At 46.9% G+C, this 71,893-nt stretch overlaps 3 protein-coding genes across 3 annotated transcripts; all 3 read left to right on the forward strand.

Moving 5' to 3' along the window:
- Positions 1-3,607: 3,607 nt before the first annotated feature.
- LOC123114885 (short-chain dehydrogenase TIC 32 B, chloroplastic-like) lies at positions 3,608-5,580 on the forward strand. Its single transcript, XM_044536262.1, has 8 exons — positions 3,608-3,927; positions 4,079-4,310; positions 4,420-4,499; positions 4,614-4,767; positions 4,845-4,923; positions 5,038-5,122; positions 5,254-5,300; positions 5,407-5,580. The coding sequence occupies exons 1-8, from the start codon at positions 3,609-3,611 to the stop codon at positions 5,578-5,580; spliced, it is 1,170 nt and encodes a 389-aa protein (XP_044392197.1). The 5' UTR covers position 3,608.
- A 4,075-nt stretch (positions 5,581-9,655) lies between these two features.
- On the forward strand, positions 9,656-11,733 carry LOC123116467 (uncharacterized). Its single transcript, XM_044537418.1, has 5 exons — positions 9,656-10,005; positions 10,387-10,473; positions 10,595-10,809; positions 11,082-11,162; positions 11,411-11,733. The coding sequence occupies exons 1-5, from the start codon at positions 9,688-9,690 to the stop codon at positions 11,460-11,462; spliced, it is 753 nt and encodes a 250-aa protein (XP_044393353.1). The 5' UTR covers positions 9,656-9,687; the 3' UTR covers positions 11,463-11,733.
- A 16,279-nt stretch (positions 11,734-28,012) lies between these two features.
- On the forward strand, positions 28,013-29,244 carry LOC123116468 (chloroplast envelope quinone oxidoreductase homolog). Its single transcript, XM_044537419.1, has 2 exons — positions 28,013-28,313; positions 28,408-29,244. The coding sequence occupies exons 1-2, from the start codon at positions 28,134-28,136 to the stop codon at positions 29,122-29,124; spliced, it is 897 nt and encodes a 298-aa protein (XP_044393354.1). The 5' UTR covers positions 28,013-28,133; the 3' UTR covers positions 29,125-29,244.
- The last annotated feature ends 42,649 nt before the right edge of the window (positions 29,245-71,893 follow it).

Consider the following 71,893-nt stretch of genomic DNA (forward strand, 5'->3'; position numbering starts at 1 on the left):
CATAATCCCCGCATGAATATCCAAGTCTTCAAGGTCACACCAATTTCTTCACTTTCAAAATCTTCAGGAGAACCAAAGTCTTCAGGTGAAGACATATATTTTTAGGGGTTGACTTTTATCGTAAATATTAAACTCCTCATCGACTTATAGAGCATGTGTACACTCGCAAACATATTAGTCCCTTAACCTATAAGTCTTCAATACACCAAAATCACTAAGGGGCACTAGATACACTTACATACACCCATGGCAAATTTACTTTTAATAGCTCATGTTAATTTTACCTCTTTATGGACCATGGTAAATTTACCTTATGGCAGTGGCAAATTCTACTAAACAATACATGTGCACCCTTTTTGTGTTCCATGTCAAGGCAAATTTATTTGTTTTGTTATTCACACATATAGTAGAAATATCTTACAAAATTAGTCAACATTTTTACGCCATGTACAGATGCAATTTGCCATGACTTGTTCTTTTTTGTTAGCGATTGCAATAAAGAATATATTGACCATGGAAAATTTATCTTTTAAGGACGGTGGTAAAAAAAATTGACCATGGCAATTTTTTCATTTGAACCTTAGAAAAATTACCAAACATTCCATGCTATTATGTTTTTTGTTCTCTTCGATGGCAAATTTATTGTTGGGCCATGGTTATTTTTCATAGCACTGGCAAAATTATTTTTTGCACCATGGCACATTCATTTTTTTGTACATCATAGAATATTCAAACACAGCATGGCAAATTTATTAGCATGACATTCTTTTCACAAGTTTTTTTTTTGCACTCTCATGAAACACAATTGCATTTTGTAAATTTTCATGCATGACATTTTTAGTTTTGGCAAACTTATGTTCAATCATACTTCCATTTTTTTTTCTATTTCTAAGTGTTGTTGTTTTAAATATTATTAGCCATTTGTATTAGATCCATGTTGAATGTAATTAGATTTTTATTATATGCATCATTGCAATTTCTTTTCATTTTTTTTAGCTATTTTAAAGTCAGATCTAAGCACTAGTTTAAGGCTTAGTCTAACAAAAAATGAGTTTTCCCCTTTTGGGGGCCCCACTGCACTGCTGTTGGGGGAGGGGGGGGGGGCTAGAAGCTGATCATACCTAACGTTTGTGTTCATTCATTCATGGATGAAGCTAGGAATCTTACTAGGGGGGGGGGGGGTGGAAGAGAAAAAATATTGAGAGGGGGAGGGAGGGCAAACATACAAATTTAGAGCACTTTGAACTACCAATATATGTTTGTTTTCAAGAAAAAGTATGCAATTGGGGGAACCATGGCCCCAGCTCAACCCCCACTGGCTCTGTCCCTGCATTCGCTCGAATGAGCAAACAATTAGTTCAGTTTGGAGACGCAACGACAGTTCAATATGGGTGCCCCTATGTCTCGCTTACTGGCAAGACCTATGGAACCCTCGCATAAGGGCAACGTGAGATGGGCAGGCCCAGCTGTGCTGCATGTCTGACTTTAGGCATTTACATAATGTTTTGAAAAATGTTAACCATGTATTTGAAAAATGTTAAATGTGTGTATAAAAAATGTTGACCATGTATACGAAAAATGTATACAAAAAATATATAATATGTGTCAAGAAAGTTCAACATGTATATAAAAAATGTTAATCAAGCATTTGAAAAAAATGTTAAACAAGTAATTGAAAAATGTTAATCAAGCATTTGAAAGTGTTTAATGTTTACAGAGAAAATGTTGACCATGCATTCAAAAAGTGACAATCTTGCATTAAAAAAATGTTGATAAAGCATTTGATAAATGTTAAATGTGTATAGAAAAAATGTTGACAATGTATTCAAAAAATGTTAAACTTGTATTTGAAAAATGTTAAATATGCACAGATTTTTTTACTCTGTATTCAAAAAATGTTAAACTTGTATTTTAAAAATATTAACTGTTTATATAATTTTTTATCATGTATTCAAAAAATCATAAACTTGTATTTAAAAAATGTTAAGTGTGTACAGAAAAAAATGTTGACCATGTATTCAAAAAATGTTAAAGTTTTATAAAAAATGTTGACCATGTATTAAAAAATGTTGAACTTGCATTTCAAAAATGTTTATCAAGCAGTTGAAAACAATCCTAAGTGTGTTTAAAAAATGGCACTGTATCGCAAAATAATTAATCTAATATTTGAAAAAAGATAAATCAAGCATTTAAAAAAATTTAAGCATGTTTTAGAAAAAAATTATATATGTCCAAAAATGGGTATAGTAAAAAAATAAAACCTGAAAGAAAACAAGAAATTCGTTGAAAAACGAGAAACAAACAAACGAAACCAAAGGGAAACAAAGAATAAAGAGATAAAATAAAAAACAGAAGAAAAACAGCCAAAAAAGAAAGAAAGAAAGAAACCCAGTGAAAACAAAGAAAAAACCGGAGAAAAAACAGTAAAAAGAAAGAAAGAGAAAAAACAGTGCAAAACCGGGTCGTGTCGCCTCAAGTAGGACGCACCCTACATTTCACCAAGAATACAACGCAAGCACGATGGATAGCAGCTCCCACTTCATCCTATGGCTGTCTTTTTTTTCTCTTTCTAATCTAATCATCTCCCCCCCCCCCCCCCCCCCCCCCCGATTTTAAGGGGGTGGGGCCGGGCCTTATTTTGTTTCAATCAAAACAAGCCACGTACGCGGGAGCAGGCAAGTCTCGTCCGGGAGCGAGCACCCCCCCCCCCCCCCCCCCCGCGCGCGCTCTCCCACGTGCCCTTGTGGGCTGACCCATGTGTGGGGCGAGAAAGCAAGAAGCGCCTTGTTTTTTTCCTTTTAAAAAATAATTTGGGATTTAAAAAAGATACAAATTGTGGAATTTTCGCGAATTCAATTATTTGCATGATTTCAACAAATGTTTGGGAAATGATAAATTATCATGGATTCAAAAAACTGTTCATTGAATTCAAAAACAGTTCTTGAATTCTAAAAATGTTCGAGATTTGAAAAGAATGACCATTTTTTTGTTTTAACAATAAAAGATGAGCATTTTTAATAACTATGAACTTTTTTGTATTTGATGAACAAATTTTAAATTCCATGAACATTTTTTTGATATTGATAACAAAATTTGTACTCAAGAACATTTATTTTATGAAAACTGGATGAACATTTTTTATATCAATGAACAAAGTTAGAATTTGATGAACATTTTTTAAATTCGATGGACAATTTTTGGATTTTGATGAATATTTTGAAAAATCTATGAACAAAATACTGAATTTGATGAACGTTTTTTAAAATTGTTTAACTTTTCTACATTGGTGAACATTTTTGAAATCGATGGGAAAAATGTCCACAAATTTGAAAAGGAAATTCGCAAAAATATGCAAAATTAAAGAAGAAAAAGAGAAAAGGAAAAGTAAAACAGGAAAAAAAAGAGGAAATAAAAATAAATAAAAAACCGGAAATTGGGCTGGCCCATACGAACGGCCAGCGCGCCATATAGGATCCCCCGCCCGTGCTGGCAGGAACAACGAAATGTATAAACTAACACTGTCGGACGGCTTTTCTCCAGGTGGACTAAGAAGGATTAGCGAATCAGCAGACAAAAGTGATCTTCCCATCGATCAATCCGTCGGGTGGATGAGGCTCGATGATGCCCAGAATGATGCTCGTCGACTGCCTCTTGTTCTTGGGGGCTCAAATTTTGTTCTTGTCTTCTTGTTCTGTTATAGCAGTGTTTTTGACCTGTTCCACGCTTATGCTGTTAAATGTGCATGCCGCATATGTTACTCCTACCACATCACGAGCTTTCTTTTAGTGTTGGGAGCTGAGAAACATCAGATGGGTCTCTTGTCGCTCATCACTGGCAGGCCGGGCGCGAGCGGGTTCGGGTCGGCGTCCACGGCGGAGCAGGTCACCGACGGCGTCGACGCCTCAAACCTCACCGTCATCATCACAGGTAAAACACACAACACACCGCCGTCGTCGTGACGGCATGCAATGACGAAGTTTCACCCGAAGTTCTGTCACAATCAATCCCTTTTGTGGCATGTTCGAAGGTTCCATTCAGGGCAAGGAAACTCTGAGACTCGTGTTTTGTTCATTCACAGGAGGGCCTAGCGGGATCGGCCTGGAGACGTCGAGGGTCTTCGCCCTGAGAGGAGCCCATGTCATCATCGCGGCGAGGAACACGGAGGCCGCGTCGGAGGCGAAGAAGAGCATAACGGAGGCGAACCCGACCGCACGCGTCGACGTCCTGAAGCTCGACCTCAGCTCCCTCAAGTCCGTCAGGGCCTTCGCCGAGCAGTTCAACTCCATGAACCTCCCTCTCAACATCTTGATGTAACCAACCTGCAACCCCTCCATCTCGATCTTATGATACTCCATTTTATTCTTCCGTATGTATGCTGCTCTGAATAACCAAGCTGTCCAAAACCCTTGTGCTCTGCAGAAACAATGCAGGTGTGATGTTCTGCCCCTTCCAGCTGTCCGAGGATGGCGTCGAGATGCAGTTCGCCACCAATCACCTAGGTATATATTGTCTCTGTTATATATAGCAGTAGTAGTCAATACCTCAATATTTAGAGAACTGACAGTATCAGTATCCTGATACTAACATTTGTGTCATATATTATGATCAATCAGGTCACTTTCTGCTGACCAACCTGCTGCTTGATAACATGAAAGCCACTGCTGAGTCTACGGGTATCGAGGGCCGCATCGTGAACCTGTCATCGATCGCCCACGAGCATACCTATCCGAAGGGAATTCAGTTCGATAAACTCAATGACAAGAAAACGTATGGTTCCTTATGATTCTTTGGAGTTGGAGATCTATTGTCGGTTGAACTGTTACTGATGGTTTTTGCACTGGCAGATTCGACAGAAGGTCGGCCTATGGACAATCCAAGCTTGCCAACATACTACACGCTAAAGAGCTCTCTAGACGCCTCAAGGTATTATTATTCAGAGGAAGATCAATGCTAAATAGAGGGCTCATACTAACTGGGAGTGTCTTAAAAAGTTTCAAACTATTCTGACGCATCATAAACTTTATGTTACTGAAACAGGAGGAAGGAGCTAACATCACGGTTAATTCCCTTCATCCTGGAGTAATCATGACCAATTTGATGAGGCACTCCTATGCTGTCATGAGTATGCTCCCCGGCTTATTTTTCTGTTCTTGTGAATGTATTTGTCAAATGTCGTCAAGCTTTAGCTATGCACCATTTTCTGACAAGTTCCTTTATGTCCACGGCGTTATTAATTTTCTTTTTAACTTGCAGAGGCAATTCAAGTTGCCACTTGCTTGATCTGGAAGAATGTACCCCAGGTTCTTCTCTACTCTTTACCTTCGAGTAACAAATATTTCATTGTGTACTTTCTTCTGAAATTTAACCTTGTCTAATAGAGGATGCCTTGCGGTTTCATTTTTCCAGGGAGCAGCAACCACCTGCTATGTAGGGCTCAGCCATCAGCTGAAGGGGGTTACAGGCAAATACTTTGCTGACTGCAACGAGGAGAAGACGAGCAAATTGGCAGAGAGCGACGTCCTGGCGAAGCAACTCTGGGAGTTCAGCGAAGAGCTGGTCAAGTCTGCGAGTCAGATATGAAAGCAGGCGAGAGAAAGGCATAGTAGGAACCTACCGCATGCATAGTGAAGTAACAAATTTTCGCGCTTGTTGTTTGGATCATGATCTAAGATCAGTATGCACCCTGGTTAAATTTCTCTAATGTATTTGCCGATCGGTTCTCGATTGGGTTAATGCCTTAATGGGACTGGTATATGTTATCCTAGTTTCAGATTTCTGTTGCCTGAAATATATCACCCAAGTTTCAGATTTATTTTGGTGTTGACCGAAACCTTTTTGGTATAGAGGGAAAAGCACGTCCGGCTATCGTCGTAGAGTGATTTCGGGACTGATGGAGTCCCCGGTGGGGGCATGTCTTGCTCAGCGTCATTATGAGCTTCGGGTCTCTGGCAGGCAGCCATCTGCAACAAAGAAAGTGGGAAGGGAAAGGCTCAGCTCTGCTGATGCTCCCCTGCTTATCATGCCAGCCCCTGGATCGAATCGCCAGCATAGACGATACCGATCTAATATCAAACATAAATGTATCATACCATTACATCGCAATAATCTAGAATTAACATAAGTCTTACAAACCACTATCAGAGGTTAGCCAAATGAATAATCTTACGAGCATAAAGAGTTCACCAAAGTGGAAACATAAGCAAATCCTAATGAAGTAGTTTCTGGTAGAGCTCCATCTACGCCATGAGGAACCATGTTAAGTGGATGCACGTAGCCGTACACAAGTCACTCCTCGAAGTAGTCACCTGCAACATGATACGTTGCAGCCGCTAGGCATCAATACATTTAATGTATGGGCAAGTTTCACAAGAATTATAACAGTCCTATCTCACCTACATGCTTTTCGAATAAGTGGAAATTTGGCTCCATTTTCATAAAGCGATAGTTTTATACAATCTTCGTATATAAGTGGATCTACTCTATACATAGGACACACTACATCTCACAACAATCCGTAGCATACTTGGATCCACGGCATCTCACAACAGCCCTCGACCTTTAGCCCACTAGTTTGACCAATAGCATCACACCATTAGTGTCACCAAGCAGTACCTATCCCATTGTTCAACCCACCAAGTTTTTTTTAAGAGATGATGATGAGATCTTCCAAAGAGTTTTCAGCAATGTTGCTCAAATTTGTCCATAACCGAGGACACGGTTAATCATGATTAGTTTGCAAACTCTCCAGAGGTTTGTGTATTTTACCTACAAGACCAAGTCGCACCCTTCTAGTATTGAACTCAACTGTAGAGTAGCCATGTAGATCAGGATGAGACTTTTGTGAGGCAGTTGCCTGCTCTACCAGGTAGACCCACTCCACCCTACACACCTACATATGCTGGTGTACCTAGGATGGTTCCCACAACTTACTTGCTCAAGACAGGGCCATATGACTCACGGTTACATGCGGAAGCTACTTAACTTGAAACTCATCCCTTTGAACTTGGGCGGCAGGCCCCACCAAAATCACACGCTGATGACCCAATCGAAGCCAATCCGCCTAGATGATTGATTAATTAAGTTGTCATTAGGTAGCCAACCAATATACAGTAAACATGTCTTCTAGTGTGATTCCAACCCTGGTATATCATAGCAAGCTAATCATTGTCTACATGTTGGTTACAAGGAACAGGGTAATGAAACCTAAGTTTTTGCTACTAGGTATCAATACAATGTCACAGCTTAAGCCTGAACTCACATACCTATCGTGGCGTACTACAATACATAATCAAAGTAGAGGATTCATAATCAAAGTGAAACTTGCCTTGGTTATTGATATCACTTGTACACTACTCACACTCACAGGGGGTGCACTCCTTGCAATCTAGAAGTTGAACAAACACATACAACATACATAAAAACATAATCTATTCAAAGGAAATGCTTGCATGAATGACAAAAAAAAGAACCAAGCACACACACTAGCAAAGTAGTTTTGCTTAGGATAGGATTTGGTTCTTCTCCATTTGGTTCAACATCCTAGGGTGTATGTGTTAGGGTTTTGGTTAAAATGAATTTCATTTAGAACTTGACTTAGTTTTATTTCAATTCAAAATTCGTTTCTAAGATTGAATTTTGGTTTCAAAATGATTCATACTTCAACTTGGTTGTGTATCAAATTGGATTTCATATTGAAATTTGAATTCAGTTTAAATATAAAATTCAAGTTCGAATTTGAATTGGATTCAAATAGTTCAGGTGAGGTTAGATAGTTCAAAGCTTTAGCTGAATTCGTATTCAAAGTTTGATTTGAAATTAAATTTGAATTTGAAATAGTATACAAACTTCTTTGAATTGTTTTGAATTTGAATTAAACTTGAATTAAGTCTTTAAAGGCTGGGTTCAATTCAATTTAGTTCATAGTTGGTCCATGAATTCATTTCCAAAGCTTTCCATTTAATTTGAATTATTGAATTGGTTCATAAGTCCCATTTTAGTTTGAATTAAATCACAATTAGGTTTGAATTTGATATGCTCAATATGTTCAAAAAATGCATTCCTAAAGTTTAGTCCAAAGTTCTGGAATTAAGGTGCAAACATTATTATTATTAATTCCATGGTTTGAAAGTTATAAACTATTTAAGTTTGAATTTATTTGAAATAAGGTTTCTATTGAAATTTATTTTAATTTAAAATTTACCTTGTTCGAATAGGAGATGGAGAACGTCGGTGGCGGTGGTGCTCCGGTTCTATGATTGCGGCGTTAAGCAAAATATGATCCATCCCTTTTTTTTCATGGTATTTGTCTTATTCCTATCACAAATATTAAAGTACAAGTCATGTAAAGACCGACATGACAAAATTAAAAAGACAACATAACGTCTCTAAGCTTGACACCCACGTCCGTCACCTGTCTCCAGCACCTCCACAGCAACCGCCGAAGAAAAAAAAATGATAGATCACCTTCTCACCCGAGCTCGACGCTATTCCATCGTTGATATGCAGCTTTACGACCTTTAAGGTGGCTCGCCGAAAATGAAGTCCTTGCCATGTGAACAAATCAGACCGGGCAAAACTCCGGACATGCCATCTAACCCCAGATCTGGCGCCCCCATCACGACTAAGACGCCGAAGGAGGAAAGCATACCTGCTATCCATTAACCACAAATCCAGCGCATGTTCCATCTCCCATATGTCGTCGATGCAGTGCATTCGCTCCTGAACTACCTCCCAAGCTCCGCGCCGATGTTGGAGCAAACGTCGTCGCAACGGCGGAGTCGGATGACAATGTGCACCACAAGGATGTCGCCGCTGCCACGACATCCCAACTTGAACAGACTGATTTTCAAATACATCATCTACCATAGAGACGACTGCCTCGCCAAAGAAGAATACAGAGCTTCTTTATTCAGCATCACCGTCGCCACTACCGAAGCCAAGACGTCGAACAATCCAAAAACCTAAACTACTAGGGGCCTAGAACTAAAACTAAAATGATCCGGCGGCCCCCTCACCATCGACGACCAAGAGTCACCGGCGGAGGGGAGGCGCCGGAAGGGTTGGCTCTCTTGGCTGCTGCGGCCAGGGTTGGCAGGTTGTAACTAATCAGATCCATCCTTTGACGAATCGTATATCGTGTGGAGGTTTGTTTTTAGATGTGTGCATCCTAAATGTCTTCAAACATCTTGTTGATGCAGAGGCTGGGGCTAACTAGTACTCCCTCCGTCCGGAAATACTTGTCATCAAAATGGATGAACATGGATGTATCTAGAACTAAAATACATCTAGATACATCCATTTCAATGACAAGTATTTACGGACGGAGGAAGTATCCTCGTGATATTAATATATTCACCTTGTCAAAAAAAAGCTCGCGTGGAGGTCTGCCCACGTGTAGGTATCCTGTGGCGTACCATTCGAAAATTCAAAATTTCGAGAACCAGAGCGGGCGGTCGAAAGCAGCCGCCCCCGAGCTGCCAAACTGGTGGGCCCCACATCGTCTGCGCAGTCAGCCATCGGATGCCGCGGTCGCGCCGCCTCCCTCCTCCAATCGTTGGCCGGCCACTTTCCCCGCCTCGCCCAGCCCGTTCATCCGCTACCCAGCTCGCCGCGCTCCCCTCTTCTCCCTTCCCGGCGGTAAAAACGGAAACCCACGGGCCGCCGCAGCGGCATCGCGCTCCTCGGAGGATGGGCCCGCCGCCGCCCGACGTGGTGGTGATCAGCTCCGACGAGGGCGAAGGCTCCCCGAGGCGGTCTGTCTCGCCCGGCTCCCTCGGGTGGGTCGCGTTGCTCGGGGACTCGCCGCCGCCGCTGCCAGCGCCGCGGAGGAAGAAGGGCAAGTCCCGCGGCGTTCGCGCCAGAAAGGACAACGACGACGACGACGACGACGACTGCGTGATCCTGGACGGCGACCCTGACGGGCCGGCTGTGGTCGAGGGCGCCAAGGGGAGGAGCGCGGGGGACGGCGCGTCAGACGAGGTGGAGATCGTCGCGGCCAAAGGCGAGGTACAGATTGGTCTGCTCCCTTCCGTTTCGATCCACGCAATTTTTGTGCATTTCACTGAAGCAGTGCGAACCTTGTTACGCTGCCTGGAGTCCGTGCATAGAGATGATCAAGCCACTGATTTCATCAGAAATTTCGTTCTGAATCGAGCCGTAGCTCAGAGAGCATATGCTTTAATTTAAGTGTTGCACGTTCACTGCTTCAGAACGTACTTTTCCCGATAGACTTTCATTGTTCAGCCTGTAACATGGAAGTGGTCTGCTGAAGTATCTGTCCATGTTATCCATCCTTACTGTCGATGAGCATCTTCAGTTTTACTGCAGTTTGCCTGTGGACTGTGTTGGCATTCTAAATTTCAGCTACTACATGGCATGCTTCTGCAGATAGCGTGCAAGGATTTCCCTCACCCGCGGCATTTATGTTCTGAATTGCCCTTTAGCACCACTCCTCACCCAAAGCATTGTAAAATGGTAAGTCACAAGCATTGTCACCCCCTGTCCCTGATTCTGTTGGTAATACGATTACAATAGCAGAGTTGACAACAGAGCTTTTGTAATGCGACCTCGTTGCTGTTCTTTTTTCCAAATGCAGTGCTACTGTTATGTGTGTGATGCTCCAGCTCCATGCAAGCAATGGGGCAAAGGGCTCTTGAATGGTGGTCATTGTCATGCCACCGACAAGGAAACGAAGTGGAAAATACTGAGGCAAGCATTCAAGTGCAACTTTGAGCCGGGCGAGGAGGCCACTGTGTCCGCTGGGAACCTACCCTATGGCTTTGACATCGAGCGCCTTCGCCAGCTCTTCAGGTACGCCCCAACTCTCACGTTCTCATAGGTGAGCCTTCTTAGTTCTCACAGGCGGCTGGATTGATCGTTATACTCATCAATTGTTGAGCATGCAGTTGTAACTTCTTGATAAACCCTGAAATAATGTAAATATGTTTCTTATCAAGACTGATTGCATTGCTCCTCGCCTTATCTAGGCTATTCATGCAGTGCGAGGTTCTGTTTCGTCGGTGTTCTTTGTATGGGTTTTCTCTATGTTCTAAAACATAGTGTCTTACTTCGCTGATGTGCAGATCATTTACGACAAGGGAACAGGCAAGAGTTGTGGACAGGGGAACTGGTTTTGACATCGATCGCCTTGGCCAGCTCTTCAGGTACGCCCAAACTCTCACGTTCTCACAGGCGGCTGGATTGATCGTTATACTCATTAGTTGTTTAGCATGCAGTTGTAACTCCTTGATAAACCTTGAAATAATTTAAATATTTTTCTTATCAAGACTGGTTGCATTGCTTCCTCGCCTTATCTAGGCTATTCATGCAGTGCGCGGTTCTGTTTCGTCGGTGTTCTTTGTATGGATTCTCTCTATGTTCTAAACACAGTGTCTACTTTGCTGATGTGCAGATCATTTACGACAAGGGAAGAGGCAAGAGCTGTGGACGGGGAAACTGGCTGAGTATGCTGTGCAGAATTTCCATCTGCGTGTGAGTATATTTCGTAAATGATAACTTGATATGAAAAAATGTCCTTAATTAAATTTAGAAGGGACTTGTTCTCCTATGATCATGTCTTAGCTGTGCAGCTCATGTGCTCATAGTTAAAGCACTATGGTTGGAATGTCATCCCCCAGTTTGCATTTGCATACCATTCACGTATATGTAATATGTTCCTATGGTAATATGATGCGGTACTTGTTTCTGGTTTGCATACAAAGTTAATCTTTTTCACGACTGTGCTCTTAGTTTCTGATTTAGGGAACACCTAAATCGGAACACAAGCCAACCTAATTGCTCTCTTCGTCCTTCTAATTTGTTTACTATGGTGTTCCTTGACCTTTTAGCTGTTATTACTTCTTGAGGTCAGTATTATGTGCAATTTGTGTACCTCGGTTTACCAAGATAATCGGCGCCACAGCTGTTCTGTCGGTTGCCAAGTATATGATGGCACACTTTCATGTTTTGAGTTTGAGGTTTGCAGGCTTGGAAGGGACGCAACGCAAACTGCGAGTTTGAGTTGCAAGATAGGGATGAACACCGTGAGGGTTTTAGGTGTTGGGTTTTGCAGGTTTCGCTAGGGAACATCATTAGTTTTCTTGCCATGGCTTCTCTCTTTCTAATCTTACTGCCTCCGTAGCTGATAGTGTCAAAATTATTTTACAGATTTATCATGATTTTTTTTCATAAATCCTATTCCCTCTGTCACAAAATAAGTGTCTCAACTTTGTACTAGCTATAGTACAAATTTGTACTAAGCTCAAGACACTTATTTTGGGACGGAGGGAGTATAAGTTTTCATCAACAGCTGATGTCCAACAAAATAACCGTTAAGTTTGTCATGGAAACATCTCACGATCCTGTAAATGCTTACCATCTTTAGAGATTATATTTCAGGCGTAAAACATCGTGTATTAGCAACGGAACTGAAGGAAAATTACATTTTGCATCAATATTTGGTCTCAGGATCTCTAAACAAAAACTGAACATACACATCCAGACATGCAATCCTATTCTTCTTCACTAGACGACTTGCTTTGTTGCCCTCCTGCCGCCGCTGCCGGTGGCGTCGCCGTCGTCTCATCGTCGCCGACCTTATGAATCACCAAGCACGGACCGCCGTCCTGCAGGAACGCCCATATCTGTATCTCATCCATCACTTCCAGGCCACTGGCGTCGACGAAGCTCCCGTGGTCTGCGAATTTCAGCACCGTGCTGCCGTTAGAGTCCCATCGTGTCAGCTGAGCATCCGTCCGGTCGCCAGCACGGTTGACGTAGACCGGCACGACGAGCCTGCCGAGTTTCTTCCCCCGCGCCCTATGGCACGCCTGCGGTTCCGGCCTCTCCCAGGGATTGGCCAGTTTGGCGGCGCGGCGCTGCTCGTCGGAGAGGAGCGGGAGGAGGCGGCCGACGGCATCGCCGAGCGGCATCGACAAGCGGCTCTGCTGCACGTCGAGGTCCGACCGCTGGACGCGCTTCTCGGCGATGAAGTGGAGTGGGTGGTCGGGCTGGAGGCCCAGCTTTTCGCGTATCCAGCCCGGCTCCGCCGGCCCGGGTTGTTGTCCAGCGGCCGGCGGCGGAACGGCGTCGATGGGCTCAACAGAGAAGGGCGCCGCCGCGGCGCTGCTTGAGCCAGGCTCCAGCGTGGACACGGCGTCGTTCGCTGTGATCTCCGTGGATTTGGTTTCACCGTCGCCGCCGGCGGTTTCCGATGCCGATGTCGAGCAATATCTCGCCGTCGTCATTGTCCGGTGCAATGTCGATCGTCGTGGTATGTGGATTCAGGAGTTGGTTCCTCCTGGCGTGGGAATATATAGTACCGGAAGGGGTGGATGATGGATGGACATGCATTTGGACTCGAATTAGGATTCGCGTTCAAGTGTCCGTCTCCGGTTCGTGTCCAAGTGTTCGTGCGATGATGATGGCGGTAATCCGAGCTGGAGTAGTAAACAAACTTCTCGCGGCGAGCGGCGATGATGATGATTGATGAAGCCCAGCCCGGCCACACGTCCTAAACAAGCGACGATGGGCGTCTAGCCCATCAACTGCCTTTTCGTTTTTTTTAACCTAACTGCCTTTTCGTGTCGCTTAAAGACAAAACCTCCTCTCGCATCGTACACTGAAAAACCGCAGTGAAAAAAAAAATACATGCAATGCAAAATGTCGTCAAGAGAATTGATCTTTGAGAGCACCAGCTTTGACCTCCACCGTGACATCAAGGCTACATGCTTGACGACAGGGACATGAGGGAGGGGGAGGCGAGAACATCTACAATCAGGCTCCTCAAATGTCATCTATATGTCTGGACAGACGGTTCGGTCATCAATAATTCTACAACTAAGTAGTCTTACAATACACTTTCGAAACTAATTCTCTTCTGAATTTAACAGGGTGGACCCCCCTTCTTGCTACTTCTCCAATCTTGACTCACCAGGTTTATAATAATACTAAAAAAATACATAGGTGTGGCATTACTTGTTCGGTCAGTGACCAGTCACAAAATTATGATCCAACTAGTCTCCTCAAACAGGCCCTATATGTCTGGGCCGACTGGCACCCCCCCCCCCCCATATTTAGCCATGTATAGGGCAGATATGAGGAGGCTCGGTCGCGTCCGACGTGTTCACCATGTTGGATTGAAGGGAAGGACCCATGGGGACACAAGCCAAAACGGATTGAGATTCAGTGCCTTTATCAAGTGAAGTCACGCTGCAACTTTACCCTTCTAATCTCCATCCAATCCACATCCTACGGTGTACGATTGACATAGGCAAAAACTTCAGCAGTTATCAGTTTAGGAGAGGGCGGGCAGGAAATTGGGGGTTCGCGGGCTATTGCGTCACGGCCGGAACACTCCCGCGCCGCCGGAGCAGAGGAGGGTCAGGTCGCGCCGCCACCGGAGGAGGAGAGGAGGGGCAGGTCGCGCGCCATCGCTCGGGGAGAGGAGGGGCAGGTCGAGCGCCATCGCTCGGGGAGAGGAGGGGCAGCCGCCACCGGAGAAGAGGAGGGCGGGTGCGCCGTCGCTGGGAGGGGGGGGGAGGGGCGGGCGCGCCGTCGCTGGGGAGAGGAGGGGCGGCCGCCGCCGGAGGAGAGGAGGGGCGGGCCACGCCGTCGCTGTGGGAGAGGAGGGGCGGCCGTCGCCGGAGGAGAGGAGGGGCGGGCTGTGCCGTCGCTGCGGTAGAGGAGGGCCGGCCGCGGCGGAGGACAAGGTGTGAGTAAATCATCGCTGTAAATCATCAGCATCTGCATCATCGTGGTTCAATTTATTTGCATCATCTGCATCCTTGAGTTCACAATTCTGTATCATCAGCGCATCTTTGTGAAGCTCTGGTGGCATGACAGCAAACATTGCCCTGTATTTCTCTAATTCGCAAGAGGACACATATATATGTCCAGTTGCTACTTCCTTGCTTCTGCAGTTCGCTAGTTGATTGGCCATAGATATTATATTGTCCACTATTGCTATTAAAATCTTATTCGGAGATCTTTCATCCTCACTAGTTTCTTCATAAGTTGACAGCATGTTGTTCGAAATTCCTGGGTATCCAGTGTATGAGAATGATGAACTCTCCAGAGTACCTATAGTCTGATGCAGCTTTGTTTGCTTGAGAAAGCAAAAGAAGATATCCAAAAGAATTTCAAGAGCATTATAACCTTCCTTGCATGATCATAATCAGTGCCACAAAGCAACCTAACACAGAACACAATTCTGTCATATGAGTCTCTGTCAATAGGGTGGGGAACACAATTCTGTCATATGAGTTTCTTCATAAGTTGACAGCATGTTTTTTGGTTCAGATTTAATTTACTTGTTTGATGCTAGAAGATGCACTTGCTTGTCTTTGGCCACAACTAGAGGATAAACTCAATGTTGGAAATATGCCCTAGAGGCAATAATAAAAGTATTATTATTATATTTCCTTGTTCATGATAATTGTCTTTTATTCATGCTATAACTGTATTATCCGGAAATCATAATACACGTGTGAATACATAGAGCACAATATGTCCCTAGTGAGCCTCTAGTTGACTAGCTCGTTGTGATCAACAGATAGTCATGGTTTCCTGGCTATGGACATTGGATGTCGTTGATAACGGGATCACATCATTAGGAGAATGATGTGATGGACAAGACCCAATCCTAAGACTAGCACAAAAGATCGTGTTGTTCATTTGCTAGAGCTCTGCCAATGTCAAGTATCTCTTCCTTTGACCATGAGATCGTATAACTCCTGGATACCGTAGGAGTGCTTTGGGTGTATCAAACGTCACAACGTAACTGGGTGACTATAAAGGTGCACTACAGGTATCTCCGAAAGTGTCTATTGTTTTATGCGGATCGAGACTGGGATTTGTCACTCCGTGTAAACGGAGAGGTATCTCTGGGCCCACTCGGTAGGACATCATCATATGCGCAATGTGACCAAAGAGTTGATCACGGGATGATGTGTTACGGAACGAGTAAAGTGACTTGCCGGAAACGAGATTGAACAAGGTATTGGATACCGACGATCGAATCTCGGGCAAGTAACATACCGATAGACAAAGGGAATTGAATACGGGATCGATTGAGTCCTTGACATCGTGGTTCATCCGATGAGATCATCGTGGAACATGTGGGAGCCATCATGGGTATCCAGATCCCGCTGTTGGTTATTGACCGGAGAACGTCTCGGTCATGTCTGCATGTCTCCCGAACTCGTAGGGTCTACACACTTAAGGTTCGATGACGCTAGGGTTATAAAGGAAGCTTGTATGTGGTTACCGAATGTTGTTCGGAGTCCCGGATGAGATCCCGGACGTCACGAGGAGTTCCGGAATGGTCCGGAGGTAAAGATTTATATATAGGAAGTCCTGTTTCGGCCATCGGGACAAGTTTCGGGGTCATCGGTATTGTACCGGGACCACCGGAAGGGTCCCGGGGGCCCACCGGGTGGGGCCACCTGCCCCGGGGGGCCACATGGGCTGTAGGGGGTGCGCCTTGGCCTACATGGGCCAAGGGCACCAGCCCCAAGAGGCCCATGCGCCTAGGGAACCCTAGAGGGAAGAGTCCTCAAGGGGGAAGGCACCTCCGAGGTGCCTTGGGGAGGATGGACTCCTCCCCCCCTCTTGGCCGCCGCACCAGATGCCATCTGGAGGCTGGCCGCCGCCCCTTGGGGTGGGAAACCCTAAAGGGGGGCGCAGCCCTCCCCTCCCCCTATATATATTGAGGCATGGGGCTGCCCATAACACATGATTTGATCTCTCGTTGGTGCAGCCCTGCCCCTCTCCCTCCTCCTCTTCTCCCATGGTGCTTGGCGAAGCCCTGCGGGATTGCCACGCTCCTCCACCACCACCACGCCGTTGTGCTGCTGTTGGATGGAGTCTTCCTCAACCTCTCCCTCTCTCCTTGCTGGATCAAGGCGTGGGAGACGTCACCGGGCTGTACGTGTGTTGAACGCGGAGGTGCCGTCCGTTCGGCACTTGATCATCGGTGATCTGAATCACGACGAGTACGACTCCATCAACCCCGTTCACTTGAACGCTTCCGCTTAGCGATCTACAAGGGTATGTAGATGCACTCTCCTTCTACTCATTGCTGGTCTCTCCATAGATAGATCTTGGTGACGCGTAGGAAAATTTTGAATTTCTGCTACGTTCCCCAACAGTGGCATCATGAGCTAGGTCTATTGCGTAGATTCTTTGCACGAGTAGAACACAAAGTAGTTGTGGGCGTTGATGTTGTTCAATATGCTTACCGTTACTAGTCCAATCTTGTTTCGACGGTATTGTGGGATGAAGCGGCCCGGACCGACCTTACACGTACTCTTACGTGAGACAGGTTCCACCGATTGACATGCACTTGGTGCATAAGGTGGCTAGCGGGTGCCAGTCTCTCCCACTTTAGTCGGAACGGATTCGATGAAAAGGGTCCTTATGAAGGGTAAATAGCAATTGGCATATCACGTTGTGGTCTTGCGTAGGTAAGAAACGTTCTTGCTAGAAACCCATAGCAGCCACGTAAAACATGCAACAACAATTAGAGGACGTCTAACTTGTTTTTGCAGGGTATGTCATGTGATGTGATATGGCCAAAAGGATGTGATGAATGATATATGTGATGTATGAGATTGATCATGTTCTTGTAATAGGATTCACGACTTGCATGTCGATGAGTATGACAACCGGCAGGAGCCATAGGAGTTGTCTTTATTTTTTGTATGACCTGCGTGTCATTGAAGAACGCCATGTAAACTACTTTACTTTATTGCTAAACGCGTTAGTCATAGAAGTAGAAGTAGTCGTTGGCGTGACAACTTCATGAAGACACGATGATGGAGATCATGATGATGGAGATCATGGTGTCATGCCGGTGACAAGATGATCATGGAGCCCCGAAGATGAAGATCAAAGGAGCTATATGATATTGGCCATATCATGTCACTACTCTATTTGATTGCATGTGATGTTTATCATGTTTATGCATCTTGTTTGCTTAGAACGACGGTAGTAAATAAGATGATCCCTCATTAAAATTTCAAGAAGTGTTCTCCCCTAACTGTGCACCGTTGCTACAGTTCGTCGTTTCGAAGCACCACGTGATGATCGGGTGTGATAGATTCTTACGTTCACATACAACGGGTGTAAGACAGTTTTATACAGCGAAAACACTTAGGGTTAACTTGACGAGCCTAGCATGTACAGACATGGCCTCGGAACACGGAGACCGAAAGGTCGAGCATGAGTTGTATAGTAGATACGATCAACATGAAGATGTTCACCGATGATAACTAGTCCGTCTCACGTGATGATCGGACACGGCCTAGTTTGACTCGGATCATGTAATCACTTAGATGACTAGAGGGATGTCTATCTGAGTGGGAGTTCATAAGATGAACTTAATTATCCTGAACATAGTCAAAAGACCTTTTGCAAATTATGTCGTAGCTCACGCTATAGTTCTACTGTTTAGATATGTTCCTAGAGAAAATATAGTTGAAAGTTGATAGTAGCGATTATGCGATCAGTAGAAAGCTCATGTCCTTAATGCACCGCTCAATGTGCTGAACCCCAAACGTCGTTTGTGGATGTTTCGAACATCGAACATACACGTTTTGATAACTACGTGATAGTTCAGTTAAATGGTTTAGAGTATAGGCACCAAAGACGTTTTCGAAATGTCGCGGAACATATGAGATGTTTCGAGGGCTGAAATTAAGATTTCAGGCTCGTGCCCACGTCAAGAGGTATGAGACCTCCGACGATTTTCTTAGCCTGCAAACTAAGGGAGAAAAGCTCAATCGTTGAGCTTGTGCTCAGATTGTCTGAGTACAACAATCACTTGAATCGAGTGGGAGTTGATCTTCCAGATGAGATAGTGATGTTTCCCCAAAGTCATTGCCACCAAGCTGCTAGAGCTTCCTGATGAACTATAACATATCAAGGATAGAGATGATGATCCTTGAGGTATTCGCGTTGTTTGACATCGCGAAAGTAGAAATCAAGAAGGAGCATCAATTGTTGATGGTTGATGAAACCACTAGTTTCAAGAAGGGCAAGGGAAGGAAGGGATACTTCATGAAACGGCAAATCAGCTGCTGCACCAATGAAGAAACCCGAGGTTGAACCCAAACCCGAGACTAAGTGCTTCTGTAATAAGGGGAACAACCACTGGAGCAGGATTACCCTAGATACTTGGTAGATGAGAAGGCTGGCAAGGTTGATAGAAGTATATTGGATATACATTGTGTTAATGTGTACTTTACTAGTACTCCTAGTAGCACCAGGGTATTAGATACCGGTTCAGTTGCTAAGTGTTAGTAACTCGAAATAAAAGCTACGGAATAAAACGGAGACTAGCTAAAGGTGAGCTGACGATATGTGTTGGAAGTGTTTCCAAGTTTGATGTGATCTAACATCGCACGCTCCCTCTACCATCAAGATTAGTATTAAACCTGAATAAGTGCTCTTGCACCTAAAGGAATGGTTTATTGAATCTTGATCGTAGTGATACACATTTTCATGCCAAAAGATATAAGATAGTAATGATAGTACCACTTACTTGTGGCACTGCCATGTAAGTCATAATGGTATAAAACGCATGAAGAAGCTCCATGTTGATGGATCTTTGGACTCACTCGTTTTGAAAAGTTTGAGACATGTGAACCATGTCTAATTGGAGTATATGCATGAAGAAACTCCATGCAAATGGATCGTTTGGACTCACTTGATTTTGAATCACTTGAGATATGCAAATCATACCACATGGGCAAGATGACTGAAAAGCCTCGTTTTCAGTAAGATGGAACAAGATAGCAACTTGTAGGAAGTAACACATTTTGATGTGTGCAGTCCAATGAGTGCTGAGGCATGCAGTGAATATCGTTATGTTCTTACTTCACAGATGATTGAAGTAGATGTTGAGAATATTTACTTGATGAAACACAAGTCTGAATTATTGAATGGTTCAAGTAATTTCAGAGTGAAGTAGAAGATCATTGTGACAAGAGGATAAAATGTCTATGATACGATCATAGAGATGAATATCTAAGTTACGAGTTTTGCCACACAATTAAGACATTGTGGAAATTGTTTCGCAATTAATACCGCCTGGAACACCATAGTGTGATGGTGTGTCCGAACATCATAGTTGCACCCTATTGGATATGGTGCGTACCATGATGTCTCTTATCGAATTACCACTATTGTTCATGGGTTAGGCATTAGAGACAACCACATTCACTTTAAATAGGGCACCACGTAATTCCGTTGAGATGACACCGTATGAATTATGGTTTAGAGAAACCTAAGTTGTCGTTTCTTAAAAGTTTGGGGCTGCGACGCTTATATGAAAAAGTTTCAGGTTGATAAGCTCGAACCCAAAGCGGATAAAATGCATCTTCATAGGAAACCCAAAACAGTTGGGTATACCTCCTAATTCAGATCCGAAAGCAATATGGATTGTTTCTAGAATCGGGTCCTTTCTCGAGGAAAAGTTTCTCTCGAAAGAATTGAGTGGGAGGATGGTGGAGACTTGATGAGATTATTGAACCGTCTCTTCAACAAGTGTGTAGCAGGGCACAGGAAGTTGTTCCTGTGGCACCTACACCAATTGAAGTGGAAGCTTATGATATTGATCATGAAACTTCGGATCAAGTCACTACCGAACCTCGTAGGACGACAAGGACACATACTACTTCGGAGTGGTAAGGTGATCCTGTCTTGAAGGTCATGTTGCTAGACAACAATGAACCTACGAGCTATGGAGAAGCGATGGTGGGCCCGAATTCCGACAAATGGTTAGAAGCCATGAAATCCGAGATAGTATCCATATATCAGAACAAAGCATGGACTTTGATGGACTTGCCCGATGATCGGCAATCCATTGAGATAAATGGATCTTTTAAGAAGAAGACGGACGTGGATGGTAATGTCACCATCTATGAAGCTCGACTTGTGGCGAAGTGTTTTCCGACAAGTTCAAGGAGTTGACTACGATGAGATTTTCTCACTCGTAGCGATGCTTAAAGTCCGTCGGAATCATGTTAGCATTAGCTGCATTTATGAAATCTGGCAGATGGATGTCAAGACAAGTTTCCTTACTAGTTTTCGTAAGGAAAGGTTGTATGCAATACAATCAGAAAAGTTTTGTCGATCCTAAGGATGCTAAAAGGTATGCTAGCTCCAGCGATCCTTCTAAGGACTGGAGTGAGCATCTCGGAATTGGAATGTATGCTTTGATGATGATCAAAGATTTTGGGTTTGTACAAAGTTTATGAGAAACTTGTATTTCCAAAGAAGTGAGTGGGAGCACTATAGAATTTCTGATGAGTATATGTTGTTGACATATTAATGATCGGAAATGACGTAGAATTTCTGGAAAGCATATAGGGTTATTTGGAAAGTGTTTTCAATGGAAAACCTGGATTAAGCTACTTGAACATTGAGCATCAAGATCTATAAGGATAGATCAAAACGCTTAATAGTACTTTCAAATGAGCACATACCTTGACATGATCTTGAAGGTGTTCAAGATGGACCAGTCAAAGAAGGAGTTCTTGCCTGAGTTGTAAGGTACGAAGTTAAGACTTAAAGCTCGACCACGGCAGAATAGAGAGAAAGGGCGAAGGTCGCCCCCTATGCTTAAAACGTAGGCTCTTCAGTATGCTATGCTGTGTACCGCACCTGAAGTGTGCCTTGCCATGAGTCAGTCAAGGGGTACAAGAGTGATCCATCAATGGATCATAGGACAGCGGTCAAAGTTATCCTTAGTAACTAGTGGACTAAGGAATTTTTCTCGATTATGGAGGTGGTAAAAGAGTTCGTCGTAAAGGTTACGTCGATGCAAGTTTAACACCTATCCGGATAGCTCTAAGTAGAGATACAGGATACGTATTATGGGGCAACAATTTAGAATAGCTCCAAGTGGAACAGTTATTTGGAATAGCTCCAAATAGAGCGTGGTAGCTGCATCTAGGAGATGACATAGAGATTTGTAAAGCGCACACGGATCTGAAAGGTTCAGGCCCGTTGACTAAAACCTCTCTCACAAGCAACATGATCAAACATAAAATTCATTGAGTGTTAATCACATAGTGATGTGAACTAGACTACTGACTCTAGTAAACTCTTGGGTATTAGTCACATGGCGATGTGACCTGTGAGTGTTAATCACATGGCGATGTGAACTAGATTATTGACTCTAGTGCAAGTGGGAGACTGTTGGAAATATGCCCTAGAGGCAATAATAAAAGTATTATTATTATATTTCCTTGTTCATGATAATTGTCTTTTATTCATGCTATAACTGTATTATCCGGAAATCATAATACACGTGTGAATACATAGAGCACAATATGTCCCTAGTGAGCCTCTAGTTGACTAGCTCGTTGTGATCAACAGATAGTCATGGTTTCCTGGCTATGGACATTGGATGTCGTTGATAACGGGATCACATCATTAGGAGAATGATGTGATGGACAAGACCCAATCCTAAGACTAGCACAAAAGATCGTGTTGTTCATTTGCTAGAGCTCTGCCAATGTCAAGTATCTCTTCCTTTGACCATGAGATCGTATAACTCCTGGATACCGTAGGAGTGCTTTGGGTGTATCAAACGTCACAACGTAACTGGGTGACTATAAAGGTGCACTACAGGTATCTCCGAAAGTGTCTATTGTTTTATGCGGATCGAGACTGGGATTTGTCACTCCGTGTAAACGGAGAGGTATCTCTGGGCCCACTCGGTAGGACATCATCATATGCGCAATGTGACCAAAGAGTTGATCACGGGATGATGTGTTACGGAACGAGTAAAGTGACTTGCCGGAAACGAGATTGAACAAGGTATTGGATACCGACGATCGAATCTCGGGCAAGTAACATACCGATAGACAAAGGGAATTGAATACGGGATCGATTGAGTCCTTGACATCGTGGTTCATCCGATGAGATCATCGTGGAACATGTGGGAGCCATCATGGGTATCCAGATCCCGCTGTTGGTTATTGACCGGAGAACGTCTCGGTCATGTCTGCATGTCTCCCGAACTCGTAGGGTCTACACACTTAAGGTTCGATGACGCTAGGGTTATAAAGGAAGCTTGTATGTGGTTACCGAATGTTGTTCGGAGTCCCGGATGAGATCCCGGACGTCACGAGGAGTTCCGGAATGGTCCGGAGGTAAAGATTTATATATAGGAAGTCCTGTTTCGGCCATCGGGACAAGTTTCGGGGTCATCGGTATTGTACCGGGACCACCGGAAGGGTCCCGGGGGCCCACCGGGTGGGGCCACCTGCCCCGGGGGGCCACATGGGCTGTAGGGGGTGCGCCTTGGCCTACATGGGCCAAGGGCACCAGCCCTAAGAGGCCCATGCGCAAGGAAACTTGGAGAGGGAAGAGTCCTAAAGGGGGAAGGCACCTCCGAGGTGCCTTGGGGAGGATGGACTCCTCCCCATCCTTAGCCGCACCCCTTCCTTGGAGGAGGGGGCAAGGCTGCGCCCTCCCCCTCTCCCTTGGCCCTATATATAGTGGGGAAAAGGAGGAGCAATCAGACCTAAGGCCTTTGGTTGCCTCCCTCTCCCTCCCGTGACACATCTCCTCTCCCGTAGGTGCTCGGCGAAGCCCTGCAGGATTGCCACGCTCCTCCATCACCACCACGCCGTTGTGCTGCTGCTGGATGGAGTCTTCCTCAACCTCTCCCTCTCTCCTTGCTGGATCAAGGCGTGGGAGACATCGTCGAGCTGTACGTGTGTTGAACGCGGAGGTGCCGTCCGTTCGGCACTAGGATCATCGGTGATCTGAATCACGACGAGTACGACTCCATCAACCCCGTTCACTTGAACGCTTCCGCTTAGCGATCTACAAGGGTATGTAGATGCACTCTCCTTTCTACTCGTTGCTGGTCTCTCCATAGATAGATCTTGGTGTTACGTAGGAATTTTTTTGAATTTCTGCTACGTTCCCCAACACTCAATGCATCAGCCACCGGTGCTACTGATGCATGTTCCAATGACCAAGAAAATGTTGATCCAAATGTGCAACAAGCCAATGACTTGCTTAGTTCTGCACGACTGAAGAAAAAGGAGGTTTCATCTAAAAATTTGAGGAGAAAGCTAACTTGGTTTGATAAGTTACGCAAGGGACGAAAGCCAACTAAATCAGCGGCAACGACAAAAAAAGGAGCAAAGGTAAGGTGTAGTATGTATGTAATATGAGTTGTTATTCATTCCTGTACTAACAAAATATTTTTTTCATTTTTATTGGCAGCAACAGCAACAAAAGAAAAAAAAATAGTGTGCGGCCTCAAGTGCAAGTGGAGAACAATGGCAATAGTCTGCAACCTGAAGTGCAAGTGCAGGTGAAAGAGAATAGTGAGAAGCGTCAAGAATATGATGCAATTGACAGCTTTACCGAGCTCTTGACAACTTCACGAGTTGACGATCATATCTTTTATGATGATATGATCTAGTATCTTCAAAGTTGTTAGGTAGTATTTTGGACAGTGCTAACAACAATATTTTGGGGGGTTACGATAGTCTCTTGTGGCCTAAATGTATAAGTGAAATGGCCTGCTTTTGTGTAGATGATTACTCAACATTGACACTTATTGCTGTAGCATTCGGATATTATGCGCTGCGGCCTTTTAATATCAAGTTCTACTGGATTTAGTGTCAACTGCAATTGATTTATTCCACTTTGATTGCATAATGCACTACTGTATAACCAACCAGACCAAATTTTGTTTTATAGTCCGTTCATGAGTATCTGCAGTTCTTTATTTTTTGGGTTTCAATCTGTTCAAATAAAACTGAGTTCAAGTGCCACTGCATCGTTGTTTGCAGCTAGTCTGTATTGATGTTTGCTGCTATGCTGAAAACTGCTAAGTGTTGAGAGCCTTTCCCCTTGTGTGATCTGGACCGTAGGATGTGGATTGGATGGAGATTATAAGGGTAAAGTTGCAGCGTGACTTCACTTGATAAAGGCACTGGATCTCAGTCCAGCCAAAACACATCATGCCGCCGCTCCAGCATGGAGTTCGAGGGGCCAAATCCGGCTATTTAAGCTGGACGACGAGGCTCAATCCTTGCCACTCCAATTTCCACCCTCTCCCTCCCGTCTGCGTTGCCACTCCGAGCTTGCCGTCGACTCCAATCCACTCTAGTCTCTTCGTCTGCCGGAAGCGATGGTCCGCTAGCGGATCACTGCCTATAAAATGCTCACTCTGCATCACCGGTCGGAGATCCTAGCAGAGATCCATGAATGGCACGCCGCTGGTATGACCACCGGCTTGCCTCTGAACTTTTTGGAGCAGGACGAGACGGTGCATGACGAGGCGGAGCAGCACGCGGCAGAGCAGGGGCGTCGAACACGGAGATGGAGGACGCAGAGACTGAGGGCGACGAGGATGAGGAAGACAAGGCATATCCAACGCCCCCTGAGTCCGGATTCACCATGGATGTCGCGCTAGAAGAATTCGAGGAGGTGACAGAGCAGCAGATCATCCTTGACTCCATCCAGTCGGAGCTCGAGGCGGAGGCAAATTGCCGCTACCTCTGCGAACAAAGCGTGACGAACTCTTTGCGGACGTGGAGTCAGACGAGGAGCCGGAGCTGCGGGCCGGGTCCAACGACCAGAAGGCTGGTCTATCTGGCAGTGGCGACACAAAGGTCATGGACATCTTGGAAGACAAGTAAAACTAGGGTAGTTTTATCTATGTACTAGTATGCAGTACGTAGCGTTGCATGATGTAGTCTTTACCTATATATATATATATATAAAATATAATAATAATAATAATAATATAATAATAATAATAAAAAGATGATCGCTTCTTTCTCCTAAATTTTCGTCCGTTTCGTACGTCAAGAAAATTTCGTCCGTCGTACGTGAGACTCTATCGATAGCTGAGCTATTGGGCCTTGGGCCGGCAGCCAAGTTTTTATTATTGACTACCAATGGAGCAATGATTCCTCACGTTATTAGTCCCACATCGCTCCTTCAGAGCAATTTTCATCAATTTATATACAATAGAGAGTTGCTCAGAATATGAGCAAGACACCTAAAAAGGACCAGAAATTAAAGGAAAGATGAATTCACGAGGAGTTCAGAAGGAATGTTTGGACGCTGCTTGACCTCAGGTGAGGGATATGTGAAGGTTGCATATTAAAGGAAAGACAGGATGGAGTTCAGAAGGGATGTGTACGCTGTACATTTAAAGGAAAGATGTATTTACGAGTGTGCTGCAAATGAAAGGATCAATTTGCCGTATTCGTGTGCGTGCGTGGTTGTGTGTTCCAATCGGCTCCAAAGATCAATCAGCCTGTGTATGTGCAAAACAGAATTGTTCTTTTGAGGTCAGATTTCTCCTCTACAGAAAGTAACCACAAATTTCTCCTTCTCTGTAGGAAGTAATCTCATATTTCTCTTTCTTTGCAGAAAGTAACCTCCCCGTGGTAAGATTTTGTTTGCTTTTCCTTGACAAAAAAAATACAACTATTTGATAATATCAATTTCTTAGTTAACAAAGGTAAAACGTCCGCAACATGCCAAATATTTGGATTTAATTCATGTGAGCCGAACTACTGGATGATTTTATTCACTTTTTGCCAACTTGACATAGGGCATTGCGCAAATCATTTCTGGTAGCTTCAATCGAATAGTTCTCCTAGATTTTACAGCAATTCATCTCATCCAATAGTTTGATGGGGTTTTTTTAGACTTGAATATTTTTATCTTATGACATTTATTTCTATTCCAAAAATGTTAATTTGTGTAGCAGACTGAAAACAATTGGATGTTGATGTAATTGTGGTCTGAGATTATTAAGTGTGAGCACATGCGCATGCGTATAGGTGCTTTCGACTGGTGCTAACTCTGTAATTAAAACAAGATCTCATCTTCATGAAACTAGCAAAGGGGTAGACGTTAGAAAGAAGAGATGACGTGACTTTTTTGAAGTTCACTATCCAATCCAAGCATCATAAAAAATAAGCCTTACTATTCAAAAGGATGAAAAAACTATTAATAGAGGTATTAAATTGTTTATCACACATAAAACTAATTGACCGGTTAGAATCTGACCTAATAAAATTGAGCTAGATATTATTTTCAAAATGGCGTGGTGCTGAAATAGAGAGGTGCACATCCGTGAGGTCTTAAGAATGATGCTTGTCAGGGATGTGTGATATTGATTTTCTTCCGTTGCAACGCACGGGCATGTTTTGCTAGTATGAAAAAAGACGGGATTTAAGATTTGTGGTTGCAGCGGACCAAAATTGAAAGGTGGTCGTGCCTTCTTCATGGACACGCCCGAACCCATCCGCGGACATATGTGGCATCTGCGGACATAAGTGGAGTCACTTTTGAGGTATGGGGCTGTAGATGCTCTGGTGCACGGCGGCGTCTCAGGTTGGTGGGATGCGCTGAGCTGGCATGGAAGGAGATGACGGCTGAAGGTCGAACGTCGAAGCTCTCTTCAGAGAAGTGCGACGAACGTGCGCCGATGGAGACGACTTGTCATGTATCCATGGAGACAAAAAGGCAATTTCGCACGTGTTAATGTGTTATCCAGGCAGCGGAGTTGATTTTTCTTGGTAGTACAATGGCCGAGATACATCCTGGTAGTTCTGCCCGTTCGCCGTCTCTTATCACGCGGACTTGTCGCTGCCTCCTGGCGCCCCCCGACCACGGCACCGGCGACCGGCATGCGGCCCGGAGCCTGGCCACGTACGTACATACGCTTTGTTCGCCGCGCCGTCGAGCGTTGATCGAGCAGGTGGTCACCGGGTCAAACAAATCAAGCCGCAGATGACCTTCGATCGGCGCCATATAACAAGATCCACGCAGACACTCAGGGTCATTGCCAACTCCACGCACCATCGATCGTCTCGATAATTAGACACTACTGGCACTTCCAAATATAATCAATCGACCAAGTTCACGGCCATGGCTTCTTCTTCTTCTTCGAGGACGATGAGGGCCGTGCAGTACGACAGGTACGGCGGAGGAGCTGACGGCCTCAAGGTGCGTAAGCCGGTACACAGCACAAATCGACTTGATGTACAACACTCACTTGACTGATTGATTCAGCTGTGCACTTTCAGCATGTGGAGGTGCCGATCCCGTCGCCCAAGAAAGGCGAGCTGCTGCTCAGGATGGAGGCGGCCAGCATCAACCGGGTGGACTGGAATTTCCAGAACGGCAAGGCGCGGCCCGTCTTGCCCAGCAAGTTCCCCTTCATTCCCGTCTGCGAGCTCGCCGGCGAAGTCGTGGAGCTGGGCGCCGGAGTGAGCGGCTTCAGCCAGGGCGACAAGGTCATCGCCGTCAACTTCCCGGTGCGTAAGAATTAACACATCAGCTGCAGCTGGCATGTAGTAATTTGCTACCGTGGCCTGACGTGCGTGCGGTGGTGTTGTGTTTCTTTGCCAGGGCGGCGGCGGGCTGGCCGAGTACGCGGTGGTGCCGGCGTCGCAAGCGGCGCTGAGGCCGGCAGAGGTGTCCGCGGTGGAGGGCGCCTGCCTGCCGATCGCCGCGTTCACGGCGCTCGCCGCGCTCAGGACGGCCGGGGTCGGCCTCGACGCCGGCGATGGCCCTCCCAAGAACGTGCTGGTGACCGCGGCCTCGGGCGGCGTCGGCACCTTCGCCGTGCAGCTGGCGAGCCTCGCGGGCCACCACCACGTCACGGCGACCTGCGGCGCGCGCAACCTGGACCTCGTCCGGAGCCTGGGGGCCGACGAGGCGCTGGACTATGGCACCCCGGAGGGCGCCGCGCTGCGCGGGCCGTCCGGCCGGAAGCACGACGCGGTGGTGCACTGCGGGGAGGGGTTCCCGTGGTCGGCCTTCGAGCCGGCGCTGGCCGACGCCGGCGGCGTGGTGGTGGACCTCACCCCGCGCCTCGCATCCGTCGCCGTCGCGGTGCTCCATTGGGTGTTCTTCTCCAGGAAGAAGCTGGTGCCGCTGATCGCGGCTGCCAAGAAGGAAGACATGGAGGCGCTGCTGGGCATGGTGAGTCAGGGGAAGCTCCAGGTGGTGATCGACTCGCGGTACCCGCTGAGCAGGGCGCACGAGGGCTGGGCCAAGAGCATGAGCGGCCACGCCACAGGCAAGGTCGTCGTCGACATGGGCATCGCCGATGCCAGAGAGTGATGATGCTAGTACTACAATACGTAACTTATACAGTAAGTACAAAGCAAAATAGTTGGAACTTGTTAGCTTGTAATGTTCTTGTAAAGTACCGTTGCGCAACAAGCATCCACTGTGTGAGCATTTGCCGCCCCTATGTAAGCCTCTAGAGGCTGCCTCTATACACCGCACACCTCAGCCTCTATGCAAAACTTCTTAGAGCATCTCCAACAGCCGCCCAACGCGCCGCGCGCTAAAAACTACTTTACCGCGCACCCTTCGTCTGGTTTTACACGACCGGCAACACTGACTTCAACAGCCGCGCTAAAATGCAGCGCGCGACTCGCCGGGGCATTGCCATATATTGCATTTTGGACACAAAATAGATTCCAAACAATCAAAATGCAATGAACATGACATATAAATTTCACACAAATAAGTTGATGAATAAAAGTTCACGCCCACAAGTTTAAAATCATGCCCACAAGTTCATCCAACCAAGTTAATGACACAAACGAAAGACACATCAAGCCTCGTCCTCGTCTTCGTCCTCATCTTCGGAAGACGATTCTTCCTCCTCCTCATCATTGTCGCGCACCGCATCACGTGAAGCTCGGATGGTGTTGGCAAGATCTTCAACGGCATCTTCATGGGAAGGTGTGTGAGGCACACCGGAAGAGATTCCGCCCATGGCGGCTGGAGGTGCACCCATGCCTCCCATGAGAGAAGCAAAACTTATGCCTCCCATGGCGGCCATGGCGCCGGGGGGTGCTCCAAAGCCACCCATGCCTCCCATGGTCTCCATGGTAGCTCCAAAGCCACCCATGGCACCTAAGCCGCCCACGGTACCTCCGAAGCTACCCATGCCTCCCATGGCGCCAAGGCCACCGCCACCCATTGCGCGAATCATGGATCTTTTTTGGATCAAGATTTCTTCACGGGCAAGATTGACATACTCCTTTTACGCCTCATTGAGGATAGCTATGTCCAAGAAGAACAAGTGCTTCTCCCATTCCAACAATCTAGTCCGCTCCTCATTGCTCACCTTCCTCTCCTCCAAAGCCACCTTCCTCTCCTCGGCCGCCAGCCTCCTCTCCTAGACCGCGGCATCTTGGTTCCTTGCCATTTTCCTCACCTCGTTGGCTTCTTTTCTTGCCTTCACAATAGCTTCCATAGCATTTTTGAGCTCATCATCCCCTTTCCTCTTATTCTTTTCTTTTGCGTCTTTTTTGGTTCCATCCGGTCGTTTTGGCTTGGAGTATGAAACCGAGTTGGGTGTGGGGCTTCTCTTGCCGTCATCACTTGATGCCTCCTCCTCATCATCATCATCCAACTCAATTGTTCGCTTGCGTTTTTTGCTCAAATTCAAATCTCAATATCCTCACGCTTCTTTCATTTCTCATCATCCTTCAATACTTCATAGCAATGAGGCAAGGTAAATGGCTTTCCTTTCTTGATCTTCCCTTTCTTTGTTCTCTTCTCCTCTCCTTTGAACAAGTTTTGTGCAATATTGTACCACATGAAAACAAAACAAGTTAGCACTTCAAACACCAACAAGTATGATGAACATGGATGAAATGGCACTTACTTTATCGTCCTCATTGGTGCCACTTGGGTTCAACTTGTCAACCGCCTTCTGTGCGGCCGCCCACATTTGACAATCCTTGTTGATTGTCGACCACCGGGACCGAAGAGATCGCTAAGAGCGGTCAATTCCACTCACGTTGCGAACATCAAAGTGTTCTTTCATCCGGTTCCAATAAGCATCTCTACTTTGATCACCTCCAACGGATGGATCCCTCGACACTTGCAAAAAAGTATTGCATAGTAAGATGTCTTCGGCGCCACGACACCGACGCAGAAGACATCGTACTATGCAATACTTTTTTGCATAGTAAAGTATTGTTCTATATATTTTGAATCGTTGGTGTCGTGGCCACCCGACGGGGCCAGCTTCAGCGGGTGGGCAGGCTGCAAGAGAGGGTCGTGGCGCCGATGGCCCATACCCGGCTGCACATGGGACGACAACGGGCAGAGGTTACGCCGCCGTGGCGCATGCAGCTCACGGTCCTCCTCGTGGCCGTTGGGGCGATGATGGTATCAACGCGTACGGGAATGGACAACATGATGGGTCGTCGTCGACTAGCGGCGGTCACGGTTACGCTTGGCAAAGTGACGGATCAGAGGAGCGTCCGTTCTTTATGCCGCCGGGACATTTTGTGGAGGGGGCTTCTGGCCCAGATTACAGGTCCCGAGGAGGTTATCGGGGCTTTCGTGGTGGTACATGATGTGGACATAGCTACCTCAGATACGGCCAAAACTATTGCACACATTCAAATTTTACAGGTGAATTCTAGTAGTAATTATGAAATATATCATTTTGTTATTAAAGACAAAATTACTACATCTATATTTATTTCATGCAGGATTAACGAAGATTTATTCAAACCACGTGTCAAGATACGGTTGCTTGTGCATATACAAATACATGCTTATGTAGTGTTCACACATCTGTACGATACGGCTGAGCCATGCAATGGTGCAACGTGCATGCAAAGAGGAGGAGGGCCATGCCCATATGTGATGCATGCCACACGAGCATGAATGCAATTCAGCCCACACACACACATGGGCTTGAGTGGGCCACGTGAGCGCCCCAGCATCCAAGCAACGCCCCAGCGCCACAGGATTCTCCGTCCTGTCCATGCCCGCAACTCAACCTCGTACTGTCTAGGTATAGGGTTAGCATCTGGGCCAGGCCAACGAAATCCAGTCTGGTCGCAAAGAAAAATCCATCCCGCACGGCGGCGGCGGCGGCGGCGATTGGTGACGGGGTGTTGGTGACTCGGCGGCGGCGGCGGTTGTTGACGGGGTGTTGGCGACTCGGCGGCGGCGGCGGCGATTCTCATCGGGGATTTGGCGACTCGGCGCCCCGATGACACTACGGCGGCGGCGGTGATAAGCTCCCCCTGAGCAGAGCATTTCCTCGTTTTGGGATTTGGCGACTCGGCGACGCGGCTCGAGCCGTGGTCTTCCTGCTACCGTTCTGCTCGGGCCGGCCTTGGGACTGACCTTATCAGCTCCCCGGCCTTGGCAGGTGCAGCAGAAGGTCTGACGGCAACAAGGGCCGGCGGGCTTCTCGGCTAGGAAGAAGCTGGATATTGAGGAGATGCTGAAGAAGCTTCATCTGAAGGATAGTGAACTCGACGATGTTGTCTTACCAAAGGACGATTTCGCTGCTCTGAAAGAAGAGGCGCGATGGATGGCACTGGTCAAAGTTCACACCCGAAGAACTTACAGCAGGAAGTCGTTCTACTCCACGATGGATGTAGCATGGAATTTTGCACGTGAGTGGATGATCAGGCCGGTAGGAGGGGATTTGTATGTGCTTCAAGTCTCTTGCTTGGGCGACTGGAAACGTTTGACTGAAGAAAGTCCTTGGATGTTCAGGGATATGGGGCTAATCATTGAGCCTTATGATGGAATTGCAGACCCAACTTCTGTGGTACTGGATAGGCTGGCTGTGTGGGTACAGATCCACAATATACCCCCTCTATTTCGTAAGAAGGAACTTGTGGAAGATCTGGCTGCTAGGGTGGGTACAGTACTTGCTGTAGAGATGTACGCGCCATCACTAACTAGTGCTAATTTTGTACGAGCAAGGGTTAAGATTGACATAAATTCCTCTCTCACCCGCTTTGTCTCTATAACACCCGAGGGGGAGAGGAGACAGACCTACTGTGTATTATTTGAGAAGCTCCCTAGGTTTTGTGAGGCTTGTGGAATGATTGGATATGACAGTATGATCTGCGGTGATGGGGTGCATGATCAAAGAACCTTGGAATACGGTGATTGGATGATCGCGCCGTTTGAAGATTGGAGACGGCGAACCCCTGGGGCCGGTCCATGGTTTCAGAGAGGACGTAATGAAGGACGGGGGAATCGCGGCGGCCGTGGCGGGCGCAATCCTGGCAGAAACGGCGGCCGTGGGCAGAGGGCCAAGGAGCAGGAGGCTGTCCGCCAAGAGAAAGCTCCAGATAATGTGGGAACGGAAAACAGTTCAGCGGGAGAGGAGGTCAAGGATTCGGCTGAAACCGAGAAGGAGATCATCTTGCGCAAGAGGTGCCTAAGCGATGCAGGTTTGGTTACACCGGTAAAGAACTATTCAGAATCAATTATCGTTAATGACCCTTTGGTCAGAAGGAACCTAGCTCTTGCATTGGTGGGTGATGGAAGCACGACACAAGCTTCAAGCTCAAGTGGAGAGGGAGAGTCTGTTCCTCCTCTACCGCCAGTTTATATTTCGCCAAGAGGGAATAAGAAGAAAGCAAAAAACCAGACAACCATGACAGCGGCCTCCCAAGTGGAGGGCCGCGGGAATCAATGAGTGTAATAAGCTGGAACTGTCGAGGTCTGGGCATGTCCTCGACAGTCAGAGAATTGCGCACTTTAGTGCAAACACATGCTCCTACTGTGCTCTGTGTAGTGGAAACCCAGCTTCACAGAACTAGAGTAGAAAAATTAGCACCATTGCTTGGTTTTAAGAATGGTTTTGCAGTTAGCAGTACAGGTCGATCTGGTGGCCTGGGTATGTACTGAAATGATGATGTTAAAATTGAAATATTACCATATTCACAGTATCACATGGATGCGATTGTAACTGGGTTGGAAGGGGGCTCATGGAGACTTACGTGTGTGTATGGGGAGGCACGCGTGGCGGAAAGACATAAAACGTGGGACATGTTGAAGTTTATAAGAGCATCTTCGGACTTGCCGTGGATGTGTATAGGGGATTTTAATGAAGTCTTACACAGACACGAGCACGTTGGAGTGTTGGAGAGAAGTTATGCCCAGATGTCTGGCTTCCGAGATATGTTGGATGTGTGTGGCCTGGCTGATCTAGGTTACAAGGGAAATTCCTGGACCTTTGAGAATTGAGTTGCCGGGGGCAGTTTCTGTAGAGTTCGCCTGGACAGAGCCTTAGCTTCTCCGGACTGGAGTTCGAGATATCCTGACGCTACTTTGTTCCACCTTGTAGCAGCTGGATCAGATCATTGCCCAATACTACTCAGGCTTTCTGGACATGTGGAGCGGCATCCAATTGGAAAAAAGAACAAGTTGTTCAGGTACGAGGTTATGTGGGAGTCTCATGACTCTTTCTCGCCATTGTTATCTAATCTTTGGCAGGAAAAGGGAAAGGCCACCACATGTGGCGAGGTACAGCACAAGCTGAAATCCATCTCGACCAAGTTGCAGTCTTGGGAACGTGACACCTTTGGTAGTGTTAAAAGGCGAATCAGCGAACTTACCACTGAGCTGGGAAGACTGAGAGCTGATCCGATCCGGGTTGGCCCTAGTCATGCGGAGATAAAGATCAGCAACATGCTCATTGAATTACAACAGAGAGAGGAGGTGATGTGGCGCCAAAGGTCGAGGATCCAATGGCTGTCTGAAGGTGACAAGAATACAAAATTTTTTCATCTCCGTGCTAGTCAGAGAAGGAAGAAAAATCGTATTACTCGGTTGAGGAGGGAAGATGGAGCGTACACGGAGGATGAGGTAGAAATGTGTGCGCTCGCAACAGCCTTTTATACTGACCTATATGGGTCCGAGGCGACTCACGACTTGGAGGAGGTTCTAAATGTGGTACAGACCAGGGTGACACATGACATGAACGAGCTGTTGATCGCCCCTTTTGATGGAAAGGAGGTTAGGACGGCATTATTCCAGATGTTCCCGACCAAGTCTCCTGGTCCGGACGGGTACCCGACACACTTTTTCCAGCGCCATTGGGCGGTGTGTGGGGAGGAAGTTACCATGGCAGTGCTGCGGTTACTGCGAGGTGAGGAAGATATGGCATCTATTAATCAAACCTTTTTAGTGCTGATTCCTAAAGTTGCCAGCCCGGAAGATCTTAGCCAGTTCAGACCTATAGCATTGTGCAATGTTTTATACAAAATTGCCTCAAAGGTTTTGGCGAATCGTTTGAAGATAATCCTCCCGGAGATTGTAGCAGAGGAGCAGTCGGCATTTGTTCCTGGGCGCCTTATTACAGATAACATTATTACTACTTTTGAATGTCTACATTTTATGAAGGGAAACAAAGCAAAGAAGAATAATTTCTGTGCTCTCAAGCTGGACATGAGGAAAGCTTATGACAGAATTGAGTGGAGCTACCTACGTGCAATCATGTCCAAGCTTGGTTTTCACCAACAGTGGGTTAATATGGTAATGAGGCTTGTTTCAACAGTCTCTTTTTCCATTCTCTTCAATGGTGTGAAGTCTGAAAAGTTTGCCCCCTCCCGAGGTTTAAGACAAGGTGATCCAATATCTCCGCATTTGTTTTTGTTAGCAGCAGAGGGCTTATCAAGCCTCATAAAAAATCGTTGTGAATCATCAGCTCTTCAAGGTGTAAAAGTGGCAGAGTCGGCACCGGCGATAAGCCACTTACTGTTTGCAGATGATTGCCTGCTGTTTTTCAAGGCAAATCTGGAGAGTGCGAATCACATTCGGGATGTTTTGGAATTATATTGTAATGCGTCAGGGCAGCGAGTAAATCTGGACAAATCGTCCATTTTCTTCAGCAAGGGGTGCTCGGAGGCATTGAGACATGATATTAAAGATTGGCTTGATGTCCACCAGGAGACCCTGAATGAGAAATACCTAGGAATGCCAATTGATGTGGGGCGAGATAAAAATGGTAAACTCCAGTTCTTGAAAGACAGAATATGGAAGCGGGTGCAGGGTTGGTTTGAGAAGACATTGTCCGCAGCAGCTAAAGATGTCCTCATCAAATCTATAGCGCAGGCGATACCCACTTACTCGATGTCATGTTTCAGGTTACCAAGAGGCTTATGCCAGGAGATCAATTCCATCCTACGTAAGTACTGGTGGGGATGTAAAGCTGGTGAACGAAAAGCTTGCTGGGTGGCATGGTCGGATATGACAAAGCCACGGTACATGGGAGGACTAGGGTTTAGGGACATAGAATTGTTCAACCTAGCTCTTTTAGCTCGTCAAGCATGGCGGGTTCTACAATCACCAGATAGTTTGAGTGCGAGGATACTCAAAGCGAGATACTTCCCAGCAACAGAGTTCTTGCAAGCAGATTTGGGCTCGCGACCGTCGCAAGTATGGCGAGCTATCCTTGATGGGAGAGATACTCTGAAGCAAGGGATAATTAAGAGAATTGGTACGGGCGAAGCTACCGATCCATGGAATGATAACTGGCTACCCCGAAATGGGAGACTACGACCTATTGCTTGCCTGGCGGCGCATGCCCCTTCCAGGGTGAGTGAGTTCATTGATCGTACGTCAGCAACATGGAACTGTGAGAAGCTTAAGGAGTGTTTCCTGCCGATGGATGTGGAGGCGATTCTGAACCTCCCTTTGTCGACCAGGAACCAGCAGGACGAGTGGGCTTGGCACTACGACCGCAAAGGGGTTTTTACAGTTCGATCAGCATACAAGATGCTTGTGCATACCAAGACAACAAGGGAAGCTTGGCTGGAGGGGTTAGCTGCTTTGTCTGATACAAAAAAGGTAGAAAAACAGTGGACTTCCCTTTGGCGAATCCAAGTTCCATCCAAAATAAAAGTTTTTCTATGGAGGCTAGCAAAGCACTCTCTTCCGACGAGTGATGTTCTTAAACATAGAAATATGGCAGTGGAAGATAAATGTGCAGTGTGTGGAGAAGATGACTCGTGGAAGCATTCGTTGATCGAGTGTACAATGGATAAATGCGTTTGGGCTTTGGCATCAGTGGAGGTTGCGGAACAGGTCTCCATGACGCAGCAAGGGAGTGCGAGGGACTGGATTTTTGAGCTCATTGAAAAATTACCCTCTAGTGAAATGACAGAGGCGTTTGTCTCCCTATGGGCTATCTGGCACGCAAGGCGGAAGGTAATTCATGAAAATCTATTCCAAAGTCCATTATCTACTCATTGCTTCATCAGGAGTTTCATGGAAGATCTAGGTATGGTACAGAGCAAGATGAATAACAAGGTACAAGCAAGACAAGTGGAGACCAATGTCCAGCAATGGATCCCCTCACCGGCCGGCTGGACGAAGGTAAACGTGGACGGAGCCTTGGGAAAACTTGATGACAAGGCTGCCGTTGCAGCTGTAGCACGAAGCTGTGAAGGTGAATTCTTGGGAGCTTCTTCTGTTGTCTTCACAGGAATTTCAGATGCAGAAACCGTTGAAGCTCTTGCGATAAGGGAGGCTCTCTCATTGGCGGACGACTTGCTTACTCGAAGAGTTAAGGTGGCTTCTGATTGCCTTAGGGTGATCAATACTATGAATGAGGACTCCAAACCAGTATATTATCACATCACACAGGAAATTAAGGCCAGAGGTGCGCAGTTGGATGGCTTTGTTTTTTGTCACGAGAAACGCAGTTCAAACTTTGAGGCTCACAGGCTTGCTCGATCATCACTTAGGTATAATGTTGGCCGGTTTGTCTGGCTACTAGATCCGCCTGAGGGCTTATGTATCCCTAGAACTCTTGTGATATAATGTCTGGAGGGGTACTTTACCTTCCTCAAAAAAAAAAAGCAACGCACGGCTGGTCCATCGAACAACAAATCAAGGTTGCGACTCCCCTTCGTACTACTATAAATAATTAGCCTCCATTTAGGGTTAGACTCGGGTTTTATTGTATTGTCTAGCTTTCGCTACAATTCGCATCTATGAGACGTGTATGATTAGCGCCTTGTCAGATCCACAGTGGAACCCCAACTTTTCATCTAGTTCGTGCACACAATTTATCATCCGCAATTTCAGTTGCAATTCACCTTTGTTCTTGATGGTTCTTCGGTTGCTTGCAGGAATTCAAACCTCGTTGTTCAGGTTGATCGTGCCTACGGCAAGGTCAATAACCATCGGAGATTGGTTTAGCGATTGTCGAGGCGTATCGTCGGGTACGGTATAGCCGGATCGTCAAGGTCAAAATTCACCAAATCGATAAACTGGTAGAAAAAGAGGCTTCCGTCCAGCCCCATTAGTCGCGAAACTGTAGGAACCGCGACTAATGAAGTCTTTAGTCGCGGTTCGGCAGACGAACCGCGACCAAAGGCCTGGGCCCAGGGCGCTCGGTGGCCAGCTGGTGCACGTGAGGGGCTTTAGTCGCGGTTGGCCAGGCCAACCGCGACTAAAGGTGCGCAAAGGCCTTTAGTCGCGGTTGGCCAGGCCAACCGCGACTAAAGCTCCTCCCCTATATATACCAGTTCAGCACGCTCACTTAGCCATTTGGTGCCACTTCTCTTCACAAGCTTCACAAGGGGGTGTAGGTTTGCTTTTGGTTCCTCTTATGCACACAAGGTGTTTGATGAAATGCCCTAAGAGGGTGAAACAAACATGATATGAAGTGTTGGAGCCACACTTGAGGTTCCTCATTTATTTTTTCCTCCTCGATCGCAGTTAGCAACTTGAACCTTTCATGCATGTGTGTCATTGATAAAATATGCATGTGTGCAGTTCATTGTTTAATTTATATTGTTTGTAGCTAGTTAGTTTAACAAATGCATGATGGTTAATTATATATTTTATATTATAATAATGCAGATGAATCGGCAATGGATGTACGGTAACCGACTCTCCGGCGAGTTCACTACGGGTTTGAAAGATTTCCTCGTAGTGGCTAATGCGAACAAGCAGGGGGGTTTTGTTATCTGTCCATGTGTTATCTGTAAGAATCAGAAGGGTTACTCTTCCTCAAGAGATGTTCACATGCATCTGCTTCGGCACGGTTTCATGCCAAGCTATAATTGTTGGACCAAGCATGGAGAAAGAGGGGTTATAATGGAAGAAGATGAAGAAGGGGATGATTTCATCGATGAAAGCTATCTTGCTCATTTCGGTGATACTTTCATGGAGGATGCTGAAGGTGAAGGGGAAGGTGAAGAAGAGGCACGTGATGATCCCGTTGATGATCTTGGTCGGACCATTGCTGATGCACGGAGACGCTGCGAAACTGAAAAGGAGAGGGAGAATTTGGATCGCATGTTAGAGGATCACAGAAAGGCGCTGTACCCCGGATGCGATGATGGTCTGAAAAAGCTGGGCTGCACACTGGATTTGCTGAAATGCAAGGCAGAGGCAGGTGTAGCTGACTCGGCATTTGAAAACTTGCTGAAAATGTTGAAGAATATGTTTCCAAAGGATAACGAGTTGCCCGCCAGTACGTACGAAGCAAAGAAGGTTGTCTGCCCTCTAGGTTTAGAGGTTCTGAAGATACATGCATGCATCAACGACTGCATCCTCTACCGCGGTGAATACGAGAATTTGAATGAATGCCCGGTATGCACTGCATTGCGTTATAAGATCAGAGGCGATGACCCTGGTGACGATGTTGAGGGCCAGAAACCCAGGAAGAGGGTTCCCGCCAAGGTGATGTGGTATGCTCCTATAATACCACGGTTGAAACGTCTGTTCAGGAACAAAGAGCATGCCAAGTTGTTGCGATGGCACAAAGAGGACCGTAAGTCGGACGGGGAGTTGAGACACACCGCAGATGGAACGCAATGGAGAAAGATCGACAGATGGTTCAAAGATTTTGCAGCTGACGCAAGGAACACAAGATTTGCTCTAAGTACGGATGGCATGAATCCTTTTGGCGAGCAGAGCTCCAGCCATAGCACCTGGCCCGTGACTCTATGCATCTACAACCTTCCTCCTTGGTTGTGCATGAAGCGGAAGTTCATTATGATGCCAGTGCTCATCCAAGGTCCGAAGCAACCCGGCAACGACATCGATGTGTACCTAAGGCCATTAGTTGATGAACTTTTACAGCTGTGGGGTGGTGTCCGTGTGTGGGATGAGCACAAACAAGAGGAATTTGACCTACGAGCGTTGCTTTTCGTAACCATCAACGATTGGCCTGCTCTTAGTAACCTTTCGGGACTGTCAAATAAGGGATACAATGCATGCACGCACTGCTTACATGAGACTGAAAGTGTACATTTGCCAAATTGTAAGAAGAACGTGTACCTTGGGCATCGTCGATTTCTTCCGAAAATTCATCCAGTAAGAAAGAAAGGCAAGCATTACAACGGCAAGGCAGATCACCGGCCGTAGCCTGCGGAACGCACTGGTGCTGAGGTATTTGATATGGTCAAGGATTTGAAAGTCATCTTTGGAAAGGGTCCTGGCGGACAATCAGTTCCGAAGGGAGCTGACGGGCACGCAGCCATGTGGAAGAAGAAATCTATATTCTGGGAGCTAGAATATTGGAAAGTCCTAGATGTCCGCTCTGCAATCGACGTGATGCACGTTACGAAGAATATTTGCGTGAACCTCCTAAGCTTCTTGGGCGTGTATGGGAAGACAAATGATACAAAGGAAGCACGGCAGGACCAGCAACGTTTGAAAGACCCTGATGACCGGCATCCGGAATGGTTTCAAGGTCGTGCCAGCTACGCTCTGACCAAAGAAGAGAAGGTCATCTTTTTTGAATGCCTGAGCAGTATGAAGGTCCCGTCTGGATTCTCGTCCAATATAAAGGGAATAATAAACATGGCGGAGAAAAAGTTCCAAAACCTGAAGTCTCACGACTGCCACATGATTATGACGCAATTGCTTCCGATTGCTTTGAGGGGGCTCCTGCCGGAAAATGTTCGAGTAGCCATTGTGAAGCTATGTGCATTCCTCAATGCAATCTCTCAGAAGGTAATCAATCCAGAAGTTCTACCACGGTTACAGAACGATGTGATCCAATGTCTTGTCAGTTTCGAGTTGGTGTTCCCGCCATCCTTCTTCAATATTATGACGCACCTCTTGGTTCACCTAGTCGAAGAGATTTTCGTTCTCGGTCCTGTATTTCTACACAATATGTTCCCCTTCGAGAGGTTCATGGGAGTATTAAAGAAATATGTTCGTAACCGTGCTAGGCCAGAAGGAAGCATCGCCAAGGGCTATGGAAATGAGGAGGTAATTGAGTTTTGTGTTGACTTTGTTCCTGACCTTAAGCCGATTGGTCTTCCTCGATCGCGGCACGAGGGGAGACTAAGTGGAAAAGGCACGATCGGAAGGAAATCAACGATATGTATGGACGGCCATTCTCTGACTGAAGCACACCACACTGTACTGACCAATTCCAACTTGGTGGCTCCGTACTTTGAGAAACACAAGAATATTTTACGCTCGGACAACCCGGGGAAGCCTGAATCCTGGATTAGGAAGGCCCACATGGAGACTTTCGGTAGTTGGTTGAGAAAACATTTAATGAATGACAATGATGTTGTAGATCAGCTGTACATGTTGGCCAAGACACCATCTTCGACTATAACGACTTTCCAAGGGTACGAGATAAATGGGAATACATTTTACACGATCGCCCAAGATAAAAAGAGCACCAACCAAAACAGTGGTGTCCGCTTTGATGCAGCAACCGAGAATGGGCAAAAGGTCACATATTATGGTTACATAGAGGAGATATGGGAACTTGACTATGGACCCTCCTTTAAGGTCCCTTTGTTCCGGTGCAAATGGTTCAAGCTAACAGGAGGTGGGGTAAAGGTGGACCAGCAATACGGAATGACAATGGTGGATTTCAACAATCTTGGTTACCTTGACGAACCATTCGTCCTAGCGAAAGATGTCGCTCAGGTTTTCTATGTGAAGGACATGAGTAGCAAACCGAGGAAACGGAAAGATAAGAAAACGATCAGTGCATCATGCGATGATCCAAAGCGCCACATTGTTCTTTCAGGGAAAAGAAACATCGTGGGAGTGGAGGACAAGACAGACATGTCAGAAGATTATAATATGTTTGCTGAAATTCCGCCCTTCAAAGTGAACACCGACCCAAGCATTAAGTTAAATGATGAGGATGCTCCATGGATACGGCACAATCGTAAGCAAGCAGGGACACAAGGGAAGAAATGATGTGTAATAATTTATTGTACCAAACTTTGTTGAATGGATCATGTGAATTATATTACCCGTGATGTGTTTGGTGTCCATTTTCGAATGATACATGAAATTTGGAGTGATGTAGTCCATGACGCTCCATGGATACCAAAGTTTGACGACCGGCCTCTGGTATATTATTTTGAATTGAATTAGTTTTATTTTTCTGAATTTTTTGATATATTATTTGTATTTTTAACATTTTGAATTGAATTAGTTTTATTTTTTTGAATTTTTTGATATATTATTTGTATTTTTAACATTTTGAATTGAATTAGTTTTATTTTTCTCAATTTTTTGATATATTATTTGTATTTTTAGAATTTTGAATTGAATTAGTTTTATTTTTCTGAATTTTTTGATATATTATTTGTATTTTTAGAATTTTGAATTGAATTTGTTTTATTTTTCTGAATTTTTTGATATATTATTTGTATTTTTAACATTTTGAATTGAATTAGTTTTTTTTTCTGAATTTTTTGATATATTATTTGTATTTTTAGAATTTTGAATTGAATTAGTTTTATTTTTCTGAATTTTTTGATATATTATTTGTATTTTTAACATTTTGAAAAAGAAAAAGTATTTGGAAAATACTTTTAGTCGCGGTTAGCCTGCCCAACCGCGACTAAAGGTGGTTGCGCGCGGGAACGAAAAACCCGCCAAAAAAGTCCTTTAGTCGCGGGTCGCCTCCCCAACCGCGACTAACGGTTACCCTTTAGTCGCGGGTCGCCTCCCCGACCGCGACTAAAGGTTCTCCTTTAGTCGCGGGTCGCCTCCCCAACCGCGACTAAAGGCCCTTTAGTCGCGGGTCGCCTCCCCAACCGCGACTAAAGGGGGGGGGGCTATAAATACATGCGCCCGACCCGTCGCCTCCATTTCTCCGCTCTGCCTCTGCCGCGCCGAAGGCCTGCCGCCCTCGCCCTCGACGCCGCCCGCCGTCGACCTCGCCCTCGACGCCGCCCGCCGTCGCCCGCGCCCTCGACGCCGCCCGCCGTCGCCCGCCGCCCCCTCTCGCCCACGTACGGCGCCCGCCGCCCCCTTTCGCCCTAGTACGCCGCCCGCGCCGGCCTCCCTCGCCCACCACCGCGCCGCCCCGCGCCGGCCTCCCTCGCCGGAGAGGCCTCGCCGCCCTCGCCGGGGCCGGCCTCGCCGGCGTTGATCGAGAGAGAGAGAGAGAGAGAGAGAGAGCAGAGAGAGAGAGAGAGCAGAGAGAGAGAGAGAGAGAGCAGAGAGAGAGAGCAGAGAGAGAGAGAGAGAGCAGAGAGAGAGAGCAGAGAGAGAGAGAGAGCAGAGAGAGAGAGAGAGAATTTTGTGATTTTTTTAAAAATAATTGTGAACATTTTAAATAATGCATATTTTCAAATCCATGAACATTTTTACAAATTCGCGTACAATTTTTAAAATTGTGAAATTTATTGAAACTTTGTGAACACTGTTTTAATCAGCGAATAAATTTTGGAATTCATTAATATTTTTTTGTTTTGATGAATTTTTTTTTGTCTAATAAAATCAATTTTTTGAAATACACGAATAATTTTCAAATTCACGAATATGTCATGAATCAGTGAAAAAATTAAATACGTGAACTATTCTGAAATCCCTAAACATTTTTTGAATACACAATATGTTTTTATTCCTGTTTTTTCCACAAAATCATCAACATTTTTTGAAAACCTTTTTTTTTGCAAAATCACAATGTTTTTGTATCCATGAACATTTTATGATTCATTTTTTTGAATTCACATACATTTTATGATTTCTCAAATATGTTCCAGCTTTTCAATCTGCGCGAGCTCGATAAATCTATCATCAGTTGCTACGTTCTGTAAGTGATTTATTAATTTCTACCCCATCTCGTTCATATTGCCTGCACTATATATATGTCCTAATTATATTGTTGTGTCCGCTATTATACATGCAGAATGAAGATTAAGGAATGCAGAGTAAGGAACATCCATGATGTTGGGTTCATTGACCCACACATCGTTAATGGACATGTGTTGGAGCGTTACCACGCCGACGTGGAGGCAGACCTGTGGCAGTTTCTTATAAAGCAGGAACTCAAAAGTGATATTCTATTTCCTTACCATTTTGAGTGAGTGTTTCTGTCTTGAGCACATTCTCTTTTGTTTACTCCATGCATGGTATGTGGCCGGCTAATCGATGAGTTATGCATGACGTACTGTGCATGTATCGTGTCCGCAGGTTCCACTGGATTCTGCTAGTAATTAAAGTTAACACCTCAGAATGTCTCGTCCACGACTCTGTGAATATGGATCCAAAGCTTTGGGGCGGCATGAGAAGAATGCTGCAGAAGTAATTATTTTCATTCATTTGCGCTCTATATCGATCGGCCTATTTCGTTCATTTCCTAATATCAAGTAACTAATTAATAACTCTCTTGTTCATTTAATTTTCTTTGCCTCGTAGGGTTTGGAGACGGTTCGTAGATACAAAGGTCGGTGAATTCAAAAAAGAGCTAGAATTCAAAATGTTAAAGGCTAAGAATGCTGGGGATATTCAGCCACCGGAGACCAATCTATGTGGATACTATGTCTGTGAGATGATCCGGAGATACACCTCTGAGCGGGTTCCGAGTGATACCAATGCTCAGAGGAATAACCTCCGGTGGATGCTTAGTCCAGAAGCTCGCTTCCGACCACTTCAAGAGGAACTAGCTGGATGGTTCAGCAGGGAAGTCCTCCATCCTAAAGGAGAACACTATTACGAGGACGTAGAACTTTATATGCATTAAATCATGTATGGAAACTTGTTCAAAATTGTATATGGTCATCCGATGATATTGAATATATATTGTATATTCCTCTTGAATTCTTTTTGGTTCTAATTTCAAATTTATTTGAAATTGTACATTCATATGCATGTATGTAGTACCGTAGAATATATGAAACTCCTTCAAAATTAAAATAAAGCACAAAAGAAATAAAACAATACAAATTAAACAGAAAACAGGTTTAAGGGGGGGGGGGGCTAAAACCCTAAACCTGCGGCGGCCTTTAGTCGCGGTTGGCCAGAAGAACCGCGACTAAAGGTCCTCCGCCCCGACGGCCACCTGGCGCCCACGTGGACGGGCCTTTAGTCGCGGTTCTTAAGCAACCGCGACTAAAGGGGGGGGCCTTTAGTCGCGCCCGTTCGGTCGCGGTTGCGCAACCGCGACTAATGGCAGTTGCGAACCGCGACCAAAGGTCCTTTTTCCACCAGTGATATTTATCCCCTCTCTCATCGAAAGATCGGGCCGCCGTCGCATCAAGTGGTATCAGTTTTCAGGTTCATCGGTGAGAGATTTACAGTTTCATAGATTAGTTTATTTTATGTCCTATAACCCACAAAAAGCCAAAAAAAGATTAGTTCATCCATTACACCTACCTTTTTAGCCTTTAGCAATTTTTGCATCTAGTATTTGTTTTGTTGAATTTTTGGTTGCATTCGTCCTAGTATTAGTGCTGGTTTAGATTCGTTTGAGAAAAGATTGTCTACTAGATCGAACTTGTTTTTGTCCATCATATTTTCTGCTGCTAGCTCGTAGAAAAAGCAAGATTACTATCAGTTGTTTCCTCTTTTTGTTGACTCCGGAAGCCCTGATTTTCTTTTGCTACAACATATTTATCAGGCGTCGTTTACATCGCATTACATATTCCGCACGCACAGCAACATCCCATCCGTCCATGCTTTGCACTTCGCGCGACGCCCGACGTCCAGTCAAATCGTATCTGCCGCTCCACGCCGCTCTTCACACACAGACGCAAGACACCAGACATCTTGCAGTTTGCGTCTGCCCCCGCGCGCTATACACCACACATCCAGCTTACCATCCAGCCGCGCTGATTTCCTCACACAGATTCCGTTGCATGCATGTATCATACACTCCATCACCGTGAACCGTGCCTTGTTTTACCCCTTGTTTATCTTGTCAGCTTTTGCATCTCTATTAGCAAACAGGTTACAACGACGAGAATCATTCAAGTCCCTGTTAATATCATCTTTTGTGCGTGCCTTGTTTACTAGCTGGCTTGATTAAAAAAAAGTAAAGAGAAAGAAAGGGAAAAGAGAGAAAGAAAGAAAAAGAGAAAAAAAAGAGAAAGAAAAAAGGAGCAAAAGGAAACAAAGAAGAAATATTTGCACAGTGCCGGCCGGTTCACATCTTTTGCAATATCTCCTGTTGTTCCGAACTTTTACTTTTTGCATATACATGGTAATAGCTGCCCATCTTCTGCTCTTGGTTGCCATACATGGCGTTTATACCTCACTTATATCTAGCACTTAGAGCTATCATATTTTCATCGGTTTCCACTCCCTTGATTCAGTATCTAGGCTTAGATTGTTTTATCTCTTACTAGTCGACTGCAAGCACTAGTTAGGAGTTCGAGGAATTATTCAGCTTGCATTATTTTTTGCTTAATTGTGCCACATATTGTGAGTTGAGAAAACCTTTACCAAGCTCCACTTCCTATATTGTTTCTTGTTCGGTCCCTTGGTAATCGCTATATCAATCTTTTGATAACTTTTGACATCGCCAACGGCCAACAACCACTGCAGCACGGTAAGAACTGGTAAGAGCTTGGTAATTGCTCGAGAGTTGAGAGACATTTTCCACCACCTCCGAGTAGTACTATAGGAACTTTATACTTGTGATTTTGTTTTTGTATGGTACTAACCATGACAGATCCTAGAGCGAACAATAGTTGGATTGCGTCTATTGTGGGAGATGACTTGCCATACGTTGACACAAATTACTCTTTCCTACCACAGAAGGTACGACGACCGCCACAAGATTTATATCATGGTAGAAGCGCACATGATCAGGTTATATCTTTGCCACAGTTTGAGGGTAAATATGAACCTGAATCGTATATTGACTGGGAGGTGGAGGTAGAAGAAATCTTTGCTAGCCATGATTTTTCTGAGCATAAGAAAGTAGATGATGCCACTAAAAGCTTTTTAGGTTTTGCTTTAGTTTGGTGGAGAAATTATTGCAGGGAAAATATTCGTAATAGACCTACTACTTGGAAAGCTTTAAAACTTGTTATGCGAAACCGATTTGTTCCTTCATATCATGCCAGTGATTTTCTTAGAAAATTACAACGTTTATGATAGTCTGTGTACTGCTTTGCTTCGTCTTGGCTTAGAAGAATGTGAAGAAGATTTTCTGAATCGATTTTGGAGAGGTTTAAACCATGATATACAAGACATAATATTGCATGAAGAACTATATTCCGTCGACAATTTGTTTCGTCTTGCCTGTAAAGCTGAACAGAAATTAAGAGGATGCGTATACACGACGAATAAGCGTGTGACGGAATCCCCCTCAAAGAAGGTTACTTCCTCCGTTGCACCACCAACTATGATTGCGCCACATGGAGTTTCTGAGGCATCATTACTGACCGCTCTTCCTTCATGTGAGCGAGGACTACAAGGTAATAATGAAGGTACTAATTTGCTCACACCACCTGTTTTAGATGATTATCTTGCTGATTTGAGTTCACCATGTGATCAAACAACTAAAATATTCACTGTTTTGAGTGCACCTATTGTTGAATATGATTTCACCATTGATTTGGGTGCTCCAACTGAATTAAAGGCTGGCCGATGTGACATGATTGTTCAGTATGGTTTGGATCACATGCAGTTGGTTAAACATGATGAAGTATTAGCTAGAATTTCTCATGCTAATTCTTTGTATTCTATTATGATGGATTCCCCTATGCCTTTGTCACATGCGAGAAATAAAATAGATGAAATCACATGTTTGCATTCTCTGAAAAGTGCTTATGCGTATAATCTAACTTTTAACTTGATTTGTAAGGATTGCGTAGACAATGATTTTTTGGTGCATAGAATTTGCATCACATCTGATGATCTCAAGATATTAATAGTGAAAAAATGGAGAGAAATTAAAGCGAATGAATACATATACCATGTATACACATTGTCTCTTTGGTTAGTTTCTTTTTAAATTATCCAAAACCGAGGACGGCTTTGTTTTCAAGAAAGGGAGGATGATGTGGACATAGCTACCTCAGATACGGCCAAAACTATTGCACACATTCAAATTTTACAGGTGAATTCTAGTAGTAATTATGAAATATATCATTTTGTTATTAAAGACAAAATTACTACATCTATATTTATTTCATGCAGGATTAACGGAGATTTATTCAAACCACGTGTCAAGATACAATTGCTTGTGCATATACAAATACATGCTTGTGTAGTGTTCACACATATGTACGATATGGCTGAGCCATGCAATGGTGCAACGTGCATGCAAAGAGGAGGAGGGCCATGCCCATATGTGATGCATGCCACACGAGCATGCATGCAATTCAGCCCACACACACACATGGGCTTGAGTGGGCCACGTGCAATGCCGGCCACGTGAGCGCCCCAGCATCCAAGCAACGCACTGCTGGTCCATCGAACAACAAATCAAGGCGGCGGCTCCCCTTCGTACTACTATAAATAATTAGCCTCCGTTTAGGGTTAGACTCGGGTTTTATTGTATTGTCTAGCTTTCGCTATAATTCGCATCTACGAGACGTGTAGGATTAGCGCCTTGTCAGATCCACAGCGGAACCCCAACATTTCATCTAGTTCCTGTACACAATTTATCATCCGCAATTTCAGTTGCAATTCACCTTTGTTCTTGCTGGTTCTTCGGTTGCTTGTAGTAACTCGAACCTCGTTGTTCAGGTTGATCGTGCCTATGGCAAGGTCAATAACCATCGGAGATTGGTTTAGCGATTGCCGAGGCGTATCGTCGGGTACGGTATAGCCGGATCGTCAAGGTCAAAATTCACCAAATCAATATTTATCCCCTCTCTCATCGAAAGATCGGGCCGCCGTCGCATCAGTACAGGTGGGGCTAGACGGCCGTCCCAGTACCGCTAGCATCCCCCTCCTCCACCGCCGCAGGTCACTACCAGCACGACCGAGACTGACGCCCTTGCTGTTGCGGGCCAGTTGTCAGAGATGACGGATTTGGTGCAGCCATCGGATTTATCGGGTGAGGCCATGGCGGTGGTCACGGTGCTGGCTTCTACCAAGGTCCCGGTAGCCTTGCAAGATGGAGCCAAAGGTCGTGAGCATGTTTCTGACAAACTTTCCGACAGGTCGGACGGTGAGAGGGCCGCTAAGTGGGCGCGCAAGAAAGAGAAGATGTTATGCTATCGTTGCGGTGGGCAAGGGCATTTTATTGCAGAATGCAATACAGAGCTGTGTGATACTTGTCTCAAGCCCGCTCATGAATCAGTAGAGTGCCCGGTGTTGCTGCACCCGTTACCGACGGTGACCATGTATGGGGTTTGCTGTGCGGAATTGATGTTCATTGAGTCACCTACTCCTTCTGTTATACCGGACACACTGCAGAACCTGACTACAGGAGTGGTCAAGGTTACGAAGGGTTACCTGTCTGAGGCGCGGATCATGCAGAGGCTGAATGAGCTGGCTCCTGGGAACTCTCATTGGGAGCTTATCCGGCTGGATGATAATTTATATAAGGTTGATTTTCCATCAGCGGAAGAGCTGAAGAAACTCCTTAAGTTTGGTATAGCTCGCGTGCCAGGTACAGAGTGTTTTCTTGAGTTTGATGCTTGGAAGCAAACAGAACCAAAAGGCACACCTTTGTCTCTGGTCTGGGTTCATTTTTCTGGGGCACCTTCTAAGCCTCTCAATGATGCCAGGGTGGTCTGCAGTCTAGGAACACTGATTGGGAAGACCGAGCATGTTGATATGCAGTTTACTCGGGCTCACGGGGTGGCCAGGTTACTTGTCAGCGTTCTGGCTATTGAGCATATACCAGATGTGGTCAGGTGGACGCATGCCGGCATGGTGTACAAACTGGATAGTTGAGTTAGAGGATGCTGAGATGTTTCAGGAGGCTCTCCTGGGAGGGGGTGATGTTGACATGTCTGATAAGGATGACGATACGGGTAATAGGGAGAAGCATGATGATGGTGGAGCACAGGAGGGTTCTAATGTGGCAGGTAGTAAACCCACTCCATAGGGGCCGGAGAATGGTTCAGCACCGACTTTGTCCACACCCGTGCATACTCTGAGGTTTCGGTCCTTTGGGATGCCGTCTTCTGCACCCCATCGACTGTGGGGGGATCGAGTCGAGAGTGGTGATGCTGATGAGCATGTATTGCCACCCGTCCCGATCGACTCCCCTATTGTTGACGATTCCTTGGCTGTGGAGGTTAGGAGTGGTTCGAGCCCGCCGTGCTTGGCCCGCCTCCCGAGTCCGAGGAGGGATGGCGAGAAGCCGATGGTAGCGGCTGGGAAGGAGGCCCAGTCAAGGCTATAGCCGGCGACAGGACCCGAGCATCTGACCCCGGCGAAGGTCAGTCGCGGGCTGGGGGACCACGCTCGCAGTCCGGGGGCGAGGCAGGCTGGCGAGGGGCCGTCGGGCGCTGATGGGCAGGAGGCCCAGGGGAGTCCCGCGCCTCCGCTTGTGCCCGCTCTTCCATCCCAGATGGGGCCGCTGGAGGGTTCCTCGGCGCAGGTGGGTTCCGGGCAGGTGGCCCTAGACTCATCCGCGAGGTCTTCTCCGGCATGAGCTTCACCGACAGCCCATGGACCGCGTCGGCAGGTGGTGGGAGATATGGGAGGAGGCCCTGGAGGTGCCAGGTTGCCTCCTTCCCCTTCGCCTGGTCTTATCAGGACAGACGGACCCGAAGAGGAGGTCTTCTCACCGCCGGCACAGACTACAGTGAAGGTGATCGTGTTTGGCGGCCATCCGGACTCGGTGCTTGATACGTCTCCAACGTATCTATAATTTATGAAGTATTCATGCTATTATATTATCTATTTTGGATGTTTATGGCCTTCACTAAACACTTTTATATTATTTTTGGGACTAACCTATTAACCAGAGGCCCAGTCCAAATTGTTGTTTTCTTGCCTATTTCAGTGTTTCGAAGAAAAGGAATATCAAACGGAGTCCAAAAGGAATGAAACCTTCGGGAGAGTTGATACGTCCATTTTGCATCATGCTTTTATATCGATATTTATTGCATTATGGGCTGTTATTACACATTATGTCACAATACTTATGCCTATTCTCTCTTATTTTACAAGGTTTACATGAAGAGGGAGAATGCCGGCAGCTGGAATTCTGGGTTGGAAAAGGAGCAAATATTAGAGACCTATTCTGCACAAGTCCAAAAGTCCTGAAACTCCACGAAAGTTATTTTTGGAATTAATAAAAAATACTGAGCGAAGAAAATACCAGAGGGGCGCACACCCTGGCCACGAGGATGGGGGGCATGCCCTACCCCCCTGGGCGCGCCCCCTGCCTCGTGGGCCCCCTGGCAGGCCTCCGGTGTCCATCTTCTGCTATATGAAGTCTTTTACTCTGGAAAAAATCATAAGCAAGCTTGCGGGATGAAACACCACCGCCACGAGGCGGAACCTTGGCGGAACCAATCTAGGGCTCCGGCGGAGCTGTTCTGTCGGGGAAACTCCCCCCCCCCCGGGAAGGGGAAATCATCGCCATCGTCATCACCATCGATCCTCTCATCTGGAGTGGGCCAATCTTCATCAACATCTTCACCAGCACCATCTCCTCTCAAACCCTAGTTCATCTCTTGTATCCAATCTTTTTATCCAAACCTCAGATTGGTACCTGTAGGTTGCTAGTAGTGTTGATTACTCCTTGTAGTTGATGCTAGTTGGTTTACTTGGTGGAAGATTATATGTTCAGATCCATTATGCATATTAATACCCCTCTGATTATGAACATGAATATGATTTATGAGTAGTTACTTTTGTTCCTGAGGACATGGGAGAAGTCTTGCTATAAGTAGTCATGTGAATTTGGTATTCGTTAGATATTTTGATGAGATGTATGTTGTCTCTCGTCTAGTGGTGTCATGTGAATGTCGACTACATGACACTTCACCACTGTTTGGGCCTAGAGGAAGGCATTGGGAAGTAATAAGTAGATGATGGGTCGCTAGAGTGACAGAAGCTTAAACCCTAGTTTATGCGTTGCTTCGTGAGGGGCTGATTTGGATCCATATGTTTCATGCTATGGTTAGGTTTGCCTTAATACTTCTTTTGTAGTTGCGGATGCTTGCAATAGGAGTTAATCATAAGTGGGATGCTTGTCCAAGTAAGGACAACGCCCAAGCACCGGTCCACCCACATATCAAATTATCAAAGTACCGAATGCGAATCATATAAACGTGATGAAAACTAGCTTGACGATAATTCCCATGTGTCCTCGGGAGCATTTTCCTTCATATAAGAATTTGTCCAGGCTTGTCCTTTTCTACAAAAAGGATTGGGCCACCTTGCTGCACCTTATTTACTTTTATTGTTTGTTACCCGTTACGACTTATCTTATCACAAAACTATCTGTTACCCATAATTTCAGTGCTTGCAGAGAAAACCTTACTGAAAACCCGCTTGTCATTTCCTTCTGCTCCTCGTTGGGTTCGACACTCTTACTTATCGAAAGGACTACGATAGATCCCCTACACTTGTGGGTCATCAAGAGTTATTTTTGGAATGGAAATAATCCAGAAGACTTGGAGTAGACGTCAGGGTAGCTTCGAGGAAGCCACAAGGCAGGGAGGCACGCCCTACCCCCCTGGGCACGCCCCCACCCTCGTGGGCCCCTCGTGGCTCCCCTGACCAACTTCTTTCACCTATATATGTCCATATACCCTAAAAACATCGGGGAGCACAATAGATCGGGAGTTCCACCGCCGCAAGCCTCTGTAGCCACCAAAAACCAATCGGGACCCTGTTCCGGCACCCTGCCAGAGGGGGAATCCTTCACCGGTGGCCATCTTCATCATCTCGACACTCTCCATGGCGAGGAGGGAGTAGTGCACCCTCGGGGTTGAGGGTATGTACCAGTAGCTATGTGTTGATCTCTCTCTCTCGTGTTCTTGTTATGGCATGATCTTGATGTATCACGAGCTTTGCTATTATAGTTGGATCTTATGATGTTTCTCCCCCTCTACTCTCTTGTAATGGATTGAGTTTTCCCTTTGAAGTTATCTTATCGGATTGAGTCTTTAAGGATTTGAGAACACTTGATGTATGTCTTGCGTGGGATACCCGTGGTGACAATGGGGTATTCTATTGATTAACTTGATGTATGTTTTGGTGATCAACTTGCGGGTTCCATGACCTTGGGAATCTATGCATAGGGGTTGGCACACGTTTTCGTCTTGACTCTCCGGTAGAAACTTTAGGGCACTCTTTGAAGTTCTTTGTGTTGGTTGAATAGATGAATCTGAGATTGTTTGATGCATATCGTATAATCATACCCACGGACACTTGAGGTGACATTGGAGTATCTAGGTGACATTAGGGTTTTGGTTGATTTGTTTCTTAAGGTGTTATTCTAGTACGAACTCTATGATAGATCGAACGAAAAGAATAGCTTCGTGTTATTTTACTACGGACTCTTGAATAGATCGATCAGAAAGGATAACTTTGAGGTGGTTCCGTACCCTACAATAATCTCTTCGTTTGTTCTCCACTATTAGTGACTTTGGAGTGACTCTTTGTTGCATGTTGAGGGATAGTTATATGATCCAGTTATGTTATTATTGTTGAGAGAACTTGCACTAGTGAAAGTATGAACCTTAGGCCTTGTTTCAACGCATTGCAATACCGTTTGTGCTCACTTTTATCATTAGTTACCTTGCTGTTTTTATAATTTCAGATTACAAAAACCTATATCTATCATCCATACTGCACTTGTATCACCATCTCTTCGCCGAACTAGTGCACCTATACAATTTACCATTGTATTGGGTGTGTTGGGGACACAAGAGACTCTTTGTTATTTGGTTTCAAGGTTGTTTGAGAGAGACCATCTTCATCCTACACCTCCCATGGATTGATAAACCTTAGGTCATCCACTTGAGGGAAATTTGCTATTGTCCTACAAACCTCTACACTTGGAGGCCCAACAACGTCTACAAGGAGAACGTTGCGTAGTAGACATCAGTTCTCTCGGGTAGGAGTGTCAGTAGCCGGGTTCAGGACCAACCAGACGTGGACGACTTTCAGCTTGGGCGCGCTATGAGGGTCGCCAAGCTCAGGGACGTCGAGTCTCAGACAGGTATGTCGGTTAATAAGCAATGTTCTGTTCTGCATTTTTCTGAGCATGAGATCATTAGTAGAGCCTATGACATAGGAGTCTCTCTTGGGTCTAATGGAGAAGAAATTGTTAAATCAGTTAATGATATTTTAGACTTAGAGGCCGAGAGAGCCTCTGAATTGATCCATGCGCTAGCGGCGGTTAAGCCTATGTCGGATGCTGACATTAATAATTTGGGTGTCCCTTCACTTGAGACTTTTTGTGACAAGATGATGCCGTCTTCGGATTCCGAAGAAGAGGCAGAAGGGGTAGAGAATGTTTTGTCGTGTGAGCCCCCGTCTTTGTCTGAGGGGGCACAACAGAACATAGCTCATGGAGACGACGTGTTGGTGCTAGATAAACCTAAACGATCCTGAAAGAGGAAGATTTATCCAGCGTTGGCAGTCCATAGGAGTACTAGAGTGAAACTCAAGATAAAATTCCATAATGAAATATGAAAGGGATCTTTTGGAATAGCAGAGGTCTGGCAGACTTGGCTAAGAAAAGATTCCTTGCTGAAATGGCCATCAAAGATAAATTAGACTTTATTGCACTTCTTGAGACCGGTAGAGATAACTTCACGCCCCAGTTCCTAGGCTCGCTTACAGCGGGCGTTGATTTTGATTGGCACTGTCTCCCGTCGAGAGGGCGATCGGGTGGGATTCTATTGGAAGTGAAGTGCGAGACTCTTGAGGTGGTAAATGTAGTGCGAGGTGATTATACGGTGAAGTTCCGGGTTAGGTCCAAATTGGATGGTTTTCGATGGGCCTTAGTGGCAGTATATGACGCTGCCCAACCAGAATTTAAACCGGAGTTCTTGGCGGATCTGGTTCGGATCTGCGGGGATGAAAGGTTGCCACTTTTGGCGGGTGGTGATTTTAATATCATTAGGAGGAGGGAAGAAAAGAATAATGATCATTTTGATGGACGGTGGTCATTTATGTTCAATATGATCATTGAGAGTCTTAATCTCAGGGAGATAGAACTCTCGGGTAGACAATTTACCTGGGCAAACTCTCTTCCTACTCCTACCTACGAGAAGCTTGATAGGGTACTTGCGAGTGTGGAATGGGAGCAGAAATACCCCCTAGTATCGGGGCACGCGATGCAAAGGGCGATTTCCGACCACACCCCCTTGTTAGTTGATTTGGGTGAAGCCACTCATATTGGCAATAAAAATATTTTCTCGTTTGAACTCAGCTGGTTCGAAAAAGAAAATTTTATTGAGATGGTGGCAAGAGAGTGGGCTATGCCAGTAGCTGGCGCATCTAGCTTGGAACGCTGGAAGAATAAGATTAGACACCTGCGACAATTCTTGAGGGGTTGGGCCAGAATTGAGAGTGGGACTTATAAAAAAGAGAAGGAGAGACTTCTCCAGCTAATTCAGGCGCTAGATTTGCGGGCAGAAACGAATTTGCTGGACGATTCCGAGCAAGCATGCAAGTCCGAGGCCGAGGCCAAACTATGTACGTTACTTAGAGAAGAGGAAATGAAATGGGCCTTACGTGCTAAAGTACTTAAGGTCGTCCAAGGGAAGGACAATACCCAATTTTTCCATATGATTGCTAACGGCAAGCATCGGAGAAAGAAGATTATTCAGCTTGAGCAAGATGAGGGAACAGTTGTGGGCCATGAGAATCTGAAGCTTTACATATCCAACTACTACAAGCAATTGTTTGGACCACCGGTAGATAACGCGGTGACTCTAGATGTGAGTGTGGTGGCGGATATTCCTCAGTTGCAGTCAGGGGATAATGAGACCCTCTTTGCACCGTTTACTGAGAAGTAGGTGTTTGAGGCGATCGCTCAAATGAAACCGAATAAGGCACCGGGACTAGACGGGTTCCCGGCAGAATTCTATCAGAAATGTTATCATTACAAAAAAGACACATCCGTGACATTTTGGGCTGAACGAAAAAAATTTCTGTCATACTTATGACACTTCTATGACAATAATTGTGACAAAACACGGTATCATCATAGATGTGGTGGGGTCCTACTTCTATGACAAAAAATCATGACAGAAAATGGGCTTTTCGTCCTGGGCGGGCCGGAGACGCAGCTGCACGACATTCTTTGGGCCATCCATGACGAAAAAAACCATGATAGAAGCGAGGGCGAGGAAAATATCGGGGTGTTCCCGGTTACGGTGGGTGGTCGGGGCCGAGCGATGCGTGTTTCTCTCGTACACGCACGCGCGTAGGTGCGAGGCATTGGGCTCTAACTGAACCGAGCGATTGCACTGCAGGCTACGCGTTACTGAACCCGAGCGATCGATCGATGGCTGTTAACTAAACTCGATCAAGCGGTTCCTTCGCTACTGCTGCTAACTGAAGCCGATCGATGCTGCCTCTGGATGAACAGTGAGTGTTGCTGGGGGGGTTTGGATGAACAGTTCCCGGTGGGGGTGGATGAATAGGACCCCATGGTGTTGCCTCTGGATGAACAGGACCCCGATCGATCGAGCCGGTTGGGGCTGGATGAATAGGACCCCGTGGAGGGCTGGATGAATAGGACCACCCCGTGGAGGGCAGGATGAACAGTAGACGGTGGAGGGCTGGATGAACAGTAGCCCATGGAGGGGTGGTTGAACAGGAGCCCGTGGAGAGTGCTAGTTGAACAGTAGCAGGTGGAGTAGCGCGCGGTGGAGGCTGGATGAACAGGAGGCCGTGGATGAACAGTCACAGGTGGAGGCTGCAGGAGGTCGACGGTGGATGAACAGTAGCCCGTGGAGACTGGAGGGGGTCGATGGTGGAGATGAACAGTATCCCGTGGAGTCCCATTTTGCGGTATGCCACACCCCTCCCAATGAACAGGACCCCCATTTTGACCGTAGCGCTCCAACACAAGTCCACTTCCTCCGGTTTGTGGTACGCCACACCCCTCCCGATCAACAGGACCCCCGTTTCGACCGTAGGAGGTCCGTTTCCTCCGTTTTGCGGTATGCCAGACCCCTCCCGATGAACAGGATCCCGTTTCGAACGTGGTCTGTCGAACACAAGGCCATTTCCTATGTTCTGCGGTATGCCAGGCCTCGTTTCCATCGGCTGTTCCGTCCAAGCCCTCCCGATGAACACGACGACACATTCTGTTCCAACCCAGCCGGTTGGCTCCCCATGAACACGACGACGACGTTGTTTCTATGTTCCGACCCAGCCATGTACACGAGCCCTGGCTATACGTATGTGCAAGTAGGCGTTTGAGACCCCACTCGTATGTACGTACGTGGCCGTATTTACTTTCTTGCACCCTGGCCGCTGTACATACGTGTACATGCTACGTGCGCGCCTCTACTACGACACATGCCCGCCTCTACATCGACCAGTATGTACGTACATGTTTGCGACCAGAATGACAACGCTACGTACGCTTTGACCAGGTGGGTCCCGACTGTCAGGCACTTCCTTGCGTGCGAAGATGTAGCTGGTGGGTCCCAGCAGTGAGGGGGACGAATCGTTTTTTTTTCGGACGCACTTCCTTGCTTGCGAAGATGTAGCTGGTGGGTCCCAGCAGTCAGGGGGAAACATTTTTTTCGCGAAATACGGTGGCCCGTCTGGTGGGTCCCCGCTGTCAGGTGAAGGAATAATTATTTTGCACGTAATAATGAGGCACTTCCTTGCTGCGGCTATGGACCCAGCTGTCAGCCTCTCCACGTACAGTACTCTTCCGATGGAAGTCGGTCGTTAACCACATTGACCACGCCGCACCGAGAGCACCAAGGCGGTGGATGACGGCGAGGCCTAGGAAGGGGACGACGCGGAACCAGGGAAGACGGGGCAGTGGATGCCCATGCGGAGAGGAGTACGAGGGTTCACCAGTTTGGCTGCGGTGTGAGGCTGCCGTCGCCACAGAATAACAGGGGGTGTGGGTGGGTAGAGGGATGGCCTGGCCAGCGGTGGGAGTAGTAGGGGCGGTGAGGCCTCCACGGCATTGCAGCCGGCCACGGGAGGAAGGAGCACGAGGCACGACCGGCGCTGGTTTGGGCGGCTGGAGCAAGAAGACCAGAGGTTGAAGAAGCACTACGGCCGTTGGATGGACATCGTACGGTCAATGGAGCTAGAATCGTGCATATTGACTAAGTTGACAAAGCCCTCTGTCCCCGTCAACTTAGTAGGCCCACAAGTTAGCCTCCCACTATACTGGGTCTCAGCTAGCAGGGGGAGTATTCATTTTTTTGTGCGTAATAAGGAGGCACTTCCGGTGGGTCTGAGCTGACAGCGGGGGGAACATTTTCTCGCGAAATATGGTGGCCCGTCCGGTGGGTCCCAGCTGTCAGGAGGGAAACGTTTTTTCTCTAAATACGGTGGCCCGTCCGGTGGGTCCCTGCTGTCAGGTGGAGGAATAATTATTTTCCGCGTAATAAGGAGGCACTTCCTTGTGGCTGTCATGGACCCAGCTGTCAGCCTCTCAACGACAGTACTCTTCCGATGGAAGTCGTTCCTTGACCACGTTGACCACGCCGCGCCGAGAGCACCAGGGTGGTGGATGACGGTGAGGCCTAGGAAGGGGACGACGCGGAGCCAGGGAAGATGCGACAGTGGATGCCCACGCGGAGAGGACTACGAGGGTTCATTGGTTCGGCTGTGGTGTGAGGCTGCCGTCGCTGCAGAATAACAGGGGTTTGGGTGAGTAGAGGGATGCCCTGGCCAACGGTGGGAGTAGTAGGGGGCGGTGAGGCCTGCACGGGAGGCGGGAGCAGGCGGTCCCGCCGGCGCTGGATTTGGCGGCTGGAGCAAGAAGATCAGAGATTGAAGAAACACGACGGCCGTTGGAGTGACATCCAACGGTTACGCCCGCTAGAATCGTTTGTGACGTATATAATAATTAAAAAAAATCTTGCATACGCGTCAACTTAATAGGCCCATAAGTCAGACCATTCCCTCTTTTTTTAACATATATAGCTCATTGCGACTTCTTATGCAATTTATTGCAGTCCGTTTTTTTTGGTTGGCAAGGGCCAATTTCGCATATTTCTGTGGGTTCCAAACTATTTTTAATACCGAAATGTCGAGCCAGATTTAAGGTACTTTGAAGATATATTTAAATTAGGTTAATGCCCATTGAAATAGGAATATGAAAATGTGAAAAAATTCAGAAATTATAAAGTAATTGCCAATTTGTCATCAGTTTTTATATTTACAACCAATTTCATATTACTTTCAAGATTTGCAGGCGTCTTGAAAGAGTTGCATCCCATCAGGGCGTAGAAAAATAAATAGGCTTGGATTGGGTATTCTTCAGAAAAAATAAACTGGGCTCATTTTCACAAAGAAAAAATAGCTGGGTTGGTCACATGGTGAACATAAAATATAAGCCTCGGCTAGACGGGCCACAGCCCAGTTCAAACCCTGCTCCGTCTCAACAATAACAAAAAAAATACTACTCGAACAGCTACGTCCCAGGTGTCAGCCGATCTTGTGCTGTTCACTTGTCTATTGACTATATACGCTCACAATGTCGTGGGTCCCAAATGTCAGGAAAACACTAGGAGGAAGTGAGGGAGTCCCGGATTAGGGGGTGTCTGGATAGCCGAACTATCATCATCGGCCGGACTCCAAGACTATGAAGATACAAGATTGAAGACTTCGTCCCGTGTCCGTATGGGACTTTCCTTGGCGTGGAAGGCAAGCTTGGCGATATGGATATGTAGATCTCCTACCATTGTAACCGACTCTGTGTAACCCTAGCCCTCTCCGGTGTCTATATAAACCGGATGGTTTTAGTCCGTAGGACATAACAACAATCATACCATAGGCTAGCTTCTAGGGTTTAGCCTCCTTGATCTCGTGGTAGATCTACTCTTGTAATACCCACATCATCAATATTAATCAAGCAGGACGTAGGGTTTTACCTCCATCAAGAAGGCCCGAACCTGGGTAAAACATTGTGTCCCTTGTCTCCTGTTACCATCCACCTAGACGCACAGTTCGGGACCCCCTACCCGAGATCTGCCGGTTTTGACACCGACATTGGTGCTTTCATTGAGAGTTCCTCTGTGCCGTCGCAATCAGGAAGGATGCCTCTTCCCGTCTTTAAAGACGGTACCATTGCCAAAGGAGCTTTGGCCGCCGGTCAAGCTATCCGGCTAGGTGGTTTTCTTATGACCGCCTGTTCGGCCACCGCTTCGACGATGACCTCTCGGGTCATCAAAAGCGATCTTCGCGTCAACTCGGAATTCACCGAGCAGCTGGATCCGATGGAGCTCTCTTCCATAAACGAGCTCTTGGATCGCATCGCCGCCCTGGGAGTCGCTACAGACTACGATCAGATTGGGCTTAAAACCGATATGAGAGAAATTAACTCTCCCCAGGCTACCCACCACGTTGCTGTGGTAGAAGAACAACGCGACGACTCTTCTTCTATGTTAAAAACTAGTTATGTCCGGATTCCCGATCCCTCCATGCTGGATTCCCGCGGAGGGACGGACGTCAATCGAGTACTAAACTTAAAGTCAGGCAGCGGACTAGATTCGTTGGACGATGTCCAACAATCCAAGCTTCCAAATCCGGAAACTCCTCGGCCTTTGAGCCTCATATTGGGCGGGGTTCCGAATTTAATTCCACCCGCCCACCCAAACACAAGCGATCTATCTCAAATACGGCAAGAGCCCGATGAAACAGTACATCATTACTGGGCCAGATTCCTCCTGGTTATGGACAGGATAAAGGACTGCCGTGAGGAAAGCGCAATCTCTATTTTCTGCAACAATTGCACGGACAAGGGAATCCTCAATGCCATAAGTCGTCATAAAATTACACGCTTCGCTGATTTGGCGTCCATAGTATGAAAGTACTATGAGATGGAAAGCACTTGGAAAACCGAAATAAATTTTTGGGATAATCCGGCCCTGAATACAGCCCCAGTCCGAAATAAAAGGGTGCATCATCGCCAGGCACCTGGGTTAAATACCAAAAAGCAAAAACCCTTCATAGGGCATGGAACCGTACTGGAGGGATGGCTCAATGGACCCTGCAAAATTCATAACACAGAGGGCGCCACTCCAACTCATAGCCTTAAAGCATGTTGGATACTATGGCAGGTGGCCAAAAGTGGCGAAGGTCTTCTAGCCCCGGAGAACCAGCCCAACAGTACCAGTACGGTATTAACAGTCTTCAAGACTTTCGCATCAAATAATATGCGGAAACGAACAATCTGCAGCCTCGCCGAAGTCTACCAAGTAGCAACAACAAATCCATGGAGCGACACGGCTATCACCTTCAATGCCAGCGATGAACCTAAATTCCGAACAGCTCGAGCACCAGCCGCATTGGTCCTTAGTCCAATAGTGGACGGCTTTCGTCTCACCAAGGTATTCATGGATGGCGGCAGCGGATTAAACCTCATCTACGAGGAAACCCTCCAAAAAATGGAAATAGACTGGAGCCGCATTGAGCGAAGCAGCACAACCTTTAAAGGAATAATCCCTAGTCGGGAAGCACGCTGCACAGGAAAAATCACACTAGATGTGGTGTTCGGCTCGCCGGACAACTACAGGTCCGAGGAAGTCACGTTCCAAGTGGCCCCGTTCAGCAGTGGATATCACGCTCTATTAGGGCGAGAGGCATTCACAATTTTCCAAGCTGTACCCCATTACGGGTACATGAAGCTTAAAATGCCCGGGCCCAATGGAATCATCACTCTGGTCAGTGATCCGGACATAGCACTCCGCGCTGAAAATAAGACAGCCGCACTAGCCCTAGAGGCACTATCCGAAGCCCTAGCGGTAGAGGAACTCACTGCACTGCGCTCCATGGTGAATAGGGACGATGTGATAGTCGATAAGAGATCTATGTCCACCTCTTTTAAACCAGCAGATGAAATAGTCAAATTCCAGGTCCATCCAACGGACCCCACAAAGACGGCCTCCATTGGGGCACAATTAAACCCTGATGTAGAAGCCGCACTACGAGAATTCCTTCGGGAAAATTGGGACATTTTTGCCTGGCACCCTTCAGATATGCCAGGAATCCCACGCAGGCTGGCAGAGCACAGCCTAAATATCCTAAAAGGATTCAAGCCAGTCAAACAGGCTCTTCGACGATTTTCCGAACCCAAAAGACAGGCAATGGGAGAGGAGCTAGCCAAACTATTAGAAGCCGGATTCATCAGAGATATAAAACATCCGGACTGGCTAGCGAACCTGGTAATGGTACCAAAAAAGGACAAATCCTGGCGCCTTTGTGTCGATTTTAAAGACCTTAATAAGGCCTGTCCAAAGGATCCTTTCCCCCTTCCCCGCATCGACCAAATCATCGATGCTACCGCGGGGCACGATTCATTGTGTTTCCTCGACGCATACTCCGGATACCATCAAATCAAGATGGCGGAAACAGACCAGGCCGCAACGGCATTCATTACTCCATACGGACCATTCTGCTTCAACACAATGCCCTTCGGACTCAAAAACGCCGGCGCAACATATCAGCGCATGATTCAGACATGTCTGGCTACCCAGATCGGCAAAACAGTGGAGGCATACGTAGACGATGTGGTCGTTAAGACCAAACACGTCGAAACTCTAGTAGACGATTTGAGGCTCACATTCGACAACCTCCGAGCATATGACATTAAGCTCAACCCGGAAAAATGCGTTTTCGGCGTACCAGCCGGAAAGCTCTTGGGCTTCATTGTATCCGGTAGAGGAATTGAAGCAAACCCAGCCAAGATCCGAGCTCTGTCACAATTGGATATCCCAAAAGACCTCAAACAAATACAAAAACTGACTGGATGCGTGGCGGCTCTAAGCCGCTTCATCTCCCGTTTGGGAGAAAAGGCATTGCCTCTCTACCGCCTCCTCCGGCGCACCGAACACTTCGAGTGGACGGATGCTGCCACGGCCGGACTCGAAGAAATAAAGGCCATATTAGCAACAAATCCGGTCCTGGCCGCGCCCAACCTAGGCGAACCAATGTTATTATATATCGCGGCAACACATCAAGTTGTAAGCGCAGTGCTCGTCGTCGAACGAGAAACAGAAGGACACAAATTCCCTCTTCAAAAACCAGTGTACTACGTATCCACTGTCTTAACTCCATGCAAGTCCCGGTATCCACATTATCAAAAGATAGCGTACGCGGTGTTCATGGCATCCCGGAAGCTGCGACACTACTTTCAAGAGTGCTCGATAACAGTGGCCTCCGAAGTACCTCTCAACGACATTATAAACAACCGCGACGCGACGGGCAGGATTGCAAAATGGGCCATTGAGCTCTTACCATTTGACATAACCTACAAACCAAGGCGAGCTATAAAGTCGCAAGTTTTGGCTGACTTCATCGCCGAATGGACCGAAGCCGAACTCCCTAAAGAGTACGGCGCATACTCCAATTGGATCATGCATTTCGACGGCTCCAAAATGTTGGCCGGCTTGGGGGCTGGCGTCGTATTGACGTCCCCAACCGGAGACACAGTCCAATACGTACTTCAGATAATGTACACGGACTCCAACAATGCAGCCGAATATGAGGCCCTTCTACATGGTCTCCGGATGGCAATCTCCATGGGTATTCAACGCCTAGAGGTGCGCGGGGATTCAAACCTCGCAATATCCCAAGTAAATGGAGACTTTGACGCCAAGGATCCGAAAATGGCAGCCTATCGTAACGCCGTCTTAAAATTGTCAGCTCGGTTCGAAGGACTCGAATTCCACCATGTAGCCCGGGATAATAACCAGGCAGCCGACGTGTTGGCGCGCATCGGCGCAAAACGCGACGCCGTCCCTCCAAACATCTTCCTGGAGCGGCTCTTTAAGCCATCCGTATTATGGGAAGAGGAGTCCGGAAATAGCAACCCGGAACCAACCGCGCCACCCAACACGGAACATTCTGACACAGTCGGTGGCTCAGCCAATGAAATAACACCCTCAGCCCACGAAATAATGGCAGTAATTGCCCCGTGGACGGAACCATTCCTAGCCTACTTAACTAGGCAGGAACTTCCCGAAGACCAAAATGAGGCCCGCTGCATAGTTCGGCGATCTAAAGCCTACAAGGTCCATGAGGGAGAACTTTATAAGAAAAGCACAACCGGAGTCCTTCAAAGGTGCATCTCCGAAGAGGAAGGGCGAAATCTCCTGGCTGAAATTCACGCCGGACTCGGCGGGCACCACGCCGCAGCCCGGGCCCTTGTAGGCAAGGCCTTCCGTACAGGATTTTATTGGCCGACTGCCCGGGCAGATGCTCAGGACTTAGTCCAACGATGCGTCGGTTGCCAGCTCTTTGCTAATCAAAGCCACATGCCACCCACCGCCCTCAAAACTATACCCATCACCTGGCCGTTCGCGGTCTGGGGGCTTGACATGGTTGGACCCCTTAAAGGGGGAACCCACAAGCAAAAATACCTATTGGTCATGGTGGACAAATTCACCAAATGGATAGAGGCCAAGCCAGTTAAAACGGCAGAATCCGGACCCGTGATAGACTTCATATCCGGGGTAGTACACCGTTATGGCGTCCCCCACAGCATCATCACTGATAACGGCACGAATTTCACGGCCGACGAGGTTAAACTCTGGTGCAAAAATATGGGCATCAGGCTCGACTACGCTTCAGTCTATCACCCCCAAACTAACGGTCAAGTCGAACGAGCAAATGGTCTAATCATGAGCGGCATCAAACCCAGATTAGTGCGGTCCCTCACGGAATCTAACACGCACTGGGTAGAGGAGCTCGACTCCGTACTCTGGGGGCTGCGGACCACGCCGAACCGCACTACCGGATTCACACCATTTTTTATGGTGTACGGCGCAGAGGCAGTTTTGCCCTGCGATATAATTCATGACTCACCTCGCGTGCGCATGTACGAAGAAAGAGAAGCCGAGTTGGATCGGCAGGACAGTTTGGACGCCTTAGAGGAGGAGCGGGACGTGGCAAAAGCTCGTTCCGCATTCTATCAGCAGCAGGCTCAAAGATATCGAAGCAGAGAAGTACGGGCCAAAACTTACAATGTTGGCGAGCTAGTTCTACGCCTGCCGGACAAGAAAAAGGACAAACTTAAGCCCAAATGGGAAGGTCCCTTCATCATCGACCAAGTCCTGACCGGCGGAGCATACCGTCTACGTAACGCATCTGACAACCGACTCGAGCCGAACCCATGGAACGCAGCCCGTCTCCGAAGATTCTACGCCTAGCGCCGGACTCAGAGTTCGTCTCCTTCCTCCGTCCACCTTTTATATTTTCGCTGTCTTTTGTTCCCCTCTTCCCCCCCCCCTTTTTTAATAAAAGCCTTTGAGGGCTGATCTGCACATTGTTCGCACACAGTTGATGTGCTACTGGCACTCATTATACCTGGGGGCTTCTTTAACAGAAGCTTATTTATACGGGCTTCATGCCCAACACATGTGTCATACTTCCGCATGTACCTTTTATTCACCATTATATGCATCGATATGACTTAAGTTTTGGCCAAGCTGGGTTGCCTGGCTCCTGTGCTTACCCCTACGTTCCCGATTGTTCGGCTAGGAGGTAAAGGGAGCACCTCTGCGATTGTTACTGCCGGGTCAGCCGGATGTGTACCTCAGACTGGGTGAAGCCGAAAGCTAGCGTTCTTAAGGGAATATTCGGTCGGTGACTTGAAAGATGATTTATTACTTATTTATTTATCTGCCCCCAGATGCTTTTTCTGCTCTCTTCGCAGTACGGACATGCACCTTAGGGCATGCCTCCCAGGGAAAGGAACCCCTAACGGAACAATTCTCCCTGGAAGATGTTTCTTACTAACCATGTAATATAACATAACTAGTTGGGCACTTGTCTGATAAAGCACTAATGACCCCTACGCCTGGTCTCCATACATGCCCCGGTTTTTATATAACCATTAGGGTATTCGGACACACTCCGGACTATTGGGTCCCGAGGTTGAAGCGAAAAGGTCCGCAAAGACAAACGATCTACAATCCGGCTAGAAGGCATTTTACATGTCATTTTAAAATTACATCGTCAAATTGACTGATTTAACTCCTTTTCAATCCCATCTAACTGGCTGTCTAGTTTACAGTCCCATTGGGAATATTTCGCAGCCAACTCTAGTTGGCCGTACATTAAGCTCACAGGGATCTCCTTCCCATCGGTCCCCACAGGTCCGACCTCGGCCATGTGGTTTGGATCAGCCTTTGTGTACCGCGTCTTCACCACGGCCCAGGCCTCTCTGGCGCCTTGACGGCAGGCCGATATCTTCCACAGACAGAAGCGCTGCCGTACTCCCTGAAGCTTCTCAGCAAGCCCTTCAAGACCCTCGGGTAGGGAGACGGAAGGCCATAAGGCCTGAACGACGCTGCTCATCGCCTGCCGAATACGTTCATGCAGTTGCAGCAGCTCGGGAAGAAGGTCACCCGTGGAACCAGGCATTTCCTCCGCCGGACGACCTGTGAGCACACCTACAGACACATTTCTGTCAATCGACTTCCTTGCCGAACTCTTCTTTTCAAAAGAGTTTGCTCAAGCACTTACTGTAAATGCCGCAACGAAGCCGCCGATTCTCCTTTACGGAGTCAGACAGCTGGACCCGAACATCTTTTAGTTCTTCGCCCAGCTGGGTGTTGGCATCTTGGAGTTTGTTCCTCTCCTGCTGCACCCTCACAAGCACCTTCTCGCCGGCCTTCAGCTGGCGCAGCAGATGTTGCTTGTCCGGTTCCAGTCCGGCACCCTCTGCAATATTATTGTCAGACTTACGCACACGCCGCACTTCATAAACTACTTATCTTTTCGAAGTATGTATTACCAGATGGGGTCTCTGTGGCTCCCCCTGCGGCGGCTAGCGCGGCCTCAAGTTGGGCCTTGCACTCTTGAAGCTCCTGGTACAGACAGGTATTCTTCTCCGTAAGATCCTGCATAACAAATGATCCTTAAATCAGTTATTCTAACTATTTTAAGTCTCGGGGGCTACTGGCATATATAACTATTAAAAATTCCTCACCCGTATGTCTTTCACATACTGCTCCGTGGCTCTGGTTAGACCATCTCGAGCGGCACGGAGGTGCGCGTCTCCCGCATTAAAGGCATTCAGTGCCTCCAGAGAGAAACACGTGTCACGAAGAACCGTCCGGTGGCGCCTGTGATTCATGGCGCTCTCCACCTCAGACCTGGTGGCGGACAGCCTGTCGGCATCCTCCGTTGGAGGAGCATCCGGCTCATGCCTTGTGTTCGCCTCCCCTCCCGGACCATGTGTTGGAGCATGGCTGGCAGAGGCTTGATTGGCAACCTCTCCGGACACTATCCGGCGAGCGCTCTTTCTCCTGGAAAAATCATGAGCGTTAATATACCTCCTAGGAATCTTTCCTTTAAAAACGACGGTGCGCCGTACCGTTGCAGCGACGTTTCGATTCGTGCCGCACTCCTCTTCCGCCTGCTGGGCCAAACTGACCCTTGTTGGTCAGCCGCCGCGGGTTCGGCTTCCCGCCTTAAAGGCGCCTCCTACGGAGCACCATTGGTATACGGTGGTCAGAAATGAGCATGGATCAAGTAATGGTGTCAGGACTCCGGTCGTAGTCACCTGGGAAGCCGGAGATAAACCGGGGTAGTCAGCCGTAATGGCGACTAGAGCATTGTCCATGCTAAGTTGGTGGAACACCCCGTCAATCAGCTCCACCTTTATGTCTGGATCCTCTTCGGAGGCCGGATCAAGGGATCGTCCCGGATCCTCGGGCTATGGAGTCAGGCTTTGTATGCCCTCCATGTCCCGGCGTAGCTCCTGCATCAAAATCACAAAGTGAGACACTTGACTTTGGGAATATGGATCGGATAGATAAACGTCCGCTTACCCAGCTCCAAGGGTTATTCATGGAGAATCCATTCAATGGACTCGTGCGGAGGAAGTCCTCCTTCTCCCCTTGTACAAGCCGGACATGATCTTCACCAGATCAGTGGCCGATCCCGGCCCCTTGCGGCCATGACGGGTGGCGTCATCCTCCCTGTTGAAATCCCACATGGGGTGGCCCCTATATTGGAGCGGCTGCACCCCTCGCATAATGCACGTGGCCATGACTCCAATCATGGTCAATCCGGAGTGGGCCAGTAACCTTATCCGGCCCATCAGATATTGGACGCTCCCATCATCTTCCCGTTGAGGGCTCAGCGGGCGCCAACTCAGGCGTTTCTTCAAGGGAGCGTTGCTGAACTCCGGGAGGCCGATCCGAACTGGATCCGGCACGGGGGCGTCTTCCATATAAAACCATTCCGAAGGCCAGTCTTCGGACGCCTTCTTCGGGGTTCCGGACAGATATCCGGTCCCGGCGATGCGCCATATTTCGGCTCCGCCCACTTGATATATCGACCCCTCGTGAGAACGGGGTACGAGGCAAAACAATCTCTTCCACAGCGCAAAATGGGGCTCGATGCCCAAGAATAGCTCGCAAAGAGCTACAAAGCCCGCGATGTGCAAAATGGAGGGAGGTGTAAGGTGGTGAAGCTGGAGTCCATAGAACTCCAGGAGCCCCTGGAGAAACGGATGTATGGGAAATCCGAGTCCCCTTATTAGATAAGGGACGAAGCATACCCGCTCTCCTCTGGAGGGATTGGGGACGCTCTCCACCTCCTTTCCACCCTTGTAGGTGGCCAGTCCGGCTCTAACAGGAACCATGAAGGCCGGGGGAAGATATCCCTCTGCTTGGAGCGTCACTAGCTCGCTATGCGGAACTGAACATCTCCTCCAATCTCTTGGCTGAGGGCTGGGAGCGCGAGAGGAGGAGCCGCATCGACTATCCATTATGGAATGGATTTTTGTTAGAGGCGCTTCGATGAGTACTTGCGGAAGGAGGATGGTGTGATTTGGATCTAGATCCTCGCCTCTCTTATAGGCAGCTCATTCGCGCAGCTAGGGGGTAAAACGCAAAAATACCCTAGCTTTTCGCATTCATACGACACGTGGAAGAGGGCCATTATTGGAGGTGGAAGCCAAGGAGCGCAACATTTATAAGGAAGCCGGACACTATTCAGCAGGCACATGGAATTTAAAGGAGAACCCGCCTTGCAACGCCAAAGACAATATGCGCGCCGGACTCGTCGTCATTGAAGCCTGGTTCGGGGGCTATTGAGGGAGTCCCGGATTAGGGGGTGTCCGGATAGCCGAACTATCATCATCGGTCGGACTCCAAGACTATGAAGATACAAGATTGAAGACTTCGTCCCATGTCCGGATGGGACTTTCCTTGGCGTGAAGGCAAGCTTGGTGATACGGATATGTAGATCTCCTACCATTGTAACAGACTCTGTGTAACCCTAGCCCTCTCCGGTGTCTATATAAACCGGATGGTTTTATTCCATAGGACATAACAACAATCATACCATAGGCTAGCTTCTAGGGTTTAGCCTCCTTGATCTCGTGGTAGATCTACTCTTGTAATACCCACATCATCAATATCAATCAAGCAGGACGTAGGGTTTTACCTCCATCAAGAGGGCCCGAACCTGGGTAAAACATCGTGTCCCTTGTCTCCTGTTACCATCCGCCTAGACGCACAGTTCGGGACCCCCTACCCGAGATCCGCCGGGTTTGACACCGATAGGAAGCATTTTATTTTTCCATACACTGACATGGTGGGACCGTACTCTCATCCTCTCCATGTACTTCTGCCGATTCCTGTTGTTTGTTGACCATGTTGACAACACGAGAGGGCGGCGCCACGGCGAACACACCAAATTAATATGCATGGAGGACGATGGTGAGGCCTTGGACATCGGCGTTAACAATTTAGGAGACGGTGGGGCGGCGATGCGTGCGCTGAGGCGCAGCCAGCCGTGGGAGGCGGATGCAGGCGGCCCCGCCGGTGCTAGTTTGGTTTTGGCGGCTGGAGGAAGACAGGCTGAAGAAACATGACATACTGTAAAAGCAGTAGGAGTACTTACAACCTTAACCTAAACCAGCAGGGGCACTTAACAACCATAGCTGAAAGCAGTATGAGTACTTATATAGGTCCAACCGTACAAAGCACGCCTCGAACAGCGCTACTTTGCCTACAGTTAACCAAGGGTGAGGCTGCCAAGCCCCAGGACAAGGCCCAGGCGCCACCCCGCGCATCCACAACATTCTGAAACCGGCTTCATCTCGCAATGTGGTCAGTAAATAGGATATTCGCTTTAGAGCCATGGAAAAGCAGGAACATAATCTTCTGTCCTATTCTCCAAGATAGATGGGCCTTCATTATTTGAGACCACCCATGAATAAGTATCTTTTCACCTCCAAGGGGAATGGAGTAGGTCGACATAAACATCATGTTGTGACCAAGCGCAAGTCTGACCCGACCATGGCCAGGCATCTGTATAGGAACAATAGAACTGGGCAGTTTTTGTTTCAAGAAGATCACAGCTCTAAAACTATGTATAAGCAATAGTTTATGAACAACATATATAACAGAAAATAGCTCGTTCCATAAGTTTCTCGACATAGTTGGACCTGTTCAACGAGTGCAGCAGTGGCACACATATCCCACGTGGCCTTCCACCATTGAAATGCCCCACAAGGACCTCAAGACGATCAATAACGTGTAGGAACTTGTGGATGTCGTCCCAGTCAACTTCAGTGCCATCAGTAACAGCCGAGTTGTTACAAAATAACAAACGAGCGGCCTGCTTAACTCTGAAAAAACCTACACGTGCCACCAATTATAAGAAAATATTAGTTAGAAGTAGCATCTTCGTGAGAGATTCGTTGCTACTTCTAAAGTTAAATTGTGATTGGTTAGACAGAATAGGTGGATTAAGAAGTAATCGAGGCAACAAGCAAGAACCAGATACAAAACTAACATGGATGAACAATTGGAACGATGTCGGGGTGGAAGATCGCAGTGAAGATGAAACCATGTTCTGCTATTTCCATCAACATTCGTGCACAACTTTCAGTCAGTAACACTTGAGAAAGTTTATCCAAGTTCGGCCATAAAAAAAGCAGCGATCTTCTTGGTTCACAAACCCAACTCGGAACTTATATCCATGGCTTGTCTTCATTGTCACCATTAAACTGGTGTATTCAGTTATGGCAAGGTCGAGCATCTTGAGTACATGTGTTCTGGCAGAGCAAATAATGCACTGCAGGAAAAATAATATGAGAACACAATGTATTCCCTATCCAAATCTAGAAATAACTTCCTCCTTCACGTCAGTGTTGACCATCGTACTGGTAGTACCTTTTATCCAAATATAGCAATCCAAATTTCCAAATTAGTCGACATCATTTAAAAAAAAACACCCTCCTGGATAGAAAAGAGGATTCTAGGAACATACTGTGCGTGTTTTAAAATCCTGTGTTAGGATGAGAAGGAACAAGTGTGGCGTCGTGCTGAGGGCGCAGAAACCTGTAGGGTCCTCGCACTTTGGGCACTGCAAATGAAACAAACTAGATTCAATAGGAAGAAAGATGCATCAACGGCGGTGGCTGCCATCCTAGGATTACCCGCGACCAAGGGACTTGGATTTATCGGGGATGGATGAAGAATTTGTACCTGGTTCTCCATGAGAAAACCCTATGCAATCGTCGAGAGGGGGTTTTCTCTGAACATGCATACGAGGGAGAAGGGGATTCAGGCCCAGTGAAATATTGCCGCTTCGTTCGTCCAGCTTATTGCTAAAGCTGGAAAGGGGGGTTTGTGATTTGACGGCTCATTGGGCATTACTGGGGCGCTACGACCGGGGTGTGTCTACCCTACAGTTGTGCACTCTAATTTCTGCATATGGCACGTGGACCCCGTTGCCGTATGCCCCACATATCAGCGAAAGGAAGTAGAAAGACAGGAGTAACTAGTTACACAAAAATATATTTTTGACAAAGAGA

This window comes from Triticum aestivum, chromosome 5B (assembly GCF_018294505.1).
Source record: "Triticum aestivum cultivar Chinese Spring chromosome 5B, IWGSC CS RefSeq v2.1, whole genome shotgun sequence".
NCBI lineage: Eukaryota > Viridiplantae > Streptophyta > Magnoliopsida > Poales > Poaceae > Triticum > Triticum aestivum.

Bases quoted from the DNA above. Each gene is read 5' to 3' on its own strand.
- LOC123116467 (XM_044537418.1), top strand. From the start codon at position 9,688: ATGGGCCCGCCGCCGCCCGACGTGGTGGTGATCAGCTCCGACGAGGGC. The intron at 10,474-10,594 runs GTAAGTCACAAG...TTCCAAATGCAG, and splicing joins ACCCAAAGCATTGTAAAATG to TGCTACTGTTATGTGTGTGA. The intron at 11,163-11,410 runs GTACGCCCAAAC...GCTGATGTGCAG, and splicing joins CGCCTTGGCCAGCTCTTCAG to ATCATTTACGACAAGGGAAG.
- LOC123116468 (XM_044537419.1), top strand. From the start codon at position 28,134: ATGGAGGCGGCCAGCATCAACCGGGTGGACTGGAATTTCCAGAACGGC. The intron at 28,314-28,407 runs GTGCGTAAGAAT...TTTCTTTGCCAG, and splicing joins TCATCGCCGTCAACTTCCCG to GGCGGCGGCGGGCTGGCCGA.
- LOC123114885 (XM_044536262.1), top strand. From the start codon at position 3,609: ATGAGGCTCGATGATGCCCAGAATGATGCTCGTCGACTGCCTCTTGTT. The intron at 4,311-4,419 runs GTAACCAACCTG...TGTGCTCTGCAG, and splicing joins CTCCCTCTCAACATCTTGAT to AAACAATGCAGGTGTGATGT. The intron at 4,500-4,613 runs GTATATATTGTC...ATGATCAATCAG, and splicing joins GTTCGCCACCAATCACCTAG to GTCACTTTCTGCTGACCAAC.